We start from the raw sequence: 72,089 nt of genomic DNA on the forward strand, positions 1-72,089 counted from the left end.
CCATCCCTTTTTGGATTAAAACCACCGATTCCCTTGGAGGACATAGGCGCATTGTGAACATCTACCACATTTACAAGTCCCTGTTTTCTTTCAACTCTGTCTTTTCTTTCTAAGCTCAAATATTTATTTAATATTTTTTCCTTTTCTATAAGTACATTTTAAAGGATCTATAAATATTTTTCTTAAATCTGAAAAATTACTAAATTTATTCCAATTATTGGTAACGACTTTCTTAATAAAGGTTGTTTCCATACTGTAAGTACAAAGTTGCTATTCCAGTTAGTAATGTCCTGTTCATCTTTATTAGTCTCTATAGGCCCACTTGTTTCTAACTTGCCTAAAATAGGGGCACATTTCCTACTTCTTTCTTCCTTCACCTCTGATATTATTTCTTCAATAAGGGCTAGGGGGTGTTCCCTTTCCAAGAACGTGTATTTTAATTTTTGACTTTCAGTTTCAAAATCTTTATCATCTGATGTCATTCTGCAGCTTCTAATCAGTTGCCCCCTCAAAATTGCCCCTCTTTTGTGTGAATGGGTGAGCACTAGTAAAAAAATAGGTAGGAATTAGAATAGGTGCTTTTTCTAAAAATCTTAGATTTAAAGCTCGTAGACTCATTTACTTTTTCATAGGTTCATAGAGTTTATAGGTTCATAGATTAGTACTAAGCTAACTGCCCTTGCGGGCCATTTTAAGCCTAGTCAATTATCCCTTCTGAGACTCAAACCCTGCACCTTCTGTTTGTAAGGCAAACACCTTAACCATTAGGCCACCCTCCCAACACCACATCTAAATATTCTAGTTTGTCACAAGAAACTGTATGGGTAAATTTTAAAAAAATCATTAGTGGCCTTTAAATAACTTATAAAGTCATGTAATTTTTCCTTAGGACCTGACCAAAAAATACATATATCGTCCAGGTACCTACAATAATAGTTCCAGTAGTTGGAATATGTGGAATGTGCAACACATTTCTCCTCCCAAGTGAATAAAACTAAATTAGCATACATGGGAGCACAACTTGCTCCCATGGCTACTTCACTGGTCTGCTTATAAAATTATCCACCAAAATAGAGGAAATTATTTCTAAGCACTAACTCCATTAACTCAATAAATAAACCCACTTTATCAAGTTCTATGTCCCCTTTGAACTTTAAAGCTTCTTCAAACCAGTCCAATCCAGTGGTATAAGGTATCACATTAAACAGGTCTTGAATGTCTAAGGTAACAAAGATGAGCTGTCTTCACTAAACAAATTCTGCTTCGTATTCCTTAAAAAAATCCCATGAGTCTTTGAGGATTCCTGCCCTCTCAGCCCAAACCTTTTTTAATTCCGGGTCCAGATATTTAGCAATTGGATATGTCTTGGATCCTGAAGCTGCCACTATTGGTCTGAGGATTGGATCTTCTCTTTGGGAATCCCAACGATCGATGGTATTTTTGGTTTGTCTCTTGTTAAAAAGTTAAATACTTCCAAAGTAATATTACCTTCGTCCAGTAACACTTTTTAACATGAAATCTATTCTTCTATTTGCAACATTGATGTTAGTTCACTGCCTCCTTTTTGGTATGCCTTCTACATATAACAGAAGCAGATGGTCACCGTTCTTAACGTAACACAAAATAAAAAAGACTGCACAGATTATCCAAAAAAAAGTTTTAATCACAAAAACATTAAACAGTAAGCGCTTTCATTACCTATAGTGGCTTCTCCAGACTGAATAATGATTTGAAGCAGACATATTTAAAAGGCTCATGAGCAACTGAATAATCATGTGAAATTAATTATTTTAGTGTTTCAATCCTTTCCTTTTGAGGTAAGCTGTAAAGTCTGGTGGGAAGCAAGCGTTCAGTTTCACTTGCCACATATATTCTCTCCAGCTTAACTCACTCTCAGCATTAAACCTTTTGTCACAATTTAATATTTCTTCCAACACTAAAAATTTAAAATGAACACTGCATTTATTGTTGGAATAATGCTTAGCCATAGCATTTTTTAAATCACCTATTTCCACAGCATGTTTGTGCTCCTACACACGTTTGTATAATTCTCTGACAGTGTGTCCAACATAAAAAGAAGGACATGATTGACACAATTAAATAAACAACAAACTTATTTTTGCAACTAAAAACTCTTAAAACTGTACCTGAAACCATTAATATTGATTTCTTGTACATCTGTCAGCTGATAGTCACATAATTTACAATTAAAACATTTAAACATGCCTACCCTGCTCCTATTACTCATGGTAGACTTGTCCAATTTGCTTTGGAAAAGATTTTTGAAACTTTTCCCTCTTTTATACACAAATTGGGGTTCATTCCCTAGTCTATCTTTGAATTCAGTTGAACTCAGTTATTGACAATTATGCTTTTGATTGTGTGACTGTCTACACTATTACTTATTTGCATAGAGATTCCATGATCCTGCAGGCTTTTAACACTTCTACAGGATGTGGACCTATTATGTCTTAATGATTTAACTTCCATTAAAACATTTGTCACTACATCCATAGGATAACCTCTTAACTCAAATTTATCACACTCAGCTTTACTCTCTCTCTCTAAATCAAAATCACTGTCAAGTTCAGTAAGCCTGTTGATACATACTAATTGGCTTTTTACTGTATTGTCTTTCATCTTTTTAGGGTGCATGCTACTATAATGTAAAAAACTGTTGTTTTGAACATCTTTATTAAAAATCTTGGTGTAAATCTTGTTCTCTCCTTTGAACACCTCTACATCTAAAAATTTAATATTAGTGTTGCTATATTCAGCTGTAAAATACAGATAGGTATTGATGCCATTTAAAGTAATAAAATCTTCTAAACTACTGGCATCTCCCCTCCATAGAAAAAAAGACATTGTCATTAAATCTAGTGAAAAATCTAATTTTATCTGAATAGATACTATCTAAAATGTTGACCCTTTCCCAGCCTTGCATAAATAAATTGGCGTAGCTTGGGGCCATAGCAACACCCATTGCTACGCCATTAATTTGATGGTAGATACACTTATCAAATTCAAAATAATTAAAACTTAAAATTATGTCTAACATCTCCATCAGTAACTCAACCATATTTTTGAATACACCTTTGAGTTTAACAACTCTATTGTGACTACATCCAGTCCTTCATTATTAGGTATCATTGTATATAAAGACTGGATATCAAGGGTCACCAGCAAGTCCATTGTGTGTAATTATTACACTTTCCACCTTATTTTTTAAAATCAAAGGTGTCTTTGATGAAGTTAGCTCCCATTTCTACAACTTTCTGTAGATGTCTATCAGTGTAAATAGCCAACACCTCTGTTTTGCTATTCACACTCGAGACAATTGGTCTAAGAAGTGGATTATTCAAATTTTTGTGTATTTTTGGTAAGCCAAAAATACGACTTAATTTAGGGTTGTCTGTCCTTAAGTATTTCCTAATGGTTTCAGTAATTTGATTGGTATAAAACCATTCTTCAACTATGGAATCAATAAAAGAAAAAGATTTCTTTACTTCAAAAAAGGGAACTTTCTTGTAAAACCTACTATCAGACAACATTTCACACATCTTAGAATCATAATCATTCCTGTCAAATACAACTAAGGCTCAACCTTTATCAGCCTTAGTAACCAAAATGTCAGGATTATTTAAAAGACATTTAAGAATAGAATTCTCACATGCACTGAAATTATAATATTTATAACTTGCTGGCTTATTCAACATTTCAATCATTTGTAATTCTGCAGTCATAAGAAATGCTTCTAATTCCTTTTTCAAAGGGGGTTTATATACACTAGGTTTCTTAAAATCATTCATAGTGCATGCATCATTTTCAAAATCATTCTAAAGTTCACTTTTCTGACATAATCTCCAAGCAAATTAATAATGTCACATTTGTCAGTCCTTGTACTAGGTACAAAATTCCATCCTTTAGACAATAAAGAACAAGTCTTTTCATTTAAAATAAACGAAGACAAATTAACAGTACCTTCTACATACCGTTTATGTTCATAGGCAAGTTTGTTTTTAGTTGGACAGAACAAACTCTCTTAGGAAAATGGATCAATTGTTTGTAGCATTTGCAGGACCCAGGATGGGTAAGCCTGTTTCCAAAATGACCTTATCTTCTTGGCTCAGAAACACCATTACTTTCATGTACCAAGAAAACAAAAATGTTCTTGCCTTCAAAAATAAAGGCTCACTCAACTTGATCAATAGCAACCTCAGTGGCTTTTAATTCCAGAGCCTCAATGGAAGATGTCTGCACAGCAGCCACTTGGGCAAGTCCACATACCTTTATCACTCATTGCAGTTTGGATTTGGCCTCCAGGGGAAGAGCATCTGTTGGTTCTATGGTGCTCAGGAATATCCTTCCTTAGGGCCACCCAGGTTTAAAAGTAGCTAGAGACTTGGTCCTATTAGTAAGAAATTGGTGAAGATTTACATTAGATACAACATTAGATGTGTTGTAGATCTTCATTCATTCATTCATTACTTCTCACCCTCCTTCCCCCTGCTGGACTCCTGGTGGACTTTAGGATTACCTTATTGGTTAGGGTATCTGCTCAGACAGAGCCTCCTACTATCATTAGTAATCTGTTTATGGTATAAGGGCTGGCAAATTCGATCTGAAGAGACTATGAGAGGGGCATTGTGGGTAGGACTTAGCTGAGAGTTTTTGGCGGGCGTGAGCTTGGTATCGGCCGTGTCTGTTCTGAGGACAGAACCAAAGTCCTGTCAGTAATGAATGAATGAAGATTTACAACACAGATGGAGTATTATGGTAAGACATAACTTCCTATTTTAGATGTACTATCAACAGTTATGTATTAATTTTGAAACATGAGGTGGGGGAACTGTTTGCATCAAAATGTATATGAAAAGGTCTGTATATCCTTAAGGTAGAGCAAATACAAAACAATTCAACAACCCATAATCTAAGAACAATAATGCCCAGCAGGATGGACATTACAGGGAAATAATGAACTACCTTGAGTGTTGTGAAGCCTTTTGCATTATTTCTCTGTAGCACCCACTCGAGAGAGCTTTATTACATGTGGAGTGAGCAGCATGTGATTTTCCTTGTAGTTTGGGGAAATCATTACAAGGCTGTGTTTTGGATCCCATGCTGGTCATCAGGCTTCTTTGCACTTCAGTATACAACTCTAAATCAAATCTACATGTCTAAATGATTTTGCTGCACAATAGTGCTAAATTGCACAACTCCTTAATCCCACTAGCAGTCACTTAAGTGTCACATTCCTATTGGCAGTCTGGGTAACAGTTGCCTTGAGAAAGGAAAGTAAACATGAGAAAATGTTTTCAGCTGAAAAAGAAAAGCAGCATTTTGGATTACTTATTCAGCTGAAGTAATTTCCCTCATTTACTGTACTTAGTTTGTGACATTAAATACCACAAATAAGTGAAATAAAATGAAAGCACCGAGTATGGTCTGCCTTTCAGGTACTGTCAGCTTGAATGGAACAAGATGGTGCATACAGTTAGTGCTACTGGCATGATCACCACTGGGCAATTGCTCTTGGTGTTTGAGTTAAGGACTTGACAGTCTGTTTGCTTCTGCACAAGTCAAGATTACTATATTTAAATGAACCCTTTTGTAGTTACCAAGAAACTAGTGAGACTTCAGTACTGTATCATGCAACCTACTTTTGCACATGCAACAATATTTTTTTAATATCTTTGTGCTTTTCATAAAAATTCAAGTTGCAAAAATATAAGTTGTCAATCTCACCTTCGTTCTTGCTGGATGGGTTCGGAGCCGATCCTCGGCTCCGACTCTGCCTATACTAAAGCTTGAGAGCTATTTTTACCAGCTCGAGGCTACCCTATATCCCACAATGCTAGGCGCTAACTACCCAGATCTCATTTGCCGCTTCAGCTACGAGGTGCGTTTCTTACCTGCTCTGCAGGTTGGATTTAATAATTCTTTAATTTTCTCTTATTTTAGTCAGTTTTTCAGATAGTTTTTGTTAGTAACCATCCCATTAGCTCCCTTCTTAGCTTAACTTCCTTCCGGTCCCCTTTAATCCCTTAATTCCTAACCCCTTGTTTGGTTAAAAGGTTAGGCCTTTGGGCCCATTCCCCTTTTCGTTAAATTGTCAGGTTAAATTGTTTGTGTGACTGACTTAGATTGTGTTAAGGGGTGTATGTGTGTGTATTTTTGTCCTTTATTAGGATGTCTAAAGACACCAGGGTCTCGGGCTTCAAGAAGTGTGACTCATGCTGTCAGAAAATGTCGCTGACAGACGGTCACACTTCTTGTGTTTATTGCCTGGGCCCTCTGCACCTGCAGGACTCTTGTTCTGTCTGTCATGCGTTCAGTCCAAGAGTCCTGCAGGAACGCAGAAATAAGTTAATTTTGAGAGGCTTATTAAAGCCTGAAGGTTCCCCGGCCAAGTCATCATCTGGGAAGGCTTCGAAGCCTTCCAAGCCATCGGCTCCGTCTTCAGAGCCTTCGACTGGGGGCGCTGTGACTGCTTCTACATCGGTCCCGGCTGGAGCCGATGTTTCTAAGACACAGTCTTCTTCATCGGCTCCGGCTGGAGTCGATGTTTCTCTAACGCAGTCTTCTACATCGGCTCGAGCCGGAGCCGATGTTTCTAGGACTCAGTCGGCGTCGATAATTGTGTCGGTGCCATCTGCCAGCCGTAAACGGTCCAGGTTTCCATCCTTGGAATCTGTTCATTCGGCTCCAAGGTCTCCCTTACTCTCGGAGCGGAGCCATTGATCCCAATGTTCTTCGTGTTTCACTGTTGCAGTCATAACTGTAGGGTGATCCTGCCGGCAGGCAGCCCGAGGTCGGCCAGAATTTCAAAGTCTGGGTCCGGCGTCGGCTGTACCAGCAAGTACCCTGACGGCAGAACGCAGAGGTACATAGCTGACAGCCAATACCATCTTCCCCAGTCTTTCTTGCCGTTCGGTAGAAAGCAGCTCGCAAGTTGTTGGTTGGCGTATTCAGAACAATGTGCTTTGATTGACTTCGGTCCGAAGTTTTCAACTTCTCTTCTCAAGCTAAGTACCCCGTTGGGGAAACTTTTTTCTTGCTCCTCCGATGTCAGAAAAAGTTAATAATTGTATATCGTGTGGGAAACAGATACCTCATAAAGATTTCCACTCTTACTGTCTACCTTGCTTAGGCCCTGACCACAACGTTTCTTGTTGTCGGTTCTGTGCCAGGTTTAATTCTCGCACTATCAAGCGTAGGTACGATTGGGCCCTGAACTATTTCGGTAGACTATTTAATTACAGGATGTCGTTGGATACTTTACCGACAACCGGAATTCAAAAGAAACGCAAGGATAGGCCTCCGAGGTCCAAACAGGATTCTTCGCAGCCGGAGCCAGCTTCGGGTTCGGCGGTCGTCAGTGAGGCGCTTTTGCAGCCCCTGTCGTCCGCCACTTGTGAACCGATGGCCGACACGGACTCCCATGGGGAGCCATCTAGGCCTAATATTTTGTCTGCTGCAGGACCTTCGGACGTCGCTCCTTCAGATGGGTCCGGAACCGCTGTGCAGGTACCGGCTTCTGAGGGAGTTTTCAGGCCTTCACATATAACTATTTCAACAAAGGCAAAGACAAAAACTCCTGTAAAGCCAAGGGTTTCTACTCAAGCTGCTTCGGATTCAGCTCCCAAGTCCCAGAAGCAATTACTACGGATGGCTGAGGATTTACTTACAATGATTAGGGGTACTCACCCTCGTCCCGAAAAAAGGCCTAGACAGGATTTACCTTATGATTCCTCTGATCAGGCTTCTGTGTCTTCTTGTCTCTTCCTCTGACCAGGATTACTCTTTTCCTCCTTATGAGGATTCAGATGCAGAGGACTCTATTCCCTTTGCTTCTCCCCCTGAAGATTTCTCTTTTGGGGAAACTTTACATGAGATGAGAGAGCATTTTCATTGGGAAGGTCAGGATTATTCTGCCTCCAAGAAGAGACTCAGAGAATTTCTCCTTCTCCCTCAATACAGACCTTTGGCTATTCCTCCTGTGCTTGACATTGTGGATGATGCTTTTGCTGAAGCTAACCTGAATCCTGATTGCTTGCCGCCTGCTCCTTCTAAGCCTGATAGATTTTACAGAGTCCCTGATTCCCATCAATTCTTATTTAAGAACCCTTCTGCAGATCCAGAAACTATTTCTCAGGGTTCTAAAGCTGCTAAGGCCGCTTCATCTAAAAATCCTATTCCCTCTGAAAAGGATTCTCGTGCCTTGGATAGGTGGGGCAAAAAGGTTTATACTTCTGCTACTCTTTCTATTAGAGCTTTGAATTGCCAGTTTCATATGTTCAAGTATCAGCAATTTCTTTTGTCTGTTTTAAAGCAAAGGCTTTCTACCTTTCCTGCATGTGCAGAGGACAAGGAATTACAGGATGTTTTGCATGCAACTGAACAAGTTAGCAAACATAGTTTACATTGTGGTTTTGATGCCTTGGAAGCTTCTTGCAGGGCCGCAGCCTCTGGTATTGTTATAAGGAGACATGCTTGGCTTCGAGAGCAGAATTTACCTGAGCAGGTTAAGGCGAAACTGTTAGATTCCCCTGTTCAACATGATGTGTTATTTGGATCTAAGGCTGAGAAGGTTATTAAAAAGATGGAGGAAAAAGCAAAATCTATGCAGACTGTCAAAGATTTTTTACAAGTTCAGCCTCCTAGATTTTCTAGAAGTTGGCCCTCCAAAAATTGGTCTTTTCCCACTTCTGACAGGCCTCAAAGGGGAAGATATAGACGGTCTAGAGGCCGGGCACAGACACAGGCCTCTTATAGGTCCAGACAGTGGACTGCTTCTTCACCTAGAAGGGGAGAAGACAGACCTCAATCACAAAGGAAACAGACCCAATGACTCCCTCTGTTGGGCTACAGGTCCTTCTTGCCTGGAAGCTCCTCTCGGAGGAAATCTATCTCTTTTTTACCAAAATTGGACGCATATAACCCAGGACAAATGGGTTTTAGACGTGATTTTAAAAGGCTACAAATTCCACTTTCATACTCTGCCAGGGTCTTACGGTTGGCCAGATCTGCCGAAACATCAATGGTCAGAGGCCTTAAATCAGGTGGACGCTTTATTGGCCATGAGAGCCATAGAACCTGTTCCACTCCCAGAGATGGGAAAGGGGTTTTATTCAAGACTTTTCCTGGTCCCAAGAAAACAAAATGCATGGAGACCTATTCTGGACCTCTCAGTATTAAATACTTTTCTGGAAATTCCAAAATTCAAGATGCTTACCCTGCAACAACTTCTTCCCATGCTCTCTCAGGATGCCTGGATGGTAACATTGGACCTGAAGGAGGCCTACTTGCACATTCCCATCAGACAGGAACGCAGAAAATACCTCAGATTCAAGGCAGGCTCGAGACACTTTCAATTCTCTGCACTGCCCTTTGGCTTATCTACTGCACCCAGAGTCTTTACCAAGTGCCTGGCTCCAGTAGTGGCTTATTGCAGACTCCAAGGGATTCAAATTTACCCCTATCTGGACGACTGCCTTATCCAGGTGGACAGCAAGGATCTTTTACTTCAACATCTGCACTTGTTCAGCGTCTCCTCCTACTACTGGGGTTTTCAGTGAACACAAAAAAGTCACATTTGATCCCCTCTCAACAAATGATCTTTTTGGGAGCTGTTCTAAACACAAGCTTGCAAAAGGCCTTCCTGACTCCAGAAAAGCAAGTACATCTGACTTCAATTTTCAAAACCTTGGCTACTTTGACTCAGCTCACTGCAAGGAAATTCCTGCAGGCTTTGGGCTACATGGCTTCTTGCATCCTTTTGATTACAAATGCAAGACTTCATATGAGAAAACTACAATGGTACCTAAAGAGTGTATGGTCTCAGCATTACCACAGCCTGGAAACAATGATACCTCTGATTCCCTGCCTCCAAAAAGAGTTCCTTTGGTGGTCCAGGACCTGTGCTTTAAACGAAGGAAACCCCTTTCATCTGCCTCAGCCTTCTCAGGTCATGACCACAGACGTTTCGGGTTACGCTTGGGGAGCTCATTTTCTAGACAACTGCCAGCAGGGCTTTTGGCCAACGAAACATCTTCACTGGCACATCAACCTGAAGGAAATGTTGGCAGTCCAACATGCTCTTCTAGCCTTCCAGAAATTTTTGCAACCAGGACATCATCTGATTCGTACAGACAATACCACAGTCATGTGGTACATAAACAAGCAGGGGGGCTCTCACTCTTACCCCCTTTGCAGACTAGCCATGAGTCTTTGGGACACAGCTCTAAATCTGAACCTGCATCTTCAAGCTCAATTCATCCCAGGAAAGCAAAATCTCTTAGCAGACAGCCTAAGCAGAAATCTTTTGGATCCCCACGAATGGATGCTGGACCCCAACTTATTCCGCAGGATTACATCAGTTTGGGGTTGTCCTCAGATAGATCTGTTTGCATCCCATCTCAATCATCAGTTGCCTCTTTTTTGCACCAGGTCCTTCCACAAAACAGCATGGAAAGTGGATGCCCTGTCTTTCAGCTGGAGGAATCTTTTGGGATATGCCTTCCCTCCTCTTCCTCTTCTGCCTCGGGTGCTACTGAAAATAAAACAGGACAGACCCAAGATTATCATTCTGATAGCTCCAAATTGGCCTTGACAGTTCTGGTATCCAACCTTAAGACACCTGTTCTTGGAACCTCCTTGGATTCTGCCTCTGTCTCCTTCCCTTCTGTCCCAACATCAGGGTCAGATGTTACACTCTCAAATCAAGACTCTTTGCCTGGCAGCCTGGCTCTTCAAAGGCCTTTGATTCCTTCTGCTTTTCACAAACAAGTTTTGGATGTTCTCTTGGAAGCTAGGTGTCCTAGCACTAGAAAATCGTATGCTTCTAAATGGAAAAGATTTTGTATTTGGATGCGGGATCGAGGTTCTGATCCTCTTCTACCTGATATTTCCTCCATTTTACTTTACCTCTCTGAACTCCTGCTTAAAGGCCTCTCTTTCTCTTCCATCAAAATTTATGCTTCTGCTATTTCGGCTCATTTCACCACTGATCCCCCCCATTTTTTCTCATCAACTGGTGAGACAATTCTTGAGAGGGGCTAAGAATTTAAGACCTCCCAGAACTCCTGTTCCTGCTTGGGATCTTAATTATGTTTTGGAGAAGCTTACTTTACCTCCCTTTGAGCCTGCTGCTGCTTTAGATATCAAGTTCTTATCCTGGAAAACAGCTATTTTATTAGCATTGACTTCTGCAAGAAGGGTGTCAGAGTTGCAAGCTCTCATGGCTGTGGAACCTTACCTTATTTTCCATCAAGACAGGGTGGCCTTGAGGACCAATCCTACATTTATGCCTAAGGTGATTTCTAAAGCGTCTTTAAATCAGACTATTCACCTTCCTACTTTCTTTCCAAATCCTCAAAACAAAGGGGAAAGGATTTTACATTCATTGGACGTACACAGACAACTACGATTTTACCTGGACAGAACTAAAGATTTCAGGAAATCTGATCAGTTGCTTATCTCTTATGCCTCCAGTTCTCTAGGCAAGGCTATTTCTAAACAAACTATTTCCAAATGGATTGCTCATGGAATAAGGTTTTGTTACTCTCATTTTGGGAAACAGATTCCAGGCACTGTTAGGAGTCATTCTACTAGGGCAGCTGCCACTTCAGCAACTTTTCTCAGAGAAGTTCCTACCAAGGACATTTTGGAAGCTGCCACTTGGAGTTCAGTGCATACCTTCTCTAAGCACTATAATCTCCCTTTGTATTCTAAGTCTAGGGCAGGTTTTGCCTCTGCTGTCTTGCAGGGTCTTCTAGCCCCTTCTTCTGCATAACCTCCACCCTCCTTCACAGCTTTGGGATTCCACCCTACAGTTATGACTGCAACAGTGAAACACGAAGAACATAGTACAGTTGTGTACACCTACCATAAATGTAGATGTTCGAATGTCTTCACTGTTGCAGTCGGGGTTTCCCTCCCACCATTCCCCTCTTGTTTTCTGTTTGTTCTATCTCCTCTTCCTTTGTGGTGTATTTGTGTTTCCTTTGGGACACCTTTTGGATATTTTGGGGAGCTTCTGACATCTGGGGCAAGAAAGGCTGGAGAAGATGGCGTCGGCTGTCAGCTATGTACCTCTGCATTCTGCCGTCAGGGTACTTGATGGTACAGCCGACGCCAGACCCAGACTTTGGAATTCTGGCCGACCTCGGGCTGCCTGCCGGCAGGATCACCCTACAGTTATGACTGCAACAGTGAAGACACTCGAACATCTACATTTATGGTAGGTGTACACAACTGTACTTTCTTCTAGGTCTTCCAGACTCTCGGACCATGACCTCGAGAGGGTAGTTAGTAGACTTCTTAAGTCTCAGGCACTAGCCCAGATGCTCTATAGCCCTTCTCAACAGACAGTAGCTATTCCCACTCCATCTTCGATTCCTCCTCCGACTCTTCCCTTGAGCTCGGAGCCGGAGCTTGTGGGAGCCGTGGCCGTCAACACATCGGAGCTGATACCTCACCTTTTGGCCCCGGTCTCTTCCATGGTCGCATCCTTGGAGGGATCCGGGCGCATGGACTTCCTCGTCGGCTCCGAGGGGGCGAGTAGCATCGAACCCTTGTCTGACCCCGTTCTCCCTCTTGGAGCGTCGGCGCTGGTAAGTTCGGCCCCGACATCGGCTTCGGAGCCGTCCCTCTCGGTGCCGGGAGGGGTCCTTATCTCTTCGGAGTGGGGACCTCCTACCCTGCCTGATAGGGGCGCCTTTGAAGTCATGAGGAGCGTGCTGGCCCCTGTGCCTGCTCCACGGTCGGCTCCCTCATCTCCTCCCTCTGTAGTGCCTGCTGCGGTCTCTACCCACCCTCTCATTCCTGACTAGAGATCCAGAGCCTCAGGTTTCCCCATTGGGAATATCCTCCTCTTCCGAGGTTTCCCCTGATCCTTCAGGGGAACCCCCTCGGAAGAGGAAATGTAAGAGGAAGCATGTGGACTCCCCTGAGTCCATTACATTGGATACCGACTTGGATGAGTCGGAAGGGTCCCCACGGTCCCCCTCTGAGGATGTCTCCTTTTCAGACATCCTTGAGATCCTTAAGCAGAGGGGGAACTGGTCTACCCTTAATCCTTCCGAGGACGAGTCGGTTTACCTAGAGGCGTTTGGCTCTCGCCCTTCCACCTCCTGGGTGTTTCCGCCCTTTGACCCCCTTATGGAAGTGGTGGCGCGGAAGGCATGGACGGCCACTGATACGATGGAACCTACCCCATGGAGGCCTTCAAAATTCATAACAGCCCCTTCGGACAAACAGTTTTTAGCCAAGGGTGTCCTGGTTGATGCCATGGTGGTGGCTGCAGCCACTAAGAAGGAACTGGCTGATCCTTCAGTACCTGTCCATCCTCCTAACAAGGAGTCTAGGACTATGGATAGGTACGGCAAGCGGATGTTTTCTTCAGCGACATTTGTCATGCGGTCGCTGAATTATGTGTGCCACTTCACCCGCCTTCAAAGAGACATGCTCAAAGAAGTGGGTGAGGCCTTACAGGATCCAACAGCTGCGGGGTCTCATGTCAAAATCAACTCCCAGCTGGCAACCCTGAATTCCATTGTCAACTCCTCCATGCAGCTTATTTCCTACGCGGCCGATGGGGCGAGTAGGGCTGCAGGCACAGGCGTGGCCTTACGGCGTCATGCCTGGATGTGGCTTTGTAACTTTGCAGACCCCTTTCAGGCATCCTTCACTAACTCCCCCTTTGATGGTTCAGCTTTGTTTGGACCTCAGGTGAAGGATACTTTGACCCGATGCGAGCAAGAAGGCAAGACTCTCTCTGCTGTGGGAGTCCGTTTTTCCACCCTGTCTAGACCATATGCTATGGGTCAGAAGGGTGGAAAAATGTGGTTCCGTAAACCACAAGAGGTCGTGCCTGATGCAAGAGGTCAGTTCCCCTCTAGAGGCAGGGGGGGACGGACAATAACAGACACCGCCCTAGGGGCAGAGGAGGTCCGCAAAATCAGGGTAGCAGAGAGTCTCGCTCTGACAAACCCTTCCAGCATCCCTGAGAAGCTGCCCGACTGTCCGCCTTCGGAGGCAGTCGGGGGAAGGTTATCACTGTACCCAGAAGCCTGGCTTTCAATCACCCAAGACAAATGGGTACAGTCGATTATATCCGAGGGTTACAAAATTCCCTTTATCCACACCTCAACTCTGCCAAAAGGGCCCCTTCCAGACGTTCCACCCAGTCTAAGGGAACAAGCAGTACTAGAAATATCAAAACTGCTAACAAAAAGAGCCATCCAGCCAGTCCCAGCAGACCAACAAGGATCCGGAATCTACTCCAAGTTCTTTTTGGTGCCAAAAAAGACAGGGGACTGGAGACAAATATTGGATCTCAGCAGACTAAACAAGTCTGTAAGAAGAACGAAGTTCCGGATGGTCACGCTACAGTCCATTCTACCCTTTCTGGGTCAGGACGATTGGATGTGCTCAGTAGACCTTCAGGATGCATACTACCACATCAAGATGCACAGGCGCTCCAGGAGGTTTCTCCGCTTCTGGCTGGGAGCCAGTCACTACCAGTTCAGGGCCCTGCCCTTTGGTCTCACTACAGTCCCCTGAGTGTTCACCAAATGCATGGCAGCGGTTACGGCTCATCTGAGGCGTCAAGGATTCCAGGTGTTTCCATATCTAGACGACTGGCTTCTCACTGCCACCACTAGGCATCAGCTTCTCCTCGCCAGAGGTTACACCATTCATACTTGCAAAGGGCTAGGTATCTCCATAAATTTCGAAAAGTCTGCCTTGTCGCCTTGTCAGTCTATTACTTTCATAGGCGCCACCTTGGATACAGTCCGGCTCTCCGCAAAACTAACCGAGCAAAGAGTTCTAGATATTCGCAGGCATGTTCACATCCTCCTTCAGCACAACAAAATCCAGGCCAGGTTTGGAAGGTATTAGGTCTCATGGCGGCAGCCATTACACTACTTCCCTTAGCTCGCTTTCATATGCAGATCCTTGAGTGGATGCTTTTTTCCCAGTGGTCCTTTCAACAGCTTCCAATGTCACACAACATCTTAATAACCCTGTCTTGCAAGAAACATCTTTCTTGGTGGATGGTCTCCCCTCAAGTCCTTCAGGGCAGACCACTTGTTTTTTCTCCCCTGGTCGCCACGGTGACAATGGATGCCTCCCTGATCGGGTGGGGGGGGCATTTTCAGGGTAGGACAGTCCAGGGCACATGGCAACCTTTCGAGTGCCACCTGCACACAAATGTCTTGGAGATGAGAGCAGTGCTTTTAGCGTTGCAAGCCCTTCAGGACTCTCTTCCCATCGGGACTATTGCATTTCAGATGGACAATATGTCCGTAGTGTGGTACATCAACAAGCAGGGCAGAACCAAGTCCTATCCCTTATGTCGAGAGGCACTCAGACTTTGGCAGTGGGCGATCTCCTCTCAGCGGTTTCTGATAGCAACGCACATCCTCTGGAAGTCCAACATCATAGCGGACAGGTTGAGCAGAGCCATTCTCATGCCACACGAGTGGTCTCTCAAGCAAGCAGTAGTGGAAGAAGTTTTTCAGAAATGGGGTTGACCTTGCTGCGATCTTTTTGCAACACCTGAAAACAGCAAGTGCCACGACTTTTTCACTCTCTTTCCGGCCACCCCCCCCCCCCAGAAACGCTCTAGTCCACGATTGGCCCCAGGGACTTCTGTATGCCTTTTCCCCCCTTTCCATTAATCACTCAATTGATTCAGAAAGCTACCGCTTTGTGAGCCACGATGATCCTCATTGCTCCTTACTGGCCTTGACAGATATGGTTTCCGTTCCTGCATCGTTACCTTTTGGGGCAGCCTTGGCATCTGGACCCAGTGCCAGATCTCTTGACCCATCAGTCGGGACAGCTGCACCACTCCCTCCAATCTCTCAACCTCACAGCTTGGTTGCTCCAATTCCAACCCTAGCCAGGCTTCCCCTTATTTCCCATTCTGTGCGTGACATCCTTGTAGCTTCCTTTAAGTCATCTACCAGAAGGATTTATGCCAGCAAGTGGAAGCGTTTTTCCTTCTGGGCAGGAGCTAGAAATATGGATCCTTTTACTGCCCCTATCCAATCAGTCCTAGACTTCCTAGCCGAACTGTTTCACTCAGGGTCTTTTTCCTCCACCATCAGAGTACAGTTAGCGGCTATTTCGAACTTTCATGTAGGCTTCTCGGACTCCAGTATCATGTCCCATAAGCTTTGTAAAACCTTTCTTAAAGGTATCTTTTTGCTTAAGCCCCCAATCAGAGACCCCCCCACCACAGTGGGACTTAAATTTGGTTCTGATTTCCTTGATTCTTCCCCTCTTTGAACCTGCGGCTTCCTGCTCCTTGAAGTTGCTCTCTTGGAAGACTCTTTTTCTAGTCGCCATAACATCTGCGAGAAGAGTATCAGAGCTTCATGCCCTTTGCATTCGTCCACCTTATCTAGTTTTTCATAAAGACAGAGTGCGTCTCAGGACTAACCTGTCCTTTTTAACCTAGGTTTCTTCTGAGGCGAACCTAAACCAGACTATCGATCTTCCAGTTTTCTTTCCCAACTACTCCAACAGAGCAGAACAAAAGCTGCATTTTCTGGACGTTCATAGTCAGCTCCGTTACTATCTGGATAGAACCAAGCAATCCAGGAAATCTGAGCAGCTCTTCCTGTCTTATGCGGCAGGGAAGAAAGGCCTTCCAGTTTTCAAAGTAACCCTTTCTAGATGGCTGGCCTCTGTGATTACTTTCATCTATGACCTCAGACGCCAAAAGCTACCGTCAAGGCCCAGGGCTCACTAAACTCGAGCATTAGCCACGTCAATAGATTTTCAGGCTAGATTACCAATAGATTCCATTTGTGCGGCAGCCACATGGGCCTCTCCTCATACCTTTATCTCTCATTACAAATTAGACATGGCCTCCCGAAGCCGGGCTAATTTTGGTTCTACTGTTCTCAAGAGTCTGTTCCGATGAGCCACCCAGGGTGAAGGTGCTAGGGACGCAGTCCCATCCAGCAAGAATGAAGGCGAGATTGACAACTTAACATTGAGAAGTTATGTACCTACCATAACGTTCCATGTTAGTTGTCTTCTTCTCGCCTTCTTTCTTGCATCCCACCCCCCATCCCCCTAGCCTGGACAGACCTAAGGATCCTTGGGGATCTTCTTTCTGCCTCAGTATTAGCCCCCTTGGCTATCTTTTACTGGTAAGCTATAGGTCTAAGTGTCTTAAGAGTGAGGTTTCCTCTTCTCTTTATTTTGGAGATCAGAACTGCTATGGTTTCAGCTATCAAACGAGATCTGGGAAGTTAGCGCCTAGCATTGTGGGATATAGGGTAGCCTCGAACCGGTAGAAATAGCTCTCGAGCTTTAGTATAGGCCGAGTCGGAGCCGAGGATCGGCTCCGAACCCATCCAGCAAGAAAGAAGGCGAGAAGAAGACAGCTAACATGGAACATTATGGTAGGTACATAACTTCTCATTCACAACTTAAACTAGAACTGACTTGTTTTTAAAGAAAGACTGGTTTACAAGTTCTTCCCTATAGTATATTACATTTAACAAGATTTGTTGTATTGCAGGTTATAATCTTAGTACTAAAGTCCAGGGTCCCTTCGTGCTTAGCATAGTAAGCAGTAAAATCTTTGGCTTCAGTTTTCTTGTTTGCATTTTAATTAATTTTAGAATTCTGAAATTGTATGGCAAAGTCCCAGATATAGGCAAAATATAAGCACATATCATGTTATGTAGTCTCTAGAACTGAACAGAACCAGAAGGTGATTGCTCATAGAATATAGTTTTGATGTGTTGTGCAGACTATGGTCTCTGCTTTTTGCTTCATCAAATTTGCAGGGTTGTTCATAGTAGACATAAATACTACCACTAGAATGTAAGTATGAAAAATGATTTGACACAGTTTACGTATATTAACTTAAGCTAGTAATTTGCGATTAAAATTAGTGTTTGAATCCACCACTACACCCAAGAGTCCTTTCTTATGACTTCCTTTTAATGGCAAATTTTGAAACATAGATGCTATTAAACCACATAGAAACTAAGACAACTGCTTAGTAAAACCTAGTTAAGCTGTAGATCTGTTTTTGAAGGTCTTCTGTATGGTATAACAGAGATTTACCCCTGTTTTTGGCTTTTCGTATCCCCAGCTTGGCGCAATCCCTGAAACCTTTTAACTTCCATTCTTGGAAGAGCATGCTCTGTGATGTAGCACACTGGACTGTGACTGCAGTCCTAACCTGTGAACGTCTCAGTTGTTTTGTTCTCTGCTATTAACAGTTCAGATTTTTAGCCAAGCGTGTTATTGGAAAGTTAGATTTTAAGAAACTGTGGCCTTCAAAATGTTTGTGCAGTCACTAGGTCATTGACCAAGATCCAAAATGACGCTGTAGTGACTAGAGGAGGTGCACACCAGAAAAGTGTCATTGTTGCCAGCACTTCATAGGTAGGTACTAGGCTCTCGGCCCTAGGGCCTAAGTAAGGCTGGCCAACAAGGTTCCCTGGCTTACGCCACCAAGAAAGTTAATTTCCTGTGCCCCTGTTGAGCAGAGCCACAGAAGTGATCCCCGGGGTGTATTTCCTATTTCCTATTTCCCATCCACTCATCAAGATTTTTCTTGAGTGCTAATGAGGGACTTTGCTTGACATAGATGGGTAGCTTGTTCCAGATTAGAGGAAGTTTCTGGGACAGGAATCTATCCCTCCAGCATGTCCTGCTTATTGTGGTGACAAGGTTTAGGTCCCTAGAGCGTGTAGCTCAGAGGGATTGGGATTTCTTTGGTGTATCATGTTCAACAGCTTTGGGTTTAACATAGCTATATATGTTAGGCAGAGATCTCTTCAGAGTAGGTGATATGCTACAGAGTAAAGCTGGAGTTTTTTGAGATGGTCAGTGTAGGGCATCAGTTTGAGGCCAGTAATCCTCTTTGTGAGGTACTTCTGTGGCCTTTCCAGCTACTGCAGATGTCTTGTGAAGTACATTCCAAAAGGGGTGTAGTACTCTATAATGGGTCTGAGTGCCGAGTAGAGGGGAACAATGATTTTTCCTGGATGAGAACCCTTTTGTGATGGTGTGTGCCACATAGAAGGATTTCCTTACTGCTGTGATGTGATTATCAAAGGAGAGACTACTGTCCACCTGGGTCCCAAGGTCTCTTATCACACATTCAGCATTAAGTAGACTGCTGTTTATGTGGTAGTTCATGGGTACAGTGCTTTTACCAAAGGGGGTGACAATGCACTTTTTGGCATTGAGCTTGAAGCTATGCCTCTGTCTCAGTGAGGCCCTTCTGTAGGATGTCCACATCATTTGGGGACTCGACTATGGCTCCTAGTTTGCAGTCATCTGCGAACTTCATTAGCCAGAGGCCTTCTGTGTTAGCCTGTACTTCAGAGAAGTAGATACCAAACAGGAGAGGTCCCAGGACTGAACCCTGTGGTACTCCACTTGTCACTGGTTTGCAGTCAGATTTGGAGCCTGCAACTTTTACAGTGTGGATTCTGTCACTGAGCCAGTTGGCAACCCATCTTGTGACGTAGGGATTTATACCTAGTTTAGTAAGTTTAGCTATAATTCCAGAATGGGGGATGGTGTCGAAAGCCTTGGCGAGGTCAAGATAGGCTGTGTGAACCACCTTACCCTCGTCTACAGCTTTAATGACTGCCTCATAGAAGTCGATCAGGTTTGAAGGCATGATCTGCCTTTCACAAACCTGAACTGGGTGCGGTCCAGAGTTTGGAGGTTACCAATGTCTTTGATTTCCATGATGATACGATCCATGGCCTTGCATACCAGGCTCATCAGGCTAATAGGGCGATAGTTTCCCGGATAAGTGGTGGTTCCCCCTTTGTGGAGTGGGACAACTGTTGCTGTGCACCATTCAGTGGGCACAAAGCCTGATGTGAGACTATGATTGAACATGGTGCTTAGGTGGGGAGCCAGTTCTTTCTGAAGTTCGTGTAAAACGCAGCCTGGGATGTTGTCCTGTCCCATGGATGCTGTGTTTTTGGTTTTTAGAGAGTGCAGGTTTTACCTGCATAGATGTGATTACAGAGGCTTTGCATTCTTCCTGTATAGATATGGGCCCTTTAGGGGGTGAGAGGAGGGTAAAGGTAGCACTGAACCTATCTGCCAAGATGTTGGCAATATGAGTTGGTTCTGTAATTTTCGTGCTGTTGTGCTGTAACTCAGAGCAGATCTGGGTGTTGCCACTGAGATTCGTGACTTAGCTGTAGAATGATTTGTGGTTGCCAAAGAATCAGTGGCAATTTTGTTTTCGTAGCTAGCTTTGGAGGATCTTATAAGGGATCTCACAGTCTTACTGAGGCTGACCAGAAAGCTCCTCCACTCATGGGATTTTACTCTCTTTTGCAACAGTTTCTTCCTTCTGTTGTAGAGTTTGTTTATGGCAGGGGGCCACCAGATTGGCTTCCTTTTTTTGGAGGATAGGGTCTTGGTTCTGCTTGGGATAGCACGATCCTGAACTTATGTAAGTGCTTAATAGAGTGCATTTGTGTAGGATTCAGCAGTCGTAACTGTATTGTCCATCTGCATGGGTGTCATGAAGTTCGCCACTTCTGTCTTAAGAAGCATGAAGTTGGCTTTGGAAAAATTTTTTACCGTTGTTTCCTTAATGGTGGGTGGGGGCAGGATGCGGATATCTGGGGTGATTGGCTTACGGATCTGACCAACGAGGAGTTGATTTCAGGTGTGGAACACCGGTCACTCAAGTTGGTAATGACTAGGTCTAGGATATTGTTGCCCGTGGTGAGGGTGTGGATAAAGTGATCCAGGGCAATTGGAATTTATGAATTCCAGAAAGCGTTGAGCAAAGGAGTTTGTACAGGAGTAGTTTTCCCAGTTAATGGTGGGGTAGTTGAAATCGCCCATTATTAGTGTGTTTGGTTGAACCCTAATACTTTCCAGTATATCAAGAAAAGAGGAGTGGGAATCCTGGGGCATGGTGGGGAATCTGTAACAAGCTACAATTTGGATTGCAGTTTTGACCAGAGTTAGTTGCACTTGGATAACCTCGGATCCATTATGCTGCACAACTAGCCTGGAGGTATGGATATCCTTAATGAACCAAAAAACGAAAGGTAACCAGTAACAGGACACCACAGCATCCAAAGCAAGGCTTATTACCTGTACAGTCCGTTCGACTCGGCACAACACCAACAAACTGGATAAAACAGTCACAAATGCTCACAGAAAAAGGTAGAAATGGTAAAAGAATCTGCAAGTACAACACTCCACAATGGTGATAAAATCCACAAGGCACAAGAATAAAGTTAAGTGCTTTCACCTAACAAAGTGTCAGGCTTCCTCAAAACAATTATTACACTTTCTAAGTCCTGTTTATATAGGTGTATCCATTCAAAAGGACCAATAGTAATGCTTTGACATAAATTTAAAAAGACACATTCCATTTCACAGTATAAAAATGAACACTATGTTAATGCAAAATGTGATCTCACTAATATATTTGTATTGCAAAGAGATGTTAAATTTCCAACAAACTGTACATAATGTCATCATAATTTAGCTGATCTCAGCTTCAAAACACTGGAAATACTAATGCAATAATTCAAACCAGGGGGCTTTCCAGCATCAAATTTATCTGCCAGTATAGTTCCCTATACTCCAGCTTGCTTTTCCAGTTACCACCCCTGGCATCTTCCATTATCTGTTCTACAACCATAAACTTGAAATTGTAATTGGGACATGTTAATGAATGTTTGTAAAGTGCACTTGTTTCCTTTTGCTTGGAAATATTGTACACATGTTCTTATATTCTTCTCCTGAGATTTCTTTCTGCCTTTCCAAGGTAAAAGCTGAAACATGATTCACACACTACCAGATATACCACCCCAGTACCTAGCCATTACTTCTAACCTTATAATTCCTGGTTGTTAAATTGACCTCCTCCTTTCCAAGAATGTACCTGCATTGATTACACCTGTCACACCTGTAAGTACCCTTCTTACTCTTTGTTCCTTTATTGTAATAAGTAAATCCTCTCTCAAATCTCTTCTTAAAGGTTCATATCTCTTTTTCTAATGAATTGTGTTAAGTCTAGAATCCAACACCCTGTTTCCACATGTATTTTCAGAATAGCTCAGTGTTTTCTGATCATCTCCTCAACTTCCGAAGAATTATTAGTAAAAGTGTGAACAAAGGCACTGTCTCATTCTACTTGGACGCGTTCATGATTAAGAAGATGATCACTACCTTTACCCAACAATGGGGGATATTTAATTTCCCTTTCCCTGGTTACCTCTTCTGCCAAAGTTTACACCATAACCGTGGGATATCCCCTTTGAGTGAATAATTCTTTGATAAAATTCACATGTTCATCTTGTTACCCTGCTGCAGTCATCACACTTGGGTTATCTTGTCGTCAGGCGGTCCCGCAGTCTGCCTGAATTCCAAAGTCTTGGTCCAGCGTCGGTTGCTGTCGCTTCATCCCTGACGTCAGTGCGCCAGGGGTATATATAATGCATCCGACGCCATTTTATTCAGTCTTTCTTGCCGCGCGGTGCCCGAAGCAGAAGCAGTTCGCAAGTGCCGGTCGGCCGACTCCTGAGATTTTCGAAGTCGAATTTCAGATCCAAAGTCTTCAATAAAGCTAAGTACCGCATTGGGGAAACTTTTCTTGCCTCAAACCGATGTCAGAAAAGGTTAACAATTGTATTTCTTGTGGGAAGCAAATACCTCATAAGGATTTTCATTCTTACTGTATACCTTGCCTAGGCCCAGACCACGACGTCACTGGTTGTCGCTTTTGTGCTAGGTTCAATAAGCGTACTTTAAAAAGACGCTTTGATTTCGCACGACACTACTTCGGTAGAAAATTTAACTACACAATGCCGTCGGAGCAACCGACTACCGGTGTGCACAAAAAACGCAAAGATAAGGACAGGCAGCCTAGACCCAATCCAGACTACGAGGCCTCGGCTGGGCCGGTCTCCGGTTCACCGGTTTTCAGTGAGGCTCCAACACAGCCCCTGACTACCGCAGATTTGGAACCCGAGACCGCTTCGGAGCCTTTGGCGGAGAGTGCTACACTGACACAGCCACTTTGTTTAGCCCCTACCGACGACTCTGCAGAAAGAGATGGTGCTGCGGAAACACCTTCGGTTTCTGAAGGCGTCTTCAGACCAACGACGCTCACCATAAAAATGTATCCTAAGCTTAAGACTCGTATTAAGCCAAAAAAGACTGCACTTCAGTCTCCAGTTCAAGGCCCCATGCCTAAGAAACAGATGCTTAAAATGGAAGATTTGATCTCTTTAATCAGGGGTTCCCAACCCCCCCCCCCCCCGACAAAAGGCCTAGACAAGAGGAAGATTATGCCTTCTCTGATCAAGTGTCTATTTCCTCAGGCTCCTCTCAGGACCAAGATTACTCTTTTCCCCCTTATGAAGATTCTGATGCTGAGGATTCCATTCCCTCAGCTTCTCCCCCTGAAGACTACTCCTTTGGGGAAACTTTACACACTATGAGGGAACATTTTCACTGGGAAGGTCAGGACTACTCTGACTCAAAGAAAAGGCTCAGAGAGTTTCTTTTACTCCCCCAGCACAGACCTCTTGCCATCCCCCCAGTTTTAGACATTGTGGATGATGTTTACTTAGAATCTAGTTTGAATCCAGATTCTATGCCTCCTGCTCCAGCCAAACCAGACAGATATAGAGTGCCTGACTCCCACAAATTCCTTTATAAAAGCCCTGTTGCTGATCCAGAGATCATCTCCCAGGGTCCCAAAGGGGCTAAGGTTTCTATGGCAAAAAATCCTGTACCCTCTGAAAGGGACTCCAGAGCACCTAGACAGGTGGGGGAAAAAGGTTTACACCTCAGCCACTCTAGCTATGAGAGCTCTAAATTGTCAATTTCACATGCTAAAATATCAGCAATTTCTAATGTCTCAGTTAAGACAAAAAATGAGCACACTCCCTCAACAGTCTGAATTGAAAGAAATGCAGGATCTGTTGCATGCAAGTGAACAGGTGGGCAAACATACTTTACAATGTGGTTTTGATTCTTTAGAGGCTTCCTGCAGAGCAGCTGTCACTGAATCTGTTATACGTAGACATGCTTGGTTAAAGGAACAAACTCTGCCTGATCATGTTAAAGCAAAGCTTCTAGATGCTCCCTTACAGCAGGATGTCCTATTTGGAGTTAAAGCATAAGTAGTCTTAAAGAAAATGGAGCATAAGGCAAAATCTATGCAGGCAGTCAAAGATTTTCTACAGGTACAGCCCCCTCGCTTCAGCAGAAATTTGCCAACAAAAAATTGGTCCTTTCCAGCTACTGACAGACCACAGAGGGGTAAATACAGACGCCCAAGAGGCAGAGGGCAACCACAAGCCCAATACAAACCTCGACAATGGGGCACTGCAACACAGAAGGGAGGAGAAGACAGGCCCCAAACTTCTAGAAGGCAAACTCAATGACTTACACCTCATATGGCCAAGCAACACTCTCTTGGCAGCTCCCTTGGGAGGAAAACTAGCACTTTTTTCAGACAACTGGCACATCGTCACAAAGGACAAATGGGTCCTAGACATAATTTCACGAGGATACAGATTCCATTTCCACACCTTGCCAATGAAAAGAGGAATGCCAAACCTGCCACAAAATCAATGGGCAGAGGCACAAAAACAAATTACAGCTCTCATGGACATGAGAGCCATTCAACTGGTACCTACACGGGAGCAAGGCCAAGGATTTTACTCAAGACTCTTTCTAGTCCCCAGAAAGGACAATGCCTGGAGACCAATTCTGGACCTTTCAATTTTAAACACCTTCTTACAAGTACCCAAATTCAAGATGCTAACACTACAGCAGCTTCTTCCCATGTTGGGCAAGAAAACATGGCTAGGTAACGTTGTACCTCAAGGAGGCATACCTGCATGTCCCTATCAGACAAAGTTGCAGAAGATACCTCCGTTTCATTGCAGGTTCAACCCATTACCAATTCTCTGCACTGCCCTTTGGCTTATTCACTGCGCCCAGGGTCTTCACAAAATGCCTGGCACCAGTAATTGCATACAGCAGACAAAGAGGAATTCAAATATACCCATACCTGGACGACTGCCTCATCCAAGCAGAAAGCAAGGGCATCCTCTTACAACATCTGGCTTTTGTAAAACATCTTCTAAGTTGCCTGGGGTACACAGTAAACAAAAAGAAATCAAAACTAGTATCCTCACAAAATGACATTCCTGGGTGCCAGCTTGAATACAATGGCCCAGAAGGCTTATCTGATGCCAGACTACAACTGACTCAATATTTCAAAACAATGGCAACAAAGACCCAACTCCCTGCAAGAAAAATTCTGCAGGCCTTGGGCTTTATGGCATCTTGCATACTACTAATACCGTTTGCAAAACTGCATTTGAGGAAATTACAGTGGTACCTAAAAAGCGTATGGTCTCAACACAGCCACAGCTTGGACACAATACCTCTCATTCCCTGCCTTCAACAAGAGTTTCTATGGTGGTCACAGGCATGTCACCTCAACAAGGGTCAGCCTTTCACCTTGCCCCCAGCCAGGCAAACTATGACAACGGATGCATCGGACTACGCCTGGGGGTCACACATGGCAGGACAGTGCATTCAAGGCATATGGACTGCAGATCAAAGGAATCTGCACATCAATCAAAAAGAGATGCTAGCTGTACAGAATGCTCTGACAGCCTTCAAGAACCTATTACATCCAGGACAACTTGCAATAAGGACGGACAACACCACAATAATGTGGTACATAAACAAACAAGGGGGTACACACTCCTACCCTCTATGCAGGCAAGCAGTGACCTTGTGGAACACAGCACTGGCTTACCAAGTTCAGTTACAAGCTCAATTCCTGCCAGGAAAAAAGAACACATTGGCAGACGACCTCAGCAGAAACGTCATGGATCCCCACGAGTGGAAACTGGATCCACAAGTATTTTCAATGATAACTCAAAAATGGGGCCTCCCAGACATAGACCTGTTTGCCAGCCCCCAAAACTATCAGCTAACAAAATTTTGTACAAGGACACTTCACCATCAAGCTTGGAAAGTGGATGCACTCTCAGTTGGAAAAACCTGACAGTATATGCCTTCCCTCCATTGCCTCTTCTCACAAAGGTGCTTCTGAAAGTCAGAAAGGAGAGACCACGACTGATACTCATAGCCCCAGACTGGCCATGCCAGCACTGGTACCCTCTATTAAGGATTATGGCCCAGGGCCCACCTTGGATTTTACTGCAAATTGCCCATTTGCTCACACAGCAAAACAGTCCGATTCTACACAGCCATCTCAAAACCTTAAATTTGTCTGCATGGCAAATCACCTAAGCATCCAGCCATCTCCTCTTCCTCAAGCAGTTATGGATGTCATTCTGGAAGCTAGGAGGCCCAGCACCAGGAAGGCCTACTCGGACAAATGGAAAAGGTTTTGCGCCTGGAACCAAGCTAAAGGCCAAAATACCCTTCAGCCTCACATGCCTCAGATTCTACAGTATTTAACTGAGATGTTGCACAAAGGACTTTCTTTTTCTTCAATTAAAATCCACACATCAGCTATTTCAGCCCACTACAACACGGATCCACCCTTATTTTCACATCCACTTCTAAGGCAGTTCCTTAGAGGGGCAAAAAACATTAGGCCCCCCAGGAGAGCACCTACACCAACATGGGACCTCAATTTTGTTCTGGAAAAACTTGCGCTACCTCCCTTTGAACCACCTTTCTCTACTGATCTAAAGTTTATATCATGGAAGACTGCCCTGCTGCTCGCAATAACTTCAACCAGAAGAGTCTCAGAGCTTCAGGCACTAATGGCTGTGGAACCTTTCCTCATTTTCCATCAAGATAGAGTTTCTCTATGAACTATTCCTTCCTTCATGCCTAAGGTGGTATCTAGTGTGGCTTTAAATCAAGCCACCCACTTACCCACCTTCTTTCCAAATCCACAGAACAAAGGAGAAAGACTCCTGCATTCCTTGGACATTCACAGGCCACTTTGTTATTACTTGGATAAAACTAAGGTTTTCAGAAAATCTGACCAGCTCTTTGTATCCTATGCTACAGCTTCGCAAGGGAAGGCTATATCAAAACAAACCATTTACAAATGGATAGGACATTGCATTCGCTTTTGCTGTACCCATCATGGAAAACCAGTTCCTGCTACCATAAGGCCCCACTCTACCAGGGCAACAGCTACATCTACAGCCTTCCTCAGGGGGGTCCCAACCAAGGAGATTCTGGAAGCTGCAACTTGGAGTTCAGTTCACACCTTCACCAAACACTACCCCTTACCACTTTACTCTAAGACTAGAGCTGGCTTCGCTACTGCAGTTCTGCAGGGCCTTCTAGCCCCCTCTAACCCTCTTTGACTCCTCCTCCCATCCTTAGCTTTGGGATTCTACCCAAGTGTGATGACTGCAGCAGGGTAACACGATGAACATAGTACAGTTTTGTACCTACCATAAATGTAGATGTTCGAGTGTACACCCTGCTGCAGTCCAGATTACCCTCCCTCCATCCCCTCTGATGTAACTGGCTAAATCTTTACAATACCTTACTGATGTATTTGCTTATAGCTGCAGGGATGTTATGTTTGTGCTAAATTTCTTAAATTGGTACTAATTACTGACCACCTTTTTGGGGGCACCTGACATCTGGGGCAAGAAAAACTGAAGAAAATGGCGTCGGATGCATTATATATACCCCTGGCGCACTGACGTCAGGGATGAAGCGACAGCAACTGATGCCAGACCAAGACTTTGGAATTCAGGCCGACTGTGGGACTGCCTGATGACAAGATAACCCAATTGTGATGACTGCAGCAGGGTGTACACTCGAACATCTACATTTATGGTAGGTACAAAACTGTACTTTCTTGTTTAAACATCCTATCGTCACTACACATCCTCGAAGCTCTAATGATCTGTCCCTTGGCAGTGCCCTTTTCTGATAAAAAGGGTGACTACTCTCAAAATGAAGGTATGAATTAAAAAAGTGTGTTTTCTGAAAATAGTGGACTGGAAACAATTATTGGTAGGGTCTTTATATTGTCTAACATCCAAGTAATTAATTTCCTGAAAGGAAACTGTGTGAGTAAATCTCAAAAATGAGGTGGTATCATTAATGTAAGTCAAGAAGGTAGTCAATTCTTCCATAGGCCCATCCCAAAGAATACAAATATCAAGGAATCTGGTGTAATAGGTTATGTACGTGGACCACGTAGATTCCATGATATATTTTTTCTCCCAGTAGTATAGTACTAGGTTGGCATATAGGGGGGCACATGCCACCCCCATAGCCACACCACTTTCTTGCTTGTAGTACTCACCATTGAAAAACATATTGTTTCTCTAGGTAGTTTCCAAAAATTCTACAGTCAAATTTATAGTGTTAGCGTCCAGATATCTAACTTCTGTCAGTACCTCCTGGAACCATTCAAGGCCTAACCCATGTGGATTGCTGGGAAATAATTCCACAACATCCACAGTGACCATAATTAGTGCATTACTATATGTGTCATTGGTCATGTTCCTCAAAGTCCCATGAGTATTTACTAATGTGCTTTAGTGAACCCAAAAACCTCTTTAGGTGGTGGTGGTCCACAAATGTGGCCAAAGGTTCTGTAATATATCCAGCCCCTGACACAGTCGGGCTAAAGGCCAGGTTTTCTATTCCCTTATGCGTTTTGGGTATCCCAAATATTACCGGAATGCGTGTTTTTTCCACGTATAAAAAAAATCCTACAATTTCTTATTAATTGCTCCCTGTAACAAATGGTCCTTTAGATAATACTGAATCTTAGCACATGCAACATTAATCTCATTTTTGGATGCTACACTATATTTCTCTTCATCATTTAGAATCTCAAACATCTTTGTTTCGTAGTCAGTCATGTACATGAGCACCACCCCACCCCCTTGTCGGGTTTCATAATTCTACATTTGTTTTGAACTAATTCTTGAATCAAACTCTCTTCCAAATGGTTTAAATTTCTCCCTCTCTCCTTATTATTTATGTTCCTAATGTCTTGCTCCACTAGTTCTTCAAATATTTTCAAGACAGGAATAAGCAGTGTATTGAAGGTACTCTGCTTCCTCAAATTATGTTCATCCCTACTACTACGTTTAAAAAAGCAATTTGAGGTTTAATTTCCCCAAGAATAACTTGAGGTCCACCAAGGTGTTTGTTAAATGAAAAATACTGTAATAAAAAGATCAATACACAGGAGGTTCAGGTTCTTTACTAGTGTACACCAGGAGGCAAAAAACGTACAAGTACAGAAGTTTGTCTGAATGAAACAGGAAGAACACAACTTTTATAGTATTTCTTACTAGTATTAACCTACCAGGCTGACGTAGTCAGTCACAAGGGGTTTTACATCACTTTAGCTTACAATATTCTATTCATCTAAAATGCTGATACTACATTTTGCTTAAAAAGTTTTTCTGGTAAACAACGTGGCTTTGCTAGCCACTTGGTTAGTTACAATACCCTTTTACAAAAGTTTCCACTCAAGGTTCTAAATTAATTCGAACATAATAGTAGATACAGTTCTCAATACATTTCTCTTGTTACATGATGTTCTTCATTCCACATTGCTGCAGTCCTAACTATTGGGTAGTCCGCTGTCCAGTCGGCCCGAATACCAAAGTATATGGCTGACGTCGGTCAGGGCGCATTAGACTGACGTCAGTACGTCAGGGTACTAATGCGCATGACCGACGTCATATCCTCAGTCTTTTTTGCCGCATGGTCCGATGCAGAAGCAATTTTGCGAGTGCAGGTTGGCGTTCTGAAAGTTTCTGAAGCCAGAGTTTCAGACCGAATCAAAGTTGGCTAAGTACCCGTTAGAATATTTTGGTTTTCTTGCCTCAGTATTTAACCGGATGTCAGAAAAAGTGAATAACTGTATTTCTTGTGGGAAACAGATACCTCATAGGGATTACCATACTTTGTGTATACCTTGTTTAGGGCCTGAGCACGACGTTGTTGGATGCCGCTCTTGTGCTAGATTTAACAAACGCACTATTAAGAGAAGGTTAGACTGTGCCAGGTTAGTGTTTGGAAAGCGTTGTAACTATAAAATGCCGTCGGATGCTCCGACGCCGGCTTCGACTAAAAGCGCAAGGACAAAACAGCAAAGCCTAGAGTGGAAGAACCGACAGTCCCAGGCGTCGGTTCTTTAGAAACTCAGTGGAGCCGGAGGTTTTGCCAGGTGTTTCTTTGGAGTCTCAGGGAGAGACTTTACTGTTACAGGATGTTTCCTCTCAGGAAGTAGGCCAGGCTGAGGGGCTTCTCAGGTGGCTGTTCTTCCCTCTCTTCCTAAGGTGGTTAGAGCCTCCCCTTCTGTTTCCAAGGCTTCTTTGAGGGGCAGGCCAAGTTTTGCTTCAGTGGGGGTTTCTCCTAGTGCTTCAGGGTCTTTGCCTAAGAAACATATGCTTAAAATGGCAGAGGATTTGATTACTATGATAAGGGGTTCTATGCCCCCTCCTGATAAGAGGCCTAGGGTGGAACCTGAGTTTGAGAGTTTTGAGCAATGCTCGGAGGCTTCTGAGTCTTCGGACTGAAGACTTGCAGGAGTACCCTCCTTATTCTGATTCTGATGTGGATGATTCTACTCCTTCAGCTTCTCCTCCTGAGGATTTTTCATTTTCAGAGACTCTGCATTCCATGAGGGAGCATTTTAAATGGGAAGGTCAAGATTTCTCTGATTCCAGGAAAAGGCTTAGGGAATTCTTGTTTTACCCCAGCATAGGCCTTTAGCTATACCTCCTGTTTTGAATGTGGTGGAAGATGTTTTGCAGAGGCTTCCCTGAATCCTCATTCTTTGCCTCGTGCGCCAGGTCATCTGGAAAGGTATTATAGGGTGCCTGAAGCTCATAAGTATCTTTTAAGAGTCCTAGGGCAGACCGAAACTGTCTCTCAGGGGCCCAAAGGTGTGAAGGCCTCAGTTGTTAAAAATCCTGTCCCTCCTGATAAAGAGGCAAGGGCTTTGGATAGATGGGGAAAGAAAGTGTATACTTCTTCCACTTTAGCCATGAGGCGTTGAATTGTCAGTTTCACATGTTGAAATATCAGAATTATCTTCTTTCACAGTTGAAATCTAAGGTGGATGCTTTGGCGGAAGGTATTGAGTGTAAAGAGTTGCAGGATTTAGTTCATGTGTCTGAACAGGTGGGTAAACATTCCTTGCAATGTGGTTTTGATGCTGTGCAGGCCTCCTCCAGGGTGGCTGCCACTGGTTCTGTTCTTCGTAGGCACGCCTGGTTGAGAGATCAGAATTTAGCTGAGCATGTTAAGACACGGATTTTGGATGCTCCTTTGCAGTCTGATGTGTTGTTTGGTTCGCCTGTAGAAGCAGTTTTGAAGAAAATGGAGGACAAGGCTAAGTCTATGCAAACTGTTAAAGATTTTTGACAGGGGCAGCCTCCGAAGTTTAGTAGAAATTGGCCTGCTAAGGGATGGACTTATCCTGCTTATGATTCCCAGTCTAGGGGTAGGTCTAGACGTGGTAGGGGCAGAGCTCAGGGTTCTTTTAGGCCTAGGACAGGGAGTTCCCCTGCTCAGACTTCTGGTGAAGGCAGGGGTCAGTCCTTTCGTAAGCAGACCCAATGACCTGCCTTTTCAGCTGCCAGTTCATTCTCGCCTGGCAGCACCGTTGGGAGGAAGACTGTCTCTTTTCAAAGAAAATTGGAATTTAATTACCCAAGACAGATGGGTTCTGGATATCATTCACCATGGTTACAGGTTTTATTTCCATACCTTGCCTCCTTTCAAAGGCATGCCAGACATTCCTCCTCTACAAAGACAAGAGGCTCACAAGCAAATTTCTCTGTTACTCCAAATAGGGGCCATTCAGCCGGTTCCTGTGCCAGAAAGGGGCCTAGGATTTTATTCTCGCCTGTTCCTAGTACCGAAGAAGGGGAACACGTGGAGACCAATTTTGGATTTATCTATCCTCAACACTTATCTGGACATTCCCAAGTTCAAAATGTTGACGTTACAACAGCTTTTACCTCTGCTGGGCAAAGATCACTGGATGGTAACTTTAGATCTCAAGGAAGCTTACCTTCATGTGCCTATAAGACTAAGTTGCAGAAAGTATCTGCGTTTTCGAGCTGGAAATTCTCATTATCAGTTCTCTGCATTGCCCTTTGGCTTATCTACTGCGCCCAGAGTATTCACAAAGGTTCTGGCTCCAGTGATAGCTTTCTTCAGGCTAAAAGGAATTCAAGTCTATCCTTACTTGGACGATTGCCTGATTCTGGCTCAAGAAAAGGAAGACCTTCTACAGCATTTGGAATATGTCATAGCAGTGCTAAGATGCCTAGGGTATTCTGTGAACGAAATAAAGTCCAGTCTAGTACCCTCTCAAGACATGTGCTTTCTGGGTGTGAGACTGAATACAGCAGCTCAGATGGCCTTTTTAACCCCGGACAAACAAAAGAATCTTTCCAGTTACTTCCATCAACTATCTCTTCAGTCCGGGCTGACTGCAAGGACAGTCCTTCAAGCCTTAGGGTTCATGGCATCTTGTATTCTGGTGCTTCCCAATGCCAAACTGCATATGAGGAAGCTACAATGGTATCTCAAAAATGTATGGACACAGCACTGCCAGGATTTGGACACTGTCATTCAAATAATACCTTGCATTCAAAAGGAATTTTTGTGGTGGGCTCAGGAATGTCACCTAAACAAGGGACTCTCTGTGACCCGGCCAGAGGCGAGTCAGATTCTAACGACAGATGCCTCAGACATTGCTTGGGGAGCTCATCTAAATGGAAAGTGGATACAAGACAAGTGGCCTGCCAGACTACAGCATTTACATATCAACATGAAGGAGATGTTAGCAGTCCAGTTTGCATTAATGGCTTTCAAGGAGTTACTTCTTCCAGGGCAGGTGTTGATTCTAACAGACAACACAACTGTCATGTGGTACATCAACAAACAAGGGGGAACACATTCTTACCCATTGTGCAGGCACGCAATGATTTTATGGGAGAGTGCGCTCAGCTTGCAACTAACTCTTCAGGCAAGGTTTCTGCCAGGAGCACAGAACTCCTTAGCAGATGTGTTAAGCAGACAAATCATGGATCCCCACGAGTGGAAACTGGATCTTCATGTATTTCAAACGTTGACAGTGTCCTGGGGAACTCCAGACATAGATCTGTTCGCTTCTCCACTAAACCACCAGCTGCCAAAGTTTTGCACAAAGAGGTTTCATCTCACAGCTTGGAAAGTGGATGCTCTTTCTTTCAGTTGGAAAAATCTTCATGTGTATGCGTTTCCACCTCTGCCTCTTCTTCCACAGGTGCTTCTAAAGATCAGACAAGACAAGCCAAGGATGATTTTAATAGCTCCAGATTGGCCTCGGCAGCACTGGTACCCATTACTGAGGAGTCTGGTAAAGAAGCCTCCATGGCCTTTACCCTTGATTCCACACCTGTTGTCTCAGAGAGACGGTCACCTGCTCAATGTCAAGCTACACTCTCTTCATCTAACAGCCTGGCATATTCTGTTTTGAAAGACAGCAGGTCTCAACTTCCTCAACAAGTTTTAAATGTGATTATGGAAGCCAGGAGACCTAGTACAAGGAAAGTGTACGCAGAAAAATGGAAGAGATTTTTATTTTGGAGTGCAGCAAACAATTTGGAGATTTGAGCCAAATCTGAGTGTGGCTCTTCAATATCTTACTGAGTTATTGGACAAAGGTTTGTCTTTCTCTTCCATTAAGATTCATGCTGCAGCAATTTCAGCTCATTATGATTGTGACCCACCATTGTTTTCGCATCCTTTGTTCAAGCAATTTCTTAGAGGGGCAAAGAATATAAGACCCCGTAGAGCTCCTACTCCTGCTTGGGATCTCAATTTTGTGTTGGAGAAACTTACTCTACAACCTTTTGAGCCTCGGCTACTGCTGACTTGAAATACTTGTCATGGAAGACTGCTTTTTTGTTGGCCATTACTTCTGCAAGAAGGGTTTCTGAGTTGCAGGCCCTTATGGCAGTGGAGCCTTTTTTGATTTTTCATAAGGATAGGGTATCTTTACGTACTAATCCTTCCTTTATGCCTAAGGTGGTTTCTAGTGTGGCTTTAAACCAAACTATTCATTTGCCTACTTTTTATGCAGATCCCCAAAATAAAGGGGAAAAGATTTTGCACACTTTAGATGTACACAGGCAATTGCGTTATTATTTGAGCAGGACTAAGGATTTTAGGCAGTCTCACCAGTTGTTTGTTTCTTTTGCTTTGAGTTCTCAGGGCAAGCCTGTGTCAAAACAAACTATTTCTAGATGGATTGGGTGTTGCATTACATTTTGTTATTCCCATCATGGCAAGGAGATTCCAGCTGGGATTAGGCCTCATTCCACTAGGGCTACTGCCACTTCAACAGCATTTCTTAGGGGGGTGGCAACTAAGGATATTTTGGAGGCAGCTACTTGGAGTTCAGTGCATACTTTCTCTAAGCATTATCACCTTCCTCTCTACTCTAAGTCTAGGGCTGGTTTTGCCACAGCTATTTTGCAAGGCATGTTGTCAGTTCCTGCTTCCTTATGATTTGCCAGCCTCCCTTACCTCTGCTTTGGGATTCTACCCAATAGTTAGGACTGCAGCAATGTGGAATGAAGAACATAGTACAGTTTTGTACCTACCATAAATGTAGATGTTCGAGGATCCACATTGCTGCAGTCCAATTTACCCTCCCTCCTTCCCCTCTGTGTTTAGGGGTGGTTGTGTAGGTGAGGTTATATTCTGCTAATTTTGTATATTTTGTACATATATTTTGGTGCAGGTTTGTTGGGAGTTTTTGGTTTTTGGCCTTATCTTTTTAGGGTCTTCTGACATCTGGGGCAAGAAAAGACTGAGGATATGACGTCGGTCATGCGCATTAGTACCCTGACGTACTGACGTCAGTCTAATGCGCCCTGACCGACGTCAGCCATATACTTTGGTATTCGGGCCGACTGGACAGCGGACTACCCAATAGTTAGGACTGCAGCAATGTGGATCCTCGAACATCTACATTTATGGTAGGTACAAAACTGTACTTTATCACTTCTTCCTTGCAGCCGGTGCATTATCTAGCAACATATACAAGGTCGATTGCTCAAGCAGGAAAGAGCAAAAGATTCTCATTATTTCACACATTTAATTTCCTGACTCAGCAGATAATCACTTGTGAGAAGCATAAACATTAGTTCTTGCTGAGCTAGCAGCTGCTGGGGTCAGAGGCCAACTTGCAAAAAGGCACACTGCAGTTTCCAAAAGCTTCTTGCAGTTTCATATGAATTCATTTTTCTTGTCATAACATTAATAGAATAAAATGCATTATATCTTTCTTATTTCTTAATAAGCACTAAACATATACATTAATACATATTTTTCTAACAGTGTTGACATTCATCTTCTTCACTTGACTAGTGTACTCTGCTTGGTTTGAGTAGGTTTTTTTCTTCAACATTAAATGGCCTGGTAGGTATGAACCTGTCTTTCGGCTTTTCCCGGTTAGGGGTTGCCACAGCGGAACTCCGGTCCGCTAATGATTGGCAGTAGATTTTTATGTGCAGAGTTTCCAGCCCTGATGCACAACCTTCAACGAAGGTATGCCCATTCACACATGTCTCCACACAGAAGACGTTTTAGCTGAGAATTGAACAGGATATCTTACTGTGAGGCGACAACGCTACCGCAGCACCACCACCGCAGTTCAACTGAAAACCCTTTGTAAATAGTGAAGAATGTTCATTTTCTATATCTGTGTAATTGAAGATGTTGAAGTTGTTTTTAGTAACGCTTTGACCATTCTCCATAACCACAGTGTCCCCCCTACCATCTCCGTGATCTACCTTTCCATGTGTTGTCCTCTCTGCTGACTGTTCTTTCTCATAAAATTTCTGTTGCTGATGTCCTTCATGGATGCATCTGCAGTCATAACAAGTGGGTTGTCCTGTCGTCAGGCAGCCCTTCAGTCGGCCGGATTCCAAAGTCCGGGTCCGGTTTCGGCTGATGTCGCACTCCACCTGACGTCATCTCTGTTGGTCTTCGGGTATAAAGGCATCAGCCGACGCCATTTTCCTCAGTCTTTCTTGCCGCGTGGCGCCCGAAGCAGAAGCTGTTCGCAAGTGCCGGCCGGTCGGATCCAGAGATTACTTCTACCGAATACTACTTCGAAGACTTCTAAAGCTAAGTACCCCGTTGGGGACCTTTTCTTGCCTCAGCCGATGTCAGAAAAAGTTAACAATTGTTTAAACTGTGGGAAACAAATACCTCATAAAGATTTCCACTCTTACTGTCTGCCTTGTTTAGGCCCAGCCCACGACGTAGCAGCCTGTTCGGCCTGTGCTTCCTTCAACCGACGAACGCTTAGGCGTCGGTCGGAGTTCGCAGAACAGTTTTTCGGTTCTGATTTTGCGTACATTATGCCGTCGGATCCTCCGACTACCCAATCTGGCAAAAAACGCAAAGATAAAGACCGACACTCATGGTCCGTGGTTTCGGCCGAAACCTTGGTCAATCAAACCGCCAGTGTCTCGGTTTCGCCGAAACCGAGAAAACTGAACAAAGTACAGCTGAACCTATTCCTACAACTGAGGCCCCTGCTACAACTCTTGAAACGACTTCAGAAATTTTACCCACTCACGGTGGTTGACTTATCAGACACCATCCCTTGGATGTTTCTACCCCAGCACGTGGTGCTGCTAGGCCTCCAGCAGCCATGTCCATTAAGGCCTTCGCCAGGGCTAAAGCTGCCAAGACTACTAAAACAGTGCCTGTTAAACCACCCCATCCAGGCCCTCTTCTAGTTCTCAAATGCTTACCTTGGCAGAAGATTTAATTTCTTTAATTAGAGGATCTCAATCTCACCCAGACAGGGCCTCTCAGCCCCCAGAGAAGAGACCTAGGGCAGAGCCCCCCGAGCCAGTGTCCTCTGATGATTCTGCTGATGAATCAGACATAACTGACCAGCCAGAGGCTCCCTTCTCCAATTTTGAAGATTCTGATGCTGAAGAATCCATCCCAGCTGCTTCCCCACCAGAAGAATTTTCCTTTGGGGAAACTTTGCATGCCATGCGAGAACAGTTCCAATGGCAGCAACAGGATTTTTCAGACTCCAGAAAAAGACTTAGGACCTTTCTGCATCTCCCTCAGCACAGGCCCTTGGCTATACCCCCTGTTCTCTCTGTGGTGGATGATGCTTGCTCCGCTCCAGATTCTTTACCCCCAGCCCCTACCAAACCAGACAGATTTTACAGGGTGCCAGATACTCATCACCACCTTTACAAGGCTCCACTTGCAGACCCAGAAACTATATCCCAGGGCCCCAAGGCAGTAGCCGCGACCATAGCTAAAAACCCTATTCCTTCTGAAAGGGAAGCAAGGTCATTAGACAGATGGGGTAAAAAGGTCTACACTTCAGCTACTCTCTCAGCTAGAGCTTTAAACTGTCAGTTTCACATGATACAATACCAAGAGTTTATGCTGGATCAGTTAACTAAAAAACTAACCACTGATGAATCTCTTGATAAGAAATATGTATTAGATATGGTAAATAACATACAACAGGTTAGCAACCATTCCTTAAAATGTGGCTATGATGCACTGGAGGCTTCATTTAGATCAGCCATGACAGGCACAGTGATAAGAAGGCATGCATGGCTAAAGGAACAAGCTTTACCGGATCATGTTAAAGCTAAGTTGCTAGATGCTCCTATGGACAAGACAAGTTTGTTTGGTACATCTGCCCAGCAGGTTATGAAGAAAATGGAAGAAAAGGCAAAATCTGTTCAAACTGTTAAAGATTTCTTGCAGGTTCAACCCCAAGGTTTAGCAGGAACTGGCCTGCCAAAATTGGTCCTTTCCTGACTCCACAAAATTTCAAAGGGGCAGGAATAGGCGTTCCAGAGGCAGAAACCAATCCAGAGGAGGTGCCTACAGAGGAAGACAGTGGCAAGGTAACAACAGAGGCACAGACACGGCCACTGCCACTACATCAACACAACCACAGTGACTTAACCCTATACCCGCCTACCAGGGAACAAATAGCAGCTCCTCTAGGCGGAAAGTTAACCTTATTTTCAAAGAACTGGCACTACATAACAAAGGACAAGTGGATTTTACAAACCATAGATCAAGGTTACCGGTTTCACTTCCACACTATTCCAGTCAAAAGAGGAATGCCAAATCTACCTCCAAATCAAAAAACAGAGGCTCTACGCCAGATAATGGAGTTAGCAAACATGAGAGCTGTGGAAAGAGTGCCAGCAGCAGAGCAAGGAAAGGGGTTCTACTCCAGACTATTCCTAGTTCCAAGAAAGGAAAAAAGTTGGAGACCAATTCTCGACCTGTCCACCTTAAATACATACATCATTGTCCCAAAATTCAAAATGCTGACCCTACAGCAACTTCTTCCCATGCTGGGCAAGGAGTCTTGGCTGGTAACTCTAGATCTCAAGGAGGCATACCTGCACGTCCCCATTCGACCAATCTGCAGAAGATACCTCAGATTTCTTGCAGGATCAGAGCACTATCAATTCTCAGCATTGCCTTTTGGCTTATCTACTGCCCAGAGTATTCACAAAATGCCTGGCATCAGTAATCGCCCATTGCAGACTTCAGGGAATTCAAATTTACCCATACCTGGACGACTGCCTGCTACAAGGGGACAACAAAAGCAAGCTGACAACAGATTTACAAAGGGTCATTTGCTTGCTACAAGCACTGGGATACACAGTCAATTTACAAAAGTCAAGGCTAATACCATCCCAAACAAGGACTTTCTTGGGCGGAATTGGACACAGTAAAACAAATGGCATTCCTGACTACAGAAAACAAAAGAACTCCCTCTATACTTCTTGGCACTAACAAAACTGAACAAGTTAACAGCAAGAAAAGTACTGCAGGCCTTGGGCTTCATGGCATCATGCATAATCTTGGTTCCATTTGCCAGACTACATATGAGAAAACTACAGTGGTACCTAAAGAATTTATGGTCCCAACACAGACACAGTCTAGAAACAGAAATCCCACTAATTCCATGCTTAAAACAGGAGTTCCTATGGTGGGCTCAGGCATGCCAGTCAAACCCAGGCCTACCCTTTCGCAGATGTCAAGCAAGCCAGACCATCACAACAGACGCTTCAGACCTAGGATGGGGGGCACACATGCTGGACAAATGCGTGCAAGGATTGTGGGCACAGGATCAACTTCAACTGCACATCAACCTAAAAGAAATGCTGGCAGTAAAACTGGCAATCCAAAAATTCAAACCATTTCTCAAAGAGGGCCAGTTGATGATAAGGACAGACAACACCACAGTCATGTGGTACATCAACAAACAGGGAGGCACTCATTCATACTCCCTATGCAGAATGACCTTGGAGCTGTGGACCCTGGCACTCAGCTACAACATCCAGTTACAGGCAATATTTGTACCAGGGAAAGACAATACCCTAGCAGACATATTAAGCAGAACCACTTCGGATGCCCACGAATGGAAGCTTCATCCGGACATCTTCAAGACCATCTCAAAGAAATGGGGAATGCCACAGATAGACCTATTCGCATCTCCTCTCAATCACCAGCTCAAAAATTCTGCACAAGGACATTCCACCCATTAGCATGGAAAGTGGATTCGCTCTCTTTCAACTGGAAAGGCCTAACAGCATATGCATTCCCGCCTCTTCCTTTGATACACAAGGTACTACTAAAAATCAAGGAAGAACGTCCAAGGATAATCCTGATAGCTCCAAACTGGCCAAGACAACACTGGTACCCACTACTGAGGAGCATGTCTCGAACAATATGTGGACAATTCCCTGATGCCTTTGATGTTAACGCAGAACAACTACAGCATCATACATCCAAACCTAAAAACCTTACAACTGACTGCATGGAACATCACATAACAGCAGCTATTCCAGAACTTTCCCAAAGAGTTAAAGACATTATTCTGGAAGCACGCAGACCTTCAACAAGAAGGAACTATGCTGGAAAATGGAAAAGGTTTGTCATCTGGAGTACGGAAAGAGGAAAAGATGTGTCAAACATAGATATGCCTAACATTCTGGAGTATCTGGCGAACTTCTTCATTCAGGCCTGTCCTACTCCTCCATCAAGATACATGCATCAGCTATTTCAGCAGAATACAGCTTTGATACACCTGTTTTTCGCACCCTTTGCTCAGACAATTCCTCAGAGGAATCAAGAATGTAAAACCTCCAAGGAAACCACCATTACCAGCTTGGGATTTAAACTTTGTGCTAGAAAAGTTGACACTAGCACCCTTTGAACCAGCAGCAACAGCAGACCTACAACACCTATCATGGAAAACTGCTTTCCTACTGGCAATTACTTCAGCAAGGAGGGTTTCAGAACTACAGGCCTTAATGGCAGTGCAACCCTTCCTAATCTTCCACCAAGATAGAGTGTCCATGAGGACTAATCCTACATTTATGCCTAAGGTGGTATCCAGAGTGTCTTTAAACCAGGCAATCCACCTACCTACCTTCTTTCCCAACCCACAAAACAGAGGGAAAGAATACTGCATACCTTGGATGTACATAGACAGCTACGCTACTACTTGGACAGAACAAAAATAGCAGAAAGACTGACCAACTTTTTGTAGCCTATGCAACAGGAAGGGAAGGAAAAGCTATTTCCAAACAGACAATCTCCAAATGGATAGGAAATTGCATACGATTCTGTTACTCCTTCCATGGAAAACCAATTCCACAGAACATAAGACCTCATTCTACAAGAGCAACAGCCACTACCACAGCCTTCTTACGAGGAGTGGCAACCAAAGACATTATTGAGGCGGCTACTTGGACCTCCGTGCATACATTTGCCTAGCATTATAATTTGCCTCTATATTCCAGATCCCGAGCAGGGTTTGCCACTGCTGTACTGCAAGGGATCCTAAACACACCATAATCTACCTTTATCCTCCTCGCCTAGTTGGCTATGGTATTCTACCCACTTGTTATGACTGCAGATGCATCCATGAAGGACATAGTACAGTTTTGTACCTACCATAAATGTAGATGTCCGAACTGGATAGCATCTGCAGTCAGGATTACCCTCCCACCATCCCTCTGTGGTACTCCTAGGGTGTTTACCCTTCTAATAGCTAGCTGTTGGGGAGTCTTTATGGTGTATTTGTTTTGTATATGTACATACATGCTTATTGTTGTGTTTACCTCTATCTATTTGGAAACATTGGCATCTATCCAAATTTTAGCCTGCAAGAGGGCTACTGGCATCTGGGGCAAGAAACACTGAGGAAAATGGCGTCGGCTGATGCCTTTATACCCGAAGACCAACAGAGATGACGTCGGGTGGAGTGCGACATTAGCCGAAGCCGGACCCGGACTTTGGAATCCGGCCGACTGAAGGGCTGCCTGACGACAGGACAACCCACTTGTTATGACTGCAGATGCTATCCAGTTCGGACATCTACATTTATGGTAGGTACAAAACTGTACTTTCCAACCTCTCCCCCTGCCCCCCCTTTGAAACTGGTTGTATGGATTGTACATGTTGTATTGTCCCTGCTTTTATGCAGTTCTTTCACTTCTACTTATAGGGGGGGGGGGTTCTTCTAAAGGGATATTGTGCATAGTATTGGAATTCCTATCTTCATGAATAAACATTTCATCTTGCAAATTTCAATGTTGTACACCCTCTTAGGAGTGGATAGGCTTTTTCCTACCTATATTCAATCAGATCCCTCTGTAATTTCCTAACCTTCCTTGCTAATACATTTTCACAGCGTGAATCTATCTCCCTAAACATAGCGTTGTATTTCACTTTTTCTACATTGAAAATACAGTACATGTCGGTTTGTCATGCAAAGCATTCACTTCCTTAATTACATTGTCTCGTTGCATTTCATAATTTCTGTCATTAACTTCAATAATTCAATCCCAAAATTATTGAACAGTTTCAAATGTTCTTTGTGGAAAATACTGTTGATTTTGACATTGTTGGGATATTTACAGTGCCATAGCCCCTTCGAAACCCTCCCAACTGCTACACATTCTTTTAAATAATCAATCTCAAGCTGTACAGTTTTTAATTGCAAAAGTTTCTCCTTGAATACTTTGAGAAGATCGCTGCAAGTTTCCTACAATTGGGGTTTTTCCAAAGAAAAACACTAACCTTTTGGATGCCCATTTTTCAAAAATAAGTTTTGTTCAATTCCTAGTTAATGTTCAAAGAATTCTCTGTACCAGCATTCGCCAAACGCGAACGCATGTCCGCCATACTCACGGTCACCTCCCTCAACTGTCCAGCTCTGTTCTGATTGGTAAAGGATGACAAAACACCTACGACATCACATAGCTGCTGCTGGTTGCCTGGTAACCCCGGCAAACTGTCCCTAATTAAGGAATTTTGATTCGTAGATATTTGAGTTAATATTTCAAGCATTATATTGTTACTGCAGAATTATCACTTACATCAGTGTCTTGAAACCCACTAGGCAATTCGTTCAGGGAAAGATTCTCTGCTCCTTCAGCCATGGTGTCTTTGAATTGACCAAGAACCAAAAAACAAAAGGTAACCAGTAACAGAAAGGACACCACAGCTTCCAAAGCGAGGTTTATTACCTGTGCAATCTGTTCGATTTGGCACTTCTCCAACAAACTGGATAAAACCATCCCAAATGCTCACAGAAAAAGGTGGAAATAGTAAAAAATCTGCAAGCACAAGTGCAACACTTCACAATGGTGATAAAATCCACAAGGCACAAGAATAAAGTCAAGCGCTTTTACATAAAGTGTCAGGCTTCCACAGAACAATTACACTTTCTAAGTCCTATTTATATATAGGTGTATCCATTCAAAAGGACCAATAGTAATGCTGTCAATAAACTTTGACATAAATTTAAAAAGATGCACACAATTTCACAGTATAAAAATGAACACTTTTAAAAACATGTTAATACAAAATGTGATCTCACTAATGTATTTGTATTACAAAGAGATGGTAATCAATTTCCAACAAACAGTACATAATGTCATCATAAGTTAGCTGATCTCCACTTCAAAACACTGCAAATACTAATGCAATCATTCAGAACAGGAGGCTTTCCAGCATCACGTTTTATCTGCCAGTATAGTTCCCTATACTCCAGCTTGTTTTCCCAATTGCCACCCCTGGCATCTGCCATTATCTATTCTACAACCATAAACTTGAAATTGTAATTGGGACATGTTAATGAATGTTTGTAAAGTGCACTAGTTTCCTTTTGTTTGGTAATACCGTATACATGTTTGTATATTCTTCTCCTGAGATTCCTTTGTCTTTCCAAGGTAAAAGCTGAAACATGATTCACACACTACCAGATGTACCACCCCAGCACTGTCACAAATCCTTAATTCATCCTTAATGAATATGGAAACCTCTGCCTTTGGTGTTCTGGTTCAGGTTAGATGGCAGAAAAGTGTGGTATGAGTTATAGCCTGGTAATGCAGGGGTGCTCTCTAGAGCCTTGAACCAGGTCTCAGTCACTGCACAGATATTGATGTTCTCCATTTTAAGGAGTGCCTTGAGTGACTGCATTTTGAGATTTAGACTTCTAGCATTGAGTAGTATTACCCTCAGGTTGACTTGCCTGTTCCTGTTATGGTGGTTTGTCATTTGAACCTTGCCTAAAAAAGGCACTATAGGGGTGGCAAGAGCCTTAGCCAGTATCTGGAATCCCCTAATTTTGGTCATGTCAAAAAGGCATGAAGTGCTAAAGGCCTTACAGTCAGCTTCTATAAGATGGCAGGCTTGGAGGGTGGCCAGGTCTGGGATAGACCAGAGTGTCCCTTTCATGATCCCAGGTTATAGTCATAATGAAGAGAATAGGTAAAGAATTTGAAGGCTAGGCATTTGTCAGGGTTCTGTTTCTAGAACCTTTCCTGATTTGACATCCATCCAGTGTTATGCTGTATGTTTTCCAATCAGATAGCAAAAAGTCATTGTTTCATTGTTGCTTAGTAGCCTGTTGATGTACGAGGATCTTAAGAAATCTACATTGTACTTAAAAACTAAGAACCGACCAAAGGAAACTGAAGGAAGCAGCAACCAGCCAGGGAAAACAACAAAACATATACTTTTAATGAAATGAGATTCTGAAGAAGTCTTTTGTTATATCCAAGAAGAAAGCACCATCTACTCCTTGTGATTCCACAATGTACGGTCTTGGCTGTAGGCAGATGTTCTTCATGACACCAATCCAATCATAACCTTTGGATGTTTGCATCCTTACCACTTCTCCCTCTCACAATGGATGGAGTGGTTTGCTGGTCTTCTTGTAATAGGACTTCTGGGTTAAATGCTTCTTCAACAGATTGGTTTTCACTGACCTCCTGTTCTTGACACATGGTACCAACAACTGACTGCTGATGGGTAATGTGGTTCTGGTTTGTCTTGACAGAAGTCCCTGAGCAGGGTGAACCAAGATGTTTATCATGAGGAATATTTCTGAGATTCAAGAGATTTAGGAAAACATCACTGTTGTCTCATTTTGACTTCTCTGGTAACTGCTTTGTACTTTGAACTGCAGGTTCAAACCATTTGACTGAGGATACTCTGGGCTACTCGTGACATGAGTAAAGTCCCACTCTTCTGAAAATCTCTTGAACTGTTGGCTTGTAAACTCTGCCATTGTCAGAAATAACTTTATGTGGGGTCGTACATGGAAGTCTGCACATCTGGTTTAACTGAAGTGGTTGTTTCTGTTGATGTGGCTTTGTACTATTACATGCAGAACAAGATGAACGTACTCTCTCAATATCTTGTAACACAGAAGGCTAAAATACTAGTCCTCTCAACCTTCTTTTGGTAGAGTCTGCTCCTGGGTGGCCTCAATGTAAGATAGTAATGTACTCTTGTTGCAAAGACTTTGGAACAATAACTTTAGGACCTTTCATGACGATACCATTGTCTGACAAAATGTCATCTTTGTGTGGAAAATAAGGTTGCACTTCTGGAGATAAACTAGATAGCTTTGACAGCCATCCTTCTGTGAGAAAATAGTTGAGTCTTCATGACATCAAAATCAAATTGTTTATTCTGGTGCTGTTCTGTGGTACTTCTGGGTGATTTGGATAACATATCAGCAAGATAAAGAAGTTTGCCTTTCTTAGACAAGAGTGAAATAATACTTTTGCAATCTCAGCATCATGCGCTGCAATCTGGTTGTATGCTTAGTTTTTCTCAAAATAATGATTAGAGGTTGGTGATCTGTTTCAATATGGATAGGTTTACCATACACATAATCATGGAACTTGGAACATGCAAACACAATTGCCAAAAGCTCTTTCTCTATCTGAGCATATTGCATTTCAGCTTGGGTAAGAGTTTTGGATGCATAAGCAACAGATTTGACCCTCTTGTAGAATGACTGCACCAAGACCAAACTTAAAAGCATCACATGAAAGAGTAACTGGCTTGTGGACATTATAGTATCTGAGAGTAGGTGGACTGACAGATGTCCTTCTACGTCAATGTTGCAGTATTCTACATATGGGTTTACCCTCCAGCTCGTCCGACCAGGTTTCCAAAGATTTTCAGTCCCTCTAGGTGCATTGAACGTCTGATGTGGCAGCAGGTACATGGGCCATAAAAGTGACGTCTGCATGTACAAGCCCTCAGAACTTTTCAGCCGCCAGTTGTACGCCAAATGCTCCTGCTTCTCGCAGATGTCTGATAAAAAAAAATCAGTTAAGTACCCCATTGGGGATCCTTTCAGTCCTACTGTTTTTGCTTATAGACTGTTCATGTCATCCAGAAAGGGCAACTGTAATTGTGGTCAGCAGATTCCTCACAGACGCCCAAAATCAGTGTCTTTTCTGTTTAGGTAAGGAACATGACCATAAAAATTGCGCAATCTGTAAATCTTTTGTCCCTAAGACCTTATGTTGTCATTTGCAGGCATTACATTTGTACTTAGAGAAGCAACGCTTAAAACAAATAGCATTAGGGATGGAGGCCTGTGTCTGACGCCCTGTCTGAACTGCCTAAAATGAGGGCCAAAACCTTGCATCATATTTCTTCAGCTGCGCCTCTTCCAGCCATTCCGCAGCCTGTGGCCGACGTTGGGCTGGCCGAGGATTCATCTTCCATCGGTGTAGATAAAGCGGGTACCTCTGAGGAAGTCGCTCAATCTCAAGCAGATGCCACCTCCATATCAGCATCTGCCTTAGACATCGGGGGAGAAACCAGCATTCACTCTGGACTCGTCGGACCCTGCTGCCACCATCCCTATGCCTATCCTGAAGCCTTCTCCCAGCTGGACGCCAATGAGGCCTTTAAAAAAAAAAACAGAAAACAAAACATGTTTCCCCTGCTACTGAAAGCTTGCCCAATTGGCAGGCCTTCAACCAGAGCCTTTATCGCCCTTAGGCCTACTGCCTCAGAAACCTCTAGCACTGCACCTCCCCTCCTAAGTCAGAGATCTCTTATTCCTGAAAGGAGGGTAAAACAATTAGTGGAGGAGGAGCTGTCAGATTCCTCAGAAGATTCCCTCTCTTACTCCTCTCAGATCTCTTCCCTGGGATATGGATCTCCAGAGGAAAGCTCTATTGAACCAGACTCCCCTGTGGAGGATTTAACCTTTGGGGAAACCATCAATAAGATGAAAGAACACTTTCAGTGGGAATCTTCCGATATGACTGAAGTACAAAAGAGGTTTTACGAACTGATTACAAATGGACTCCCCCAGTCCTCCTGCCATCCCTCCTATTCAGCCAGCTTTCCTGGATGGTTTTGCTTCAGCTCCCATCTACCCAGACTCCCAACCCCTAGCCCCAAGGAGAGCAGATAGACTTTACAAGGACCCTGAAACAGGAATATTTCTGATTGTGCCCTCCTGCTGACCCAGCCACTAGCTCCATCTCTACTGATAGGGCTTCCAAGCTTCTTTCTACCACTACCATACTCCCAGCTTATAAAAACAGCAAGACTATAGAGAGATTGGGAAAGACAATTTATAACTCTGCTACCATATCATTCCGAAACACTACCAAACTCACATGGCCAAATATATCCTTAGCTCTACTGGACAAAGCCACTAAAGAACTAGCTGACATTCCAGATTGTGCAGCCAAAGCTTCCTTGACCTCCCTGCTAGCTCTCACCTCTTAGGTGAATAGACATTCCTTAAGATGCAGTTACAATGTAGCTGAAGCCTCAGCTAGTTCAGCTGCATCAGCCTCTGCTCTAAGACAATACTCATGGCTGCGCCTTCAGCCTCCCCTGATGACTTCAGAGCCAAACTTATTGATGCACCTCTGAATCACTCTGCCCTGTTTGGTGAAAAAGTTGCTGACCTGTTTAAGTCCCTGCAACAAAAGAGGAAAGAATTATAAGATCTAAAACACCTCCTAGTCTCACCCACCCCTAAGTTCCATAGGAGCTACTCTGTGAAGACTCAGTTTATCAGGAAATCCCCTAGGTCTGCGGCTCCCCCCAGGTTTAGTAGAACGCCCCAGAAGACAGCCCCCACCGGCTAGAGCATCTTCCTCCAGCCAGAGGCCTTCCTTTTCTGATAGGGCAGGTAGTGTCTGACTGCCTGCCAACCTTTCAATCCCCCCATCCCTCCCCATCTGCCCGCCTCTCTTACTGTCTCCCTGCATGGTCATTCGTTACCTCAGACAAGTAGGTTCTGTCCATCATACAGAACGGTTACTTCATGTTCTGGATCACCCCCCCCCCCAACAAGGCTGGGAATACACCAGTCACACACCAGTTAAGTACCCCTACTACTTCAAGTCTTGCAAACCATACTAATACAAGGCACTGTAGAACCAGTGCCTACAGAATCAAAAAGAAAAGTATTCTACTACAGAACCTTTTTGGTTCCTAGAAAGGATGGGTAAAACCAAACCACAGAAGTATCCACTGGGCCACCAAAACACCACTAATAAATACACTTTATTTGTTGTTTGTGTTTGTTAGCGCTTTCGTCCACTTTAATCAATGAACTTCTTCAAACTTCTGAAGAAGTTCATTGATTAAAGTGGACGAAAGTGCTAGCAAACACAAACAACAAATCAAGTGTATTTATTAGTGGTGTTTTGATGGTGCAGTGAATACTTCTGTGGTTTGCTTTTACTAGTTGTTTGTTTTCCAAGTTTCTTTTACTAGAAAGGATGGACCATGCAGGCCTATTCTAGACCTCTCACACCTCAACCCCTTCTTAAAAGTTCCTACCTTCAAGATGCTCACTCTGCCTATCCTCTTCCCCCTCCTGCTCCCTCTGGGATTCATGGCAACCCTAGATATAAAGGATGCCTACCTTCACATACCTACAAACTCCACTTTCAGGAAATACCTCAGATTTCTGGCAGGCTCATCCCATTTTCAGTTCTGTGCCTTGCTCTTTGGGCTTTCTACTGCTCCCAGGGTATTCACAAAATGTCTGACTCCAGTCATCGCTTACTGCAGGACAAAGGGAATCCAGATATTCCCCTATCTAGATGGCATTCTAATTCAGGCAGAAGACACTCTGTCTTCACACCCAGACCCTTCTGCTCCTCCTGCAGTCCCTAGGATTTCTAATAAACTTTCCAAAATCCCATCTGAAGCCTGCACAGGACATTGTCTTCCTGGGTTGCAGAATCCGGGCAGACCTTATGAAGGCTTTCCTACCAGCACAAAAGGTGGTGTCTCTGACACACCACCTATTCATTGCCCTTCGATCCTCAGAACTGTGACAGCACCATACCCATGTTGCCCTTAGCATGAATGCACATGAGGAAACTACAATGGTATCTTTGATCAGTGTGGACTCAGCACTCCCATCCTCTAGAGTTCATAGTCCTCCTCCTTCCTTGTTTGAAATGGGAACTGAGGTAGTTGATGATGCAGGTGGCTCAAAAGCCAGGCCAATCCCTACAAACACCCAATCCCTCTGAGACTATGCACACAGATGCCTCAGATCTGTGTTTGGGAGCAATTCTAGGACAGAGAAAAGTGCAAGGTTTGTGGACAGACAGACACAAACTAGACCACATAAACGTCAGAGAAATGAGAGTGATCCTCCTTGGTCTACGAGCCTTCCAACCCTATCTAGAGAAGGGCCTTCTCAGGATATTCATGGACAACACCACAGTTTTGTGGTACCGCATCAAACAAGGAGGGATGAAGTCATACCTTCTGTGAGACTAACTATGCAAGTGTGGTAACTAGCCACTTCACAGGGAATTACCCTGCAGGCAGCCTACATACTGTCCTTACACAACTCCCAGGCAGATCTCCTAAGCAGAACCATTTCAAACAATCAGAAATGGATGCTTCAAAGAGATGTTTTCCTAACTCTTGTCCACAGGTGGGGTATACCACAAATAGACCTATTCAACTCCTCCATAAACAGGCAACTTCCTGGATACTGCACCAGGACACATGACCCCAAGGCACTAGGGACAGATGCCTTCTCGATGACCTGGAAGTGGAAATTTCTGTATGCATTCCCACCTTTCCCCTTGATACAAAAAGTCCTGCTGAAAATTCAGCAGGAATCACCAAAAATCTTACTGGTGACTCCCTACTGGCTAAGACAGCACTGGTTCCTCCTTCTCCATCTGTCCAAGGGCAATCACCACAAGTTACCCCCCCCCCCCTCAGTGGACCTGATCACACAGCACAAGGGAAGTCAGGTGCGCCTACAGTGGCAATCCCTGCACCTCACCTTGTGGCTGATAGAATTCTGATCCCCTTCAGACACCTATACAATGAGGACATGCTCAATGCCCTGCTGAAGGCCAGGAAACCCAGCACTAGAAAATCCTAGCTCTCAAAATGGAAAAAAGTTTTCTATTTGGTGTCACAAAAGATGGTTGGACCCGCTGGAAAGCGATATTCCTTTCACCATTCTTGTTTGTGTGAAATAATGCAGACAGGGCTGCCATACTCATCTCTGAAAGCACATCTGTCTGCTATCTCTGCCTGTCTCCCTCTGGATCCATACCTTGCACCCAGACTTTCTGCTAAACTTTTCCTCAAAGGTGTACTACACTTGAGACCACCCAGGTAACTATCTCCTCCTCCCTGGGTTCTTAACTATGTACTACAAAAACTCACTCTAGCCCCCTTTGAGCCAGTAGACAAAGCTCCCATAAAATTTTGCATGTGGAAAACTGTTTTATTGGCAGCCCTGACCACGCCTTGCATCCAGACTCCCCACTAAACTTTTCCTCAAAGGTGTACTACACTTGAAACCACCCAGGAAACCATCTCCTCCTCCCTGGGATCTTAACTGTGTACTAGAAAAACTCACTCTAGCCCCCTTTGAGCCAGCAGACAAAGCTCTCATAAAATTTGGCATGTGGAAAACTGTTTTATTGGTAGCCCTGACCTCTGCCAGAAGGGTCTCAGAGTTGCAAGCCCTTATGGCTACACCACAATTTTTAGTCTTCCACCTGGATAGAGCGACTCTCAGGACTAACCATTCACCCCCAAAGTAGTAAATGGCCTATCCTTGAACCAGGCCATCCACCTGCCTATTTTCTTCCCCAACCCACAGGGGGGATAGTGTGAGAGTACTTCATTCCCTAGATGTCCACCGACAACTTAGATTTTATCTTCATAAAACCAAACCTTTTAGGAAATCAGACCAACTGCTTGTCTCCTTCCACCCCAGAGCCCTGGGAAAAGCTGTGAGCAAACAGACCATTTTGGCCTGGATCTCCAAGGACATTTCTTTCTGCTACCTACACCATGGAAATACCCTGCAGGCCAGTGCCAAAGCCCACTCCACCAGAGCTATGGCCTCTTCTAGAACCTTTTTTAAGGGGCGAGACACTAACTCCCATACTTCAGGCAGCTACTTGGTCCTCGGTGCACACCTTCACCAAACACTACAATCTGGATCATATCTCCAGTGCCAGAGCTATCTTACATGGATTCCTTGAAACATCATCTAGGCCACCACCCTATCTTCAGTGAGCTTTGGCACTCACCCATATGTAGAATACTGCAACACTGGAATAGAAGGTCATAGTAAAGTTGTATAAAATCTTACCATAACCATGTATGTCCTTCTCTTCCATGATGCAGTATTCCTTCCCTCCCACCTTCCCCTCTTGTCAGACTACACTTGCTCTACTGGGTAACATTGGACAGGCTATGCCCTCATAGGACTGGCTGCGATTGGGGGCCCTTTTATGTTCTGAGGGCTGGTGTGTGCAGACGTCACTTTTATGGCCCATGCATCTGCTGCTATGTCAGACATCTGACACACCTAGAGGGACTACAAATCTTTTGAAATCTGTCCGGATGAGTTGGAGGGTAAACCCATATGTAGAATACTGCAACATGGAAGAGAAGGACATATATGGTTATGGTAAGATTTTACACAACTTTCCTTTCTCTTTTTCAGGATGTCAAATGCTCTCTGTTGCTGCTCTTACCGAGATCAAGATGCATATTTACATGTTACCTCTCTGAGTGTTGCTGATATTTGACTTACGTCTGTAATGAACTTGCCTAGGTAGTTAACCATGCCAAGAAAATGTTGCAGGGATTGAACATCATCTGAAGCCGGCATCTCGAGAATGGCTTCCTGCCTAGAACAGTCTGGTTGCAGGCCTGATTTGGTAAATAAATGACCAACGTAAGTGACTTCTCGTAACCTGAATTTGCATTTTTGTGGATTGAGCTTAAAATTCACTTGACGTGCCCATTCCAGAACAGTTCTGAAGTTTTTGTCTTGCTCTAAATCATCATTGCCTCCTACTAGTATGTCTACTGTAAATAGCACAATGGTAACCAGAAAAAATTTGATCCATTGCATGTTGAAAGACTTCACTTGCAGAGTGTATCCCAAATGGCATTCTCAGAAATCTGTACATTCCAGAGTACTGAAAGTAGTGAGCAATGAGGATTTCTTGTCAAGCAAAATTTACCCAAATTAACTTTTTGCATCTAAGACAGAAAAAAGTGGCATGTGGCATCAGAGCTGCAACGCTGACTGTGTGCATTGGATGAGGGGGTCTTTTTAGTGCCTTGTTCAAATCTTGTGGGTCAGTACATATTCTGATGTCATCTGAGCTTTTCTTATGAGCTACCAACATGGAAGATGCCCACTCTGTTCACTAAATGGACAAATCACACCTTGTTGCACCATTTTGTCAAACCCGGCTTTGATTCTAGTCTGCTTGCCTATTGGAACTTTTCTGGCTGGCCTTATAACTGGACTAACATTTGGGTCTAACTTCATGAAGGACACAGCTGGGAAGCTTGCCTAGTTTGTCTTCGAAAAGCTCAGCATAGGTAGAAAAAATAGACTGGACGAAATTAGAGTAGTGGTCTTTTAAGCTAACATAGTGAACGTCCTTGTTAAATGAAAGCAGTCCCATTTTCAGAGAGTCTGTGAGGCCTAATAGTGATGGGACGTGCCTCTTGACCACATAAAATAAAGCAATAACCGATGACGTGGTGTGGTATATTGAAGATTTACCCATGGTTGGTGTGATTAAACAAAGACAACCGTGGGTAAATCTTCAATATACCACCACCACGGAGTCAGTTATTGCTATTATACAATGACATTATTTAAGAAAAAAATACTTACTTTTCTTAAATAATGTCTTTGTATAACGGCAGATTACTGTTCTTCCTCTGGTTGTGGTATACTGCTTCTTCATTTTGATGTATTGCTCATGCGTATGGGACTTGCGTTCCCACACATACCCAGTATATCAATGCTTTGAAATGGAAGCAATGGAGAAAAGAAAGTCTCCATTTTCTTTCTCTGTCTCTCTCTTTTTTTTTTTTTTTTTTTTTTTTTTTTTAATTGTAGGCACTTTATACCAACAGAAAAAACTCCGGGTGACCGGACCTTTTTCCGTTGGTATATTTACAATGGGCACTCTGGTTAGGCTGGGGCAATCAGCGTGCACATTTTCTAATAGGAAGTCATTGTATAATAAGTTATAGCTTCTACCAGCAGAGTAACATGAAAGCACTACTGAGCCTTTGGTTAGAATCTCTTCACCACCAAAAGCAACAAGCTTCACACACTTTGTCAAATCAAGCCTTTCACCAACACATACTCTAGCAAATGTTTCTGCAGACATAACATTGCACTTTGAGCCAGTATCAACTTTGAGCTCTGTGAGTTTGCCATTTATCCAGACAGTACAAAATACTTCATTCTTGGCCCATAAATCAACTGCATTGACTGTTTCACTTAAGCACTGACACACCATCAACATAAAAAGAATGAGACGCTGGGTTATGGCTTTCTAATTGATCAACTCATTTTTTGAAATGTTCCCTTTTAATGAAAGCGCCCACACATTCTTTCAATTTACAAAATCTTTTGAAATGATTTCATTTATTACATTTTTAGCATTGTTGACTAAAAGCTAAGCATTTCTGTCTCAGATTCATGATTATTAGCACAATTATGACAGTTGACAATGAAATTAGGTTTGGGCCCATGCTTTGAGCTTGCTGACTCACTGTTATGCTTCACTGAGGCTGTGCAAACCCGAACTTGCTAGAAAGCTCTGGGATTTACCTGTGAATGTTGCAGGGGCTGCAGTAACTACCATGTGCCTGGGCCTGCTTCTTTTAGCCACGTGCTGCATACTATCAATGTGAGGGTTAGAAGTTGCTGGAAATATGCCTTTATCATTTGTAAGCTTACTCGTGTGCTTTTCTTTGAGCTCATATATCTGACAAATCTCAGTGGCCTTATTCAAAGCTAAATCACTGTCACGAAGAAAAATCTTACTCACAGGATCATCTTTAATACCACACACAAGTCTGTCCTTTATTAATTCATCCCTTAAGTCACCAAATCTGTATGTTTTACCTTTGTTTCTCAAGTCAGTTATATATGCAGCAAAGGTTTCACCTGTCTTTTGGTCCTTTGTGTAAAATAAATGTCCCTCTATTGTGATGTTGGTCTGGAAGTTAGACATTTCTCTAAATTTACATTTTACATTCTCAGGGTCCTCCTTTGACTCAGTATGATGGCCCCCCCCCTCTCCAGTAAAGATAGCAGGTGCATACACAAATGAACGTTCACTTTCAGTGGCATCTGACTCAGCTAAATTAGGAAGAATAAATGCCTTTGTGCAGTCATCTTTATAAAAAAATGCAGCCTGTATGAAAATGACGTACTCTTACTCAAACACTCTCCAGTTCTCTGTAATATTATCAAACTCGTGTGACCCTGGTTTTTGAAGTCCTTCAGCCATGCCAACAAAGTATGTGTTTGTGCATACAGTGAAAATATGCCCCCTTTTTTGCAATTATACATGAAGAAACTCCTTTACAAACTTGTAATAACATTCAAATGCACAATAAACTCTGAAATACTGTACTTTGCGAAATATGCTTTGAAATGGCTGTATTCTGAGAAATTACTGTAACAGTGCACAAACATGCAAGCAGGTCATACACTGCTGATAACTCTGATAGCCTCAGTAAATACGAAAATATGTTCTTTGTGAAAAATGCAGTCATTTCTATTTTGTTTTATGCAATTTGGATTTTATTTCAAACATTTTCCATAGTAATTTGAATATTTCTAGCAATGTCAGACTTTTGGACTTATTTTAATATAGTTTAGAGCATTCTGTATGCTTTATTTCGTATTTTGTGAATAAGAAATAGTCTGAGCAAGTTTTAACATGACAAATACGTTTGACTTGTTTTGCAAATCATGTATACAGCAAGGGGGGTGGTTCACTTCTCTATATTCCACCAACCAACTGTAGCCAAATGCCTCTCAAAGTCAAAGCAGAGAAACTGGAGTTCTTTCTGGCTGTTAGATATGCTGCTTCTGACACCATTTCACTCATCCCCTGGTATATTAAAGACAAGCAGGCAGGGTAGTTCATTTGAGATGCTTTATTGTATAGAAACACATCAGGATGGATAGCAGCATCAGTAAATGTAAACTAACTGATAGAGCTTACATACATACATGCTTACATCTCAACAGCTTACTACAAAATGGCAGTCAGGTTTGCATGTGTTCAGTATTTATACATTTGTACAAGCTCTTGGTTAACTTCTTAAAGAGACATACACATTAATCTGCACCTTCTTTTCAAGACAAGCCTGTCTCCATATGACGTTTAGCCTCCTCTTCCCCTTGTGGCTCCGCCTTTGTCACTTCCAACTTGTCATCAGATCACCTCAGACTCTTGGGTGGTTTCTGTCCTTCATCTGGTATTTCATGGTTTGGAAATCCATTCTCCCCTTTTCATACATTTCACAACCTCCTCTAGAACAGCTTATTCATTTCCCAGAGGTTATGCAGTACTAACTCAATCAGGGCACCATTCATCCTGTTCCACTCACCTAGGTGAGAAAGGAGTTTTACTCCAGAATGTTTTTGGCTCCTCAGAATGTGGGGACATGGAGACAAATTCAAAATCTTTCTCTGCTCAACACATTTCTCAAGGTCCCTTATTTTTAGGTGCTGTCTCTACAGACCTTGTTTTATTTTCTTCCTCAGGCCTTGGTTTCTCTAGCCTTCAAGGATGCATACCGTCACATCCCCATTCACCTTCTGTTCAGGCAATGTTTGTTTCTCTGTGTCTTCCTCGCATTTTCAATTATCTGCTTTGCCCTTTGGCCTTTCTACTCCCCTAGGGGTATTCACCAAGTGACTTGCTCCTGTTGTTGCTTTTTTTGTAGGCTTTGAATGATACAAATTTCCCCTATCTGGATGACCTGCTCATTCAGGTTTTTTTCCCAGCAGTCTATTGCAGGATCTCTGCTTTACCACTTGTCTTTTACAAAGTCCAAGGTTCACTGTAATGCTCAGAAAATCAGTTCTGCCTCTCTTCCAGGATCATGTTTTTCACAGGTGCAGGCTTCATACTATTCCCATGTTGGTTTCTCTTTCTTCTGCCAAGGTCCTGTCTCTGACATTCCCTTTCCAGTCTCTCCTTTCCCTGTCCTCTTCCACAGCCAGGGAATTTCTCAGGGTTCTGGGGTTTACGGCCTTCACTGTTTCCATGCTTCTTCTCGCTAAGCTGCATACAAAATACTACAGTGGCACTTTAAATTAGTGTGGCTTCAACACTGCCACCCTCTGGAGTTCCCTGTTCCTTTACTTCCTTGTCTCAAACTCAAGCTCCACTGGTGGATTCAACAACTCTCAATCCAGGGCTTCCTCTTCAGGCTCCAATTCCTTCTCAGGAGCTGTTCACAGATGCCTCAGACTTGAGATGGGGGTTTCTTGTGTCCCTCTAAAGGTCCAGGGTCTCTGACCTCATCAGCATTCAGATCATAGCAACATAAAAGAGATGAGAGCTCCACGTCTGGCTTTGCAAGCCTTTCATTCCATTTTTTCAGCCCCCTCAAAGTCTTCACGGGCAATACCACTGTGAGATGGTATGTTGACAATCTGGGTGGTTTGAGGTCCTATCTCATTTGCAGATTAGCTCTTCAGGCATGCAGTCTAGCTGTCAGGTATCAAGTCAGTCCTCCAGCAGTTTATATTCTTTCAGAGCACAATCTAGTGACAGACTAACCAAGCAGGTCCACAGTACAGACTCAAGAATGGATGCTTCACAGAGAAGTGATTCTTGACATAGTCCTCTGGTGGGGGTATTCCTTGGGTATATCTATTTGCATCCCTTCTGAACAGGTAACGTCCTCTGTTTTGCTCAAGAGCTCAAAGTCCTTTGACTTGAAAAGTGGGCACCCTGTCTTTTCCTTGTAAGAGAAAGTTTCTGTATGCCCCCATCCTCTGTTCTCAAGAATTCTGCACAGGATCAGACAGGACTCTCTCAAAATCTTGCTGGTAACTCCCTTTTGGCCTAGACAGCATTGGTTGCCCCTTTGTTATCACTTGGCTGGGACAATCACCACAACTTACCTCACTGGGTGGATCTTCTCACAAGACAAGGGATCTCTTATCCATACTCACTTATGCACTTTTCAGATGGCACTGTGGGTGTTAGTGTTTTGATATCTTTTAGGCACCCTCTTTTCTGAGGACATGATTCAGGTTCTGCAGGAAGCCAGGAAACCCACTACCAGAAAATCATGCTTGTCCATCAGGATCCTCTATCTGTGGGGGGTTGTTCTTTCTCATATTTATGTGATCTGCTCCATGCTGGCATGGTGTATTCTTTGGTTAAAGCTCACCTATCAGCAGTCTCTGCTTGTCTGCCCTTCAGTCCATTGGTCTCCCAGTTTGAGGTCAAGCAATCTCTTAAAGGTGTCCTGCATATCAGACTTCCCAGAAAGCCTGTTCCACTGCCCTAGGACCTTAATTTTGTACCTGGAAAATAGACTGTGGCTCTTTTTAACCTGCCAGTTCAGCTTCCTTGTAATATTGTACTTGGCTCCTACTTCAGCCAAGTGAGTGTCTGAACTCGAGCCTCTCATAGCTATTTCTGGTTTTATTTATTTATTTATTTATTTTGTTTACCACAGAGACAAGGTGTCTCTTTGAACTGAGGTGTTTAATGAGTTGTCCTTTAGTTTATTCATCTTTTATCCTGTTTTCCTTCTCCACAGTATGCCAGTGAGAAAGTTCTTCATACCTTGGATCTATATAGACAGCTCAGGTAGTAGATAAAACAAAGGCAATTCCCTAGTCTGAGCAACTTTTTTTTCTTTTCATCCCATGACTTTGGGTTTGACCGTTTCCAGTCAAACCATCTCACCCTGTATTTCTAAGGCCATTTATTTTTGTTATTCTTTTCATGGCAGATGCCTTTCATTATCTGTAAAGGTACATTCTGTTAGGGCAGTTGCCTCATGTGCTACCTTTTTCAATGGTTTGGACACCATTTCCATTTTTAGGCTGCTACCTGGTCCTCTGTTCTTATTTTCACTGGGTGGTGCAGTGGTTAATGTTGCCTCACAATAAGAGGTTCTCTGGTTCGATTCTCAGCTGGGGTGCCTTCTGTGCAGAGTCTGCATGTCCTTCCTGCATTTGTGTGGGTTTTCTCCAGGTACTTTGGTTTCCTTACACATTTCAAAGACATGCATCTGGAGCATTTTTTCCCCAGGCCTCCTCTGAAAATAGCCTCTGTCCTAGTCAGACTTTCCCAGTCAGAAAATGTTAACATCCAATTTATTTATTTAACAGGGCCAGGGTGGGTTTTGCCAGTGCTATATTGCATAGGTTTGTAGAAGGCTCTTCTGTGCCTTCCTCCTCAGCCCTTGTAATATTCTTTAGAGAAAGGAGAGTAGAGCAGTGATATGGAAGACCATAGTACAGTTCTGTAAACTCTTACCACATTAGCATATGTCTTTCTCTTCACTATTGCAATATATTCTGTCCGTCTCTCGTCCCACTCTTTTCTCTTTCTTGCTGTTGTGCTTTTTACCCTCCTAGCTGAGGGGCCTTTGCTTCCTCTTCCTTCTGGATGTACATATTATCTTCTGTACCTGATAGTATTCTGTTCCTCCTGGGACAATTCAGTTTTTGCATCCATACGTCAGCTTTATGCCCTTTATCTTACATGGGGGGGGGGGGCATATATGTGGCACATGATGGCTATAAAATCTAAAGGCTTTGGTACACTGGCCAGACATTGACAGGAGATCCCTTCTGCATACAATAATGTGACAGTGAAGTGAAGAGAAGGACATCTACTGTTATGGTAAGGTTTTGCACAACTGAACTTTCAGTTGCTGTCTTGTGTTTTGATGTTGTAAAGCATTTACATTAACCAATGGATCTGAAATGAAAGTTGGTTACTTGAAATGCAACAGGTAAAATTCATTTCTATAATTTATAGAAGATCATTTTGATGTCTCCATTGCACAGATATTTAGTGACTGCTTAATTCTGTGACAAGAGGTTTTTCCACTGAAAACCTTGAATATCCAGTAGTCAGAACCAACTGGTATTCTATACATTTGAGTATAAAAATCCTTGGCAGTGTCTGACCAAGCTGACTTTGAGAACTCTTATAGCTAAAGTGGAACAATCACTTTTGAAAGCATGTGATTGACACACTATATTGTCACTTAGCACACTTTGTATCTCTTACTCCATTTGTGATGTGTACTTTTATCTTTCACTAAAGGTTTGGTTTTCACATTTCCCAATAACATTCTCAGTTACTGTTCTGCGTAAAGCTTCGGAGGTGCCTACCTTTCAGCTTGTCAGCATATATTTCGCTGTCACTGCTTCTGTAATGTCACGTTACAATTTTTTTTTATATTTAGGCTTTCACTTTCTTATACCAGTTCATTATGTAGAATGGTTTTACTTTCTGTAATATTATGGTGCGAAGTTGATCATTCTCATTGCTGTAGTAGCCTTTTGTGTATATGGGTTGTATCCTGCTCTAGGATACAGCTGGCCAGCTTCAAAAAAAAAAAAAAAAAAAAAAAAAACCTCTAGCTTCCACCCACACCTTCCCAGATTGAGTGGTCAACCCAGAGGAGGTTTATCAATAGTCCATGTGAAGATGTCTTCATTACTTTCTTGCTGGATCTAGAAGCGACAGTTCTGAGGTTTCACAACAGCAACAATGGTTTATGAAACTTGTTTCCTGGCACAGGGGAAGAGTTTCATTTAGAAATTATTGCCTCTAAGAAAGAATTATTACATTTTTATTTGTTGACTAAAATATGTATTTTCCCTTTAAGAAGTCATGTATATTTTTTCCAACTATTGAAAGTTTCTTGTTAGGGACCTGTATTTTTAGTTGATTTTTTTTTCCTTTCATTTGGGGCTACTTTTGTGGCAAAAGTGTTTATTGCTTTTGTGAACTTTTATTTTTTTGTGTGAATTTCAAGGAACTCCACTCTTGGATTGCTTTTCTCCCTATTTTTCCAATAATGTGTAGGTACCTGAAACTGGCTTGTACTTTATAAAACTTATTTCCTTGCCTTGGAATGAAAGGAAGGGAAAGGCCATACACTTTTTGTTTAAGCTCAACTTCTGACATAATTTGCAGAGGAATTTGTCTTTGCCTGCATAGCATGCCACACACAGAGAAATTTGCAGTCAGGTACTGTTGATAATCATATGGATAATTAGTCCTGCTGATGTCATGAGCTCAGCAGCTGCTGTAAACAAGGCAGACAAGCATGAAACTGTTTTCCATTCGTTATTGCAGAGAGGAAGAGAACTTACACTGTTTCACAGCTGCTTCCAATATAGCCATGCCTCTCATAGCAAAACAAAGCAATTAGACCAGTCAAGGGTTCAAATCCAGTTGTCACCTTTTTCAACAAATTTACATAAGCAGCATCACTGTATTGAAATGCTAAGCTTTAAACTTTAAATGTTTGTTGTTCATACCACTTTACATTGTAAGATGACTTGAAAGTAGTATCAAAGATGTCTGTGACAGAAAAGTTAGAATTTTTTTTGTAATTTCTGTGAAGTATCAGCACAATGGTGGGAGGGGACTGTCAATTTATCTTCTTACAAAAATACTTTGAACAAACGTCTGCAGTTTAGCTACTAGTTTGGATGCATGTGTATTAATTCCTTAGTATACTGTAAAATATAATCCAAGATACACACAATGATGGCCATTCAAGAAATAAAAGTAGTCTTGTTACAAAAGTTATACAAGATGACAGTGATTGACAAAAATCTGATTATATGTCAAAGAAAAGTAAGATGATACGTCAAGCACCATTGGCAGCCATTTTGCATAAAACATAATGTTGTATAAGAAGCAGTCAGATTGATACTGATGTTAAAATAGTTCAGAAAACTGAGACAGAGTGAAAAAATAGAATGTTAAGTTGTCTATCTCGCCTTCATTTCTTGCTTGTTGGAATCGGAGCCAACCCTCGGCTCTGACTCAGCCATCTTCTGTAGCTCGAGAGCTGTTTACTGGCTCGAGGCTACCCCTATATCCCATTATCTCATTTGCTGCTTCAGCTGCGAGGTTCGTTCTTACTTGCTCAGGCTCTTGTAAGTTAGTTTAATACTTTTTCTAGCGATTTAGGGGTTATTTTTTGATAGTTTAGTCTTTCGACATTATCGTTAATTAGCTTCTTGTAGTTTGTGTTGTTCTATTTTTCCTTTAGAACTCGTTTAAGTTAGAGTTCTTCCCATCCCCCTTCCTTATCTCTACTTATTGTAGCATTTTATATTTAGTTTGTCTTCTCTTTTACTTCATAGGTAGCCGTTTAAGTTAGAGGCTTCCTGTTAAAAAAAAAAAAAAAAAAAAAAACTTATTGACTGTAGTTATAGTGTTTGTAGTTTTTTGTTGTTGGGCCTTTGGCCAAAGACTTTCTGTGTAGGACTAGATATGTCTAAAGAATCCAAAGTGTCTGGATTCAAGAAGTGTGACTCATGCTGTCAGAAAATGTCTCTGACAGATGGGCACACTTCTTGCGTCTATTGCTTAGGCGCAGTGCACCTGCAGGACTCTTGTTCTGTATGCCACGCATTCAGCCCAAATGTTCTGTAGGAGCGCAAACATAAGCTGATATTAAGGGGTCTCCTTAAGCCCCAGGATTCACCGGCCAAGGCTCAGCCAGTGAAATCTCCTAAACTGACCAAATCGTCGGCTCCCAGCTCGGAGCCGTCATTGGCCCAAACATTATCGACTACCTCAGTTCCGGCTGGAACCGAGGAGGCTGCTTCCCAGTTGGCTCCACCAGCATCTTTGGAGCCATCTCGGACCCACAAGAGACTGAGGTCCCCGTCTCTAGAGTCGATACATTCAGCCCCTCGGTCTCCCCTGTTGCAGAGTGACCGCATTCACAGATCCTCCCATTCCTCTCGGTCCTCTAGACTCTTGGACCATGACATGGAGAGAGTGGTCAGTAGGTTGTGTCAGCTCCGCCCGCTTCCATCGATGTTCCTCCTCCGACTCCTCTGAGCTCGGAGCCAGAGTTTTTTGGGGTTTGAATCGTGGATCCGATGGCACCGATAACTATTTCTCCTTCGGTTCCGTCATCAGCTCCGATCCCCTCGATGGTGCCTTCTGTCAAGGGATCTGGGTGCAGAGACTCCCTCGTCAGCTCCGAGGGGGCAAGTGGCATCGGACCCTTGTCCGACCCCGTTCTCCCTCTCGGAGCTTCGGTGCAGGTGAGCTCGGCTCCTACATCGGCCTCGGAGCCGACCCCCTCGGTGCGGAGAAAGATTCCAGTTTCCTCGGAGCCTTCTTTGCTTCATGGCAGGGATGCCTTCAATGTCATGAGGAGTGTACTGGCCCCTGAGTCAGCACCGCATTCGACCCCGCTGACTCTGTCCCCTGTAGTGCCTCCGTCAAACTCTGTCCCTCCTCCAGACCTCAAGCATGGGGAACTGACACTCCAGAGCATCCCATTGGGTGTTTCCTCTTCTTCCAAGGCCTCCCCTGATCATTCAGAGGAGGCCCCTCGGAAGAGGAAGTGCAAGAGGAAGCACATTGACTCGCCTGAGTCTGTCACTTCGGATATGTATTTGGATGAATCGGAAGGGTCCCCCGAGATCCCCCTCTGAAGATGTTTCCTTTTCAGACATCCTAGAAATGCTTAAGCAGAGGGGGAACTGGACTGCCCTAGCCCCTGAGGATGAACCCGTATTCCTGGATGCGTTTGGTTCCCGCCCTTCCACCTCCTGGGTGTCTCTGCCCGTTTGATCCACTAATGTCTGTGGTGGCTCGAAGGGCTTGGTCAGCCCCGGATACAGTGTAACCAACCTCAAGGAGGCCCGGCAAGTTTATCACTGCACCCCCTGACAAACAGTTCCTTACCAAGGGTGTTCCCATGGATGCCATGGTAGTAGCAGCGGCCACTAAAAAGGAATTAGCGGAAACTTCTTCCTCTGTCCATCCTCCTAACAAGAAGTCTAGGACTATGGACAGATATGGGCAGCGAATGTTTGCTTCAGTGACCTTTTCCATGAGGTCACTGAATTACTTATGCCATTTTACCAGGCTTCAGAGGGATCTTCTAAAAGAGCTTGGAGATACCCTCCAAGATCCATCAGCTGAAGGGCTTCAAGCTAAAGTAGCTTCTCAGCTGGCGACCCTTAATTCAGTGGTTAACTCCTCCATGAGGCTCATTTCCTATGCAGCCAAAGGTGCGAGTAGATCCACAGGCGTGGCCCTTAGGAGACACGCATGGATGTGGCTGTGTAATTTTGCAGAGCCATTTAGAGCATCATTCACCAACATCCCCTTTGATGGTTCATTTCTCTTTGGACCACAGGTGAAGGACACTCTCACCAGGTGGGAACAGGAAGGCAAGACTCTCCCTGCCATGGGAGTCCATTTTTCCACTCCTTCCAGACCATATCCCAAAGGTCAGAAGAGTGGAAAAATGTGGTTTCGGAAATCCCAGGGAGCCTTGCCTGATACACGTAGTGACTTTTCCTCCAGGGGCAGAGGAGGAAATAACAGACGCCACCCTCGAGGCAGAGGGGGTCCGCAGAACCAGGGCAGCAGAGAATCTTTCTCTGACAAGCCCTTCCAGCATCCCTGAAGGGTTGCCCAACTGCCCGCCTCTGGAGGCAGTCGAGGGAAGACTCTCACTGTACCCAAAAGCCTGGCAAGACATTACGTGAGACAAATGGGTACACTCAGTCTTATCTGGAGGCTATGTAATTCCCTTCTTCCAATCTCCGCTATCGTCAAGCAAATCCCCCCAGATGGTCCACCCAGTCTGAGGGCCCAAGCAGTCATAGAAATTTCAAGACTGCTAGAAAAAGAGAATCATCCAGGAAGACCCGGCAGACCAACTCGGATCCAGAACTTACTCAAGGTTCTTTTTGGTACCAAAAAAGACAGGGGACTGGAGACCAATTTTGGATCTTAGCAGACTAAACAAGGTTTCGGATGGTCATGCTTCAGTCCATTCTACCCTTTTTGGATCAGGACAATTGGATGTGCTCAATAGATCTCCAGGATGCGTACTATCACATCAAGATGGACAGGCGCTCCAGGAGATTCCTTCACTTCGGGCTGGGAGCCAGTCATTGCCAGTTCAGAGCTTTGCCCTTTGGTCTCACCACAGCCCCCAGGGTGTTCACCAAATGTATGGCAGTGGTCACGCTCACCTGAGACGTCAAGGATTCCAGATGTTTCCTTATCTAGATGACTAGCTCCTTACTGCTACTACCAGGTATCAACTTCTTCAAGCCAGGGACTATACAATCGCAATCTGTGCCCAGTTAGGCATTACCATAAATTTCGAAAAATCTGCCTTGTTGCCCTGTCAGTTTATTACCTATATAGGAGCAGATCTAGATACAAAAAGTATGTCTGCAAGACTACAGCCGAACAGGGTGGCCATGATTCGGCAGCAAGTTCGTATCCTCATGCAATGCAAAAAGGTACAAGTCCGGTTGGTCCTTCAAACTCTGGGTTCTATGGCGGCGGAAATTCTTCTGATACCTCTAGCCCGCTTTCACATGAGAATCCTTCAGTGGCTCCTCTTCACACAGTGGTCCTTTCAACAACTCCCCATGTCTCACATGATCATGATTACAGAAACTTGCAAAAGACACCTTTCCTGGTGGATGGTCTCCCTGCTAGTGTCTCAGGGCAGACCATTCATCCAACCCCCTCCGGTTGCCACAGTGACCATGGATGCCTCACTGATGGGGTGGGGGAAGCATTATTAGGGCAGGCCAGTCCAAGGCATATGGCAACCTCACAAGTACCATCTGCACATAAATGTCTTGGAGATGAGAGCTGTGCCACTAGTGTTGCAAGCACGTCAGGAATTCCTTTCTCCTGGGACCATTGCAATTCAGACGGACAACATGTCAGTAGTGTGGTACATCAACAAGCAGGGTGGAACCAGGTCCTACCCCCTATGTCGAGAAGCACTCAGACTCTGGCAGTGGGCGATTTCCTCCCAACGATTTCTGATTGCAACGCACATCCCTGGGAAGTCCAACGTCATAGCGGACAGGCTCAGCAACGCTATTCTCATGCCTCACGAGTGGTCTCTGTATCAGGTAGTTGCGGATCTCATCTTGCGCAAATGGGGACAGCCTTGCTGCGATCTGTTTGCAACCCCCTTCAACACCAAATGCAGCAACTGTTTCTCCCTTCTACCGCTTCCCAGTCATCCTCCCAGAGATGCTGTAGTCCACGATTGGCCTCAGGGACTTCTCTATGCCTTCCCGCCTTTTCCTCTTATACCCAAACTCATACAGAAAGCGATATTGTTGGGTTGCAAAATGATCCTCATTGCTCCTTACTGGCCTTGACAGATTTGGTTTCCATTCCTGCACCGTTATCTCCTCGAGCAGCCCTGGACCCTATTCCAGACCTGCTGATTCATCAATCAGGAGAGCTGCATCGATTCCCTCCAGACACTCCAGCTCACAGCTTGGTTGATCCAATTCCAACCCTAGCCAGGCTTCCCAGCATTTCCCCGGCTGTGCGTGAAATTATTGTATCCTCTCACAAATCGGCTACTAGGAAGATGTATGCTAGCAAATGGAAATGTTTCTCTTATTGGGCAGAGGCTAGGAAGATAGATCCCTTTTCAGCCCCAGTTCACGAGATCTTGGAATTCCTAACTGAGCTTTTTCACTCTGGGTCCGCTTCTGCCACAACCAGGGTTCAACTAGCGGCCATATCTAACTATCATGTTGGCTTTTCTAATCTAAATATCATGTCTCATAAGTTGTGTAAAGCCTTTCTTAGAGGGGCTACTCTCCTTAGGCCCCTAGTGAGAGATCCTCCTCCTCCTTGGGACCTAAATTTGGTACTAACCTCCTTGATTATGCCCCCTTTTGAACCGGCAGCTTCCTGCTCCCTTAAGTTTCTAATTTGGAAAACTTTCTTTCTGGTAGCTATTACCTCAGCCAGACGTGTATCAGAACTTCAAGCACTAAGCGGTCGTTCTCCGTACTTAGTCTTTCACAAGGATAGGGTAGTGCTGAGAACTAATCCATCCTTCCTTCCTAAAGTGTGCTCAGAAAATAATCTAAACCAATCCATAGACCTTCCAGTATTCTTTCCTAACCACACCAACAAGGCCGAATACAAGTTGCACCTTTTGGATGTTCATAGACAACTGCGTTTTTACCTGCATGGAATGAAGGATATAAGGAAGTCGGATCAGCTCTTCCTTTCTTATGCTAGGGGCAAACAAGGTCTCCCAGTTTCCGAAGTGACCCTGTCCAGGTGGTTGTCTCACATTATCACCTTCATTTATCAACTAAGAAACAAAGAATTGTCTGCCAAACTGAAAGGCCATTCTACTAGGGCTTTGGCCACTTCTGTAGCCTTCCAGTCTAGGTTGTCCATGGACTGCCGCGGCCACATGGGCAAATCCTCATACCTTTATTTCTCATTACAAGTTAGACAGGGCCTCCAGGAATAGAGCTAACTTTGGTTCCACTGTTCTGAAGAGTCTGTTCCAGTGAGCCACCCAGGATCATAGGTGCTAGGGACGCTGTCCCAACAAGCAAGAAACGAAGGTGAGATAGACAACTTAACATAAAGAAGTTATGTACCTACCATAACGTTCCATATTAGTTGTCTTCATCTCGCCTTCTTTCTTGCGTCCCACCCTCCATCCCCCTGTCCTATTGGACCGAGAGGAGTTTAGGTTTCACCGGCTGAGTATTTTCTGGGTTGTTTCCTCTACTGACTTAGAGAGTATAACAGATATGCCTAACCTGTTAGTTTGGTCAGATTATTCTTGCTATGTCTGGGGTTAGCTATTAAAAATGAGATCTGGGTAGCTAGCGCTAGGCATCATAGGATATAGGGGTAGCCTCAAGCCAGTAAACCGCTCTCTTGCTATAGAAGATGGCAGAGTCAGAGCCAAGGGTCAGCTCCAATCCCAACAAGCAAGAAAGAAGGCGAAATGAAGACAACTAACATGGAACGTTATGGTAGGTACATAACTTCTTTTTTTTTTTTTTTAGTTCTATGGTGGAGTTTTCCTTTTAAGGACTGAGAGGCGTTTTAAATGGGCAGAAAATGTTTCTTAATACTGTAGTGCTTGTGTACACTTTGTGACATTTTTTTCTGTAAGTGTATTGAGTGTTTTTGCTGCATGTTTGACATGATTTTTAGTAGTGTAGTTATACTTTTAGAAAAAAGGGGACTGTGTGTGTGTGTGTGTGTGTGTGTGTGTGTGTGAGAGAGAGAGAGAGAGCACTTGCTTGACAATTTACTTCCTGAATGATTCATTCCAGCACTACTTACTGACTTTCAGAATTCTTCCTCTCCTTTTTTATTTTATTTTATTTTATTTTACTTTACATTTGTTAACCGGGAAAGTCTGACTGGACACGCATCCATTTTCAGCAGAGGCCCGGGGAGAAAAGCTCCAGTAGCATGACACACAAGAAATTTCAAAAGAATATTATACAAGGATATAAGTTCCTTGGAAACAAAAGTCAGGTATAGTTTAATAATTAATTTAGTAAAGTAATCAGGTTGAGATTATACAGTAATCCAACAATAGGGTTTGAATAGTTTATAAAAAAATAGACATAGACATTAATTAAATTTTTTTTCCTCCTAAATTGTGAGTACTCTCAATGTTTCATTACAGAAATAGCTGGGGTCATCAAATTTTACAGAGAAAGAAATTATAGGACATTTATTAGAGAATTTGAACAAGGTATTTGGTGCAGATTAGCCTGGGGAGTAGCATGAACATAGCCAATGTTTGAGAAGTGGGTTATCAGGAGTTTCTTAAATTGAGTAGTGGAGGTAGTGGAGGTTATTTGGTTAGGTAGAGAGTTCCAGGTTTTGGCAACAGTGCAGGCAAAGAGAGATTTGCCAGCATCATTTTTGTGTCTGATAATGCTTATTATGTTCTGGTAACTAGATCATAAGGCTCTGGTAGGGATGTGGGGGTTAATTAAATATTGTAGAGCAGGGTTTTTTTCTGGAAGGTAGAAGAGATTATGTGCTATTGTGAGTTGATTGAACAGAAATAGTTGAGGTAGCTTGAGCCACTTGAGTTGGTTAAGGGCAAAACAGTGGTGGGATTTGTAAGAGGCTTTAGTAGCGAACTTGGCTATTTTGTTATAACAAGATTCCATTTTTGTGCAGATCACTTTGGCGGAGATTAGTAAGGATGGGAGAGGCATAGAGAAGGACGGATAAGAGGTGAGGTCTTACAATAGTAGCTTTGTTTTGTTTTGTGGTAAACTGTTTGTTCCTATAGAGAAGTCCTAGCTTTTTATTAACTTTCTTAATGGTTTGTGCTATGTGGATGTCAAATTTGAGGTTATTGTCAATTTCTACACCTAACAGTTTAGTGTGTACAGTAGGAGAGATTTGAATGTTATCTTTAGAGTGGATGGTGAAACTGTTGTTTGGGGGGGGGGCATGACCTGTGCTGAAAAGAATGTTTATTTTTTGGGGGGGTTAAGAATAAGTTTGATGTTTGAGAGCCATGTTTCGGCTAGAGTAAAATTGTGTTGGGTGAGGGTTTGTAGTTCATTTAAGGTGGGGACGGCACTTATAAGGGTAGTGTCATCTGCATATTGTACTACTGATGCTGTGAGTGAATGGGAATTGATTTGGCTGGTGAATAGTGAGAACAGTAGTGGGCCAAGTATGGATCCTTGAGGGACACCTATGGATACTGGTAGCAGGGGGTACAGCTGGGCATGCCATAGGACTGCTTGCTGCCGACCTGATAAGTAGCTACTAAACCATGATATAGTGGAGGGGCTGAGGTTTAGGGTAGATAGAGTTTGGAGAAGAATATTATGGTCTACCATGTCAAAGGCTTTAGATAAGTCTAAGAAAATGGAAGATACAGAGAGTCCCTTGTTTCTGTTGTGGCTAACTATATCTGTAAATGACAGTAATGCTGTGGTGGTGCTGTGGGATGGTCTAAAGCCATGTTGGGTTTTGGAGATTAAGTTGTTTAGTAAGAGGTACTGAAGTAGTTGGGAATGGACAACTCTTTCTAATATCTTGGATAGTGGTGAGAGACTTGCGATTGGGCTGTAGTTTGTGAGTTCTAAGGAGTTACCCCGTTTGTGTACTGGAATAATATGTGATGTTTTCCACAAGGTGGGGACTTTGAATTCCTTGAGTGACCTGTTTATGAGGATGAACACAGGATAGGCTATGGTGTCTGCTGCTATCTGAAGAAGTTTGGCTGGTAGGGTGTCAGCTGCTAGTGTGGTTGGTTTGAGTTTCTTAAGGAGCTTGAAAATTGCTTTAGTGGATAGGTTTGCCCCAGGTTACTGGTTTTGTTCTTTTGATATTGACTCCAGGACAGATCCCTCTCTTTCATTATAGTCTTGGTATATTTAGTTAGCCATGGAGCATAGTTAGTTTTCAGTCTTATAGTTCGTGGGGGGGGGGGGGGTGACAGTTTAGGATTTGTAGGAAAATAGAGTTAAACTACTGTACGGCCACATCTAGAGAGAGTAGTTTTAGGGGAGTCCAGTTACATTTTTGCAGTGAATTGATGAAGTCAGTTGTTTTATACATCTTTTTATTACATATTACTCTGAGGTTGGGTTGGGTTGGGTTGTGTAGTGGTGTCTGTAGCAAATTAGGTAGGTTGGTCGATCACTTAGACTATCAGGTAGACAGCCATAGTGCCATGATAGAGTGGGGTCAGATAACAGAATCCAGTTTAAGATGGATTCACGTTTTGAGGTTTTGTCTGTTCTGGTTGGGGTAGATATAATTTGGGTAAATCGATGGACGTTAATGTGGGTAGTTGGAGTGTGGCTAGTCAATATTAAAGTCACCTAATAGTACAGTTTCTTGTGGCAAGGAGTTTGCGATCCAGTTTTAGTAGGCTTTCCATTATAGTAGTGTTATTGCCTGGTGGAATGTAGCCACCTGCAATAATTATATGTTTGTTTGAGTTTAGCTTTAGTTTGGCAAGGATTAGTTCAACATCTTTGATTTCTTGGGTGTTGTAATCAAGTTGCTCAATGCTGAGATGATCTTGGAACAATATCGCTACCCCTCCACCCTTTTTCTCTAGTCTATCTCTCTCTATGATATTATAGCCAGCAGCTGTAATCTCATTATTATGGCATTCTGGTTTAAGCCATGTTTCAGTTAGCACAGCAATTTATGGTTTATATACAGCTAGTAGGGCATGAAGGTCCTGAATTTTGTTAAGTATACTTCTTGCATTTATGTTTATGAAGAGGAGGTAGGTCTGTAGTATAGAGGATTTAGCTGATTAGAGTCTATGTTGGGTGTTGTGGTGGGTCCTGAATTGGGGTGAATGTCACCACAGTGAATGAGTTTGTGGAGCAGGTGAAGATACAATTTAGTTTGTGTAGTAATTCAGTTTCTCTTAGTGAGGGTTAGTGCTGACTGACAGTTTGTAGTGGGAGTAAAGAACTGTTCTAGAAGAGGTGAGGTCTAGTAGTGTGATAGGGGAATTGCAAAGTTTCGAGGGGGTTGATATAGGTTCGGTTTGCCATGGGGGAGTACTGATCTGTAGTTGAGTGTGGTAAGAGGAGAGGAAGGAGAGCAGGAGAAGGGTGATGATAGTAAATAGAGTAGTGCTTTTAGAAAGAGGGACTGTTGTTTGTAGTACATCCTGTTAAGCATAGAGTGTTTAAGGGTAGTATTGCACAGTATGTGGGTCTGGTATTCTATAAGGAGCAAGTGTGTAAGGGTGTGGTGAAGGATGTTAGTTTGTGAGTGATATGTATGGTGTGAAACCTTAATTGGTGGGAGGGAACAGATGGTGGGTGTGGTGCTTCACTATAAATGTAATTGATATGGGGGGGTGGGAATGGGGGTAAGGGAGTGGAGCCCGAGCAAAGCTGGCTAGAAACCTGTATCTGAGAAACAATCAGTGCAAATGTGCTCTGATACAAGAAAAAAGTTCTCAAGATTATAAAACAATATTCTGTTTGATAAAAGTAAGCTCTCAGGATTAGTTGGGTAGGGGAAAATTATTATTTAACTTAAGTGATGTTTTTCTTTTTAATACTGGCTAGTGGGAGAGCTAGATACAGACCAGAAAATGGTTGGGTTGTACAACAGCTGCTGTCCTGAGTGAGGCTAGTAGCAGAAATGTTACTAATAAATGCCAGCTAGAGTTCAGAGCTTAGCTAATATATTTTAGGTATCTAAGAGTGCTACTACATGTATTATATTGTACAATCAAATATACAGTTATAGGGTACCACATACAGGTTTCATTCCTGGCTGTTAAGCCTGTCACAGTTTAATTGTGTCCTGACTTGGGTTTACTGGCTTCCGACGCACTTTAGTATCTCAACAGATACGGGGCTGTTCGGTAGGTTGGCAGGGACTGTGTAACTATGGAATAAGAAAGGAGGATAAATTAAGTTGAAAAGGTGCAAAATATGCAGACAGGCTAGAATGACACAAACTATGATAGTAGCATTAGAGTGATAACACCAGTATTCCATTTAACTCCTGCATTTACAATAAAATCTGCTGTCTCTACAGTCAAGCATTTAAACAAGTTCTGATTAAACAAACCATGTTATGCAGGTTAGATTCCACCTTTAAATGGCTCCAGACAGTGTTAAATGCATCCATTGACTCAGTTCTATGTCCCTTAGTTAGGCAATAGGTATCCTTCAACATGGATAGTTACTCCGGTCCTCCTGGCTGTTTTTACCACTGTACCTAAAAAGAAGAAACAACATAATAAAAAGCCTTTGCTACCACTGCAGGCTTGGTCTATGCCTCAGCCATTGGGTGTTTCTGTAGTGGCTCCTCAGACAACTCACTCACTTCTCTGGATCACTGTGGTGTAGTCTTTTCATCCACCATGGACCAGGAATTAGCCATGTTCCAGTGTTCAATACAGGCATGGAAGAACCATTTTTCTAAGTCTGGGAGATGCTTTTCCAATCAACAGTGGAAGATAAGTCTTCATTGGACTGAACAGCCATCTCTGAGTTTTTCTTATCTCGGGGTGATACTTGCAAAGAAAAATACAGAAGGTTATACACTGTACATCTGAAGACATGGTGTCAGAAAAGATGATTTTCTTACCTTAGCCAGGTGGTTGTTAAATGCTGTTAATCCTGGTTCTTAGAAATACTTACCTGAGGGCTATGTCACTAAAAAAAATAAATAAAAATCCCTGAGGAAAATCTTTCAGAGGATTCTAACATAGATGGGGACGTCTGAAGATATCCATGCCCATAACTCTGATTCTGAGGAACCTTATTCCTCTCCACCTCCTTTGGAAGAATTTTCTTTCTCTGACTGTTTACAGGATGTTGTACAAAGGATTAATGCACTGCTTAC

This window comes from Protopterus annectens, chromosome 15.part0 (genome assembly GCF_019279795.1).
Source record: "Protopterus annectens isolate FY-2018-M chromosome 15.part0, PAN1.0, whole genome shotgun sequence".
NCBI classification, from domain to species: domain Eukaryota; kingdom Metazoa; phylum Chordata; order Ceratodontiformes; family Protopteridae; genus Protopterus; species Protopterus annectens.